At 45.9% G+C, this 66,985-nt stretch overlaps 2 protein-coding genes across 11 annotated transcripts; one reads left to right on the top strand and one right to left on the bottom strand.

The window, feature by feature from the left end:
• Nucleotides 1-8,265: 8,265 nt before the first annotated feature.
• On the bottom strand, nucleotides 8,266-47,653 carry NSDHL (NAD(P) dependent steroid dehydrogenase-like). Of its 8 annotated transcripts, XM_030934457.1 has the most exons (10): nucleotides 47,503-47,591; nucleotides 46,920-46,986; nucleotides 45,559-45,620; nucleotides 31,567-31,717; nucleotides 27,540-27,701; nucleotides 18,662-18,808; nucleotides 14,899-15,027; nucleotides 11,675-11,817; nucleotides 9,961-10,063; nucleotides 8,266-8,845 (listed from the first exon to the last, which is right to left on the bottom strand). In XM_030934457.1, the coding sequence occupies exons 4-10, from the start codon at nucleotides 31,672-31,674 to the stop codon at nucleotides 8,513-8,515; spliced, it is 1,125 nt and encodes a 374-aa protein (XP_030790317.1). In that variant the 5' UTR covers nucleotides 31,675-31,717; nucleotides 45,559-45,620; nucleotides 46,920-46,986; nucleotides 47,503-47,591; the 3' UTR covers nucleotides 8,266-8,512. The 8 variants fall into 8 exon arrangements, with proteins under 8 accessions (XP_030790317.1, XP_010351402.1, XP_010351400.1 ...); XM_010353100.2 differs by lacking the exon at nucleotides 45,559-45,620 and having other exon boundaries at nucleotides 27,540-27,698; nucleotides 47,503-47,653; XM_010353098.2 differs by lacking the exon at nucleotides 45,559-45,620.
• Nucleotides 47,654-47,844: 191 nt separating this feature from the next.
• On the top strand, nucleotides 47,845-51,280 carry CETN2 (centrin 2). Of its 3 annotated transcripts, none has more exons than XM_010353096.1 (5): nucleotides 47,845-47,912; nucleotides 48,861-49,019; nucleotides 49,342-49,470; nucleotides 49,941-50,078; nucleotides 50,668-51,280. In XM_010353096.1, the coding sequence occupies exons 1-5, from the start codon at nucleotides 47,910-47,912 to the stop codon at nucleotides 50,755-50,757; spliced, it is 519 nt and encodes a 172-aa protein (XP_010351398.1). In that variant the 5' UTR covers nucleotides 47,845-47,909; the 3' UTR covers nucleotides 50,758-51,280. The 3 variants fall into 3 exon arrangements, with proteins under 3 accessions (XP_010351398.1, XP_030790394.1, XP_030790393.1); XM_030934534.1 differs by having other exon boundaries at nucleotides 47,906-48,053; nucleotides 50,668-51,279; XM_030934533.1 differs by lacking the exon at nucleotides 47,845-47,912 and adding an exon at nucleotides 48,210-48,278 and having other exon boundaries at nucleotides 50,668-51,279.
• Nucleotides 51,281-66,985: the final 15,705 nt, after the last annotated feature.

Below are 66,985 nucleotides of genomic sequence, written 5' to 3'. Positions count from 1 at the left end.
CATTAGTTGGTGCCAAGCTGGACAGGCACAGAGGGAGCCTCACTTGACCAGGCTACTAGCCCATAGAGATACATGTGGGAGTCAGGCAGGCAGACACGGCAGAAGGCATTGCAGAGAGAGGACCCCCAGTTCAGCAGGAGTCCCTCTAAAGCTCCTGAGCAGCCCATGCTCACCAAAGGCAGTGTCTCAGCACCCAGGGTTCTAGGCCAGAGCTGGCTTTGGAGAAGGGAGCAATCAGACACTCAACACTCAGACACTGCTAACAGAACAGGGACCTTGGGAGCTCCTGGTTCCACGGTGGCATGAGATGCCCTCACCTGAACAGCCTGCAGTGCCCTAGGGCCTTGCCTTGCCTCTCTCACAGGGTCCAGTCTCTGCAGGCTTGGTCTCAGTGCCACCTAGGACCATGTCAGAAGCCCCTTTGTTTGGGCTGTGGCTAGATGACCTTTGGCTGCGAGGCCTTAGATTAGTCCCTGAACTTCACTCCCCTAAATTCTAATCCCAGCAGCAAACAAGGTACAAAGAGGATGTGTAAGTCTGAGTCCCTCCCGTGCAGGACCTGAAGTCCAGACCCAGGATCGGAAGCTCCAGTCCCGAGCCTGGAGGCAGTGCTGGTACAGGCACTTGCTCACCTGGGCCGCTGGATTCTTGGGCCTTTTTGAACCTGCCCTGCCGATCCTCCCGCATTTTCTAGCACTAAGTTGGCACCATCCTATTGGTGACTTCCGTACAGTTTTCACAATCATTGGCTGGTGCCAAACCAGCCCAGTGAGCGATCTGGATAGTTCTGGCAGACAGGGCTGTAGGGATCTAGCAGAGTTTGCTCAAGGTCCTCAGACTATTGAAGCCAAGCAGGGTCTTTTGTGAGGTGGCACTTTACCCAAGGGCTTGCCTCTCTTAGCCAGCTTCATGTCCACATGAAGGTCCCCTGAGACCTGTTACTCTTCTTACCTTGTATGGCAAAAGCGACTTTGCAAATGCAATTAAGTTAAAGATCTTTAAATGGGGAGATTATCCTGGGTTATCTGGGTGAGCCCTAAGTGTACTCACAAGTGTCCACATAAGAGAAAGTCAGAGGGAGATTTTACTACAGAAGAAGAGCAGGAAATATGACCATAGAAGCAGAGATTGGAGTCATGTGCTTCAAAGATGGAAGAAGGGGCCACAAGCTAAGGAAAACAAGTGGCCACCAGAAGCTCAAAAGAGGAAAGAAAATGGAACTCCTCCCTCAGAGCCTCCACAAACCTCAGAGCTTCCAATTCCTGGACTTTAGCCCAGTGAAGCTGATTTTGGGCTTCTGGCCCCCAGAACTATAAGATAATACATTTGTGTTGTTTTAAGCCACTCAACTGGTGGTAATCTGACACAGTAGTCATAGGAAAGGAATGCATCCAGTGTTCCCAGCCAGTGAATAGGCAAGGAGTTCATGCCACTCAACATTATCCCAAGAGAGTAAAAGGCCATTGAGGAAAAGGATGCTGTCCTTAACTCACTGTGCATCTTCAGAAAGCCCCTTTCCCTGTCTGAAGCTTTGGGCTTCCCTATACAAAATGGGGATAATGGGAGACCCTGCTGGACTCAACAAGCTTGTTGAGGATCCAAGGAGAAAGTGCTTGACCACCTGGGAAGGCGTTGGCTGACTGAGGAGGCACTGTCCTTCCCACAACCCTGCTCCTATCGTTTTGCTCAGCATTCATCTTTGGCTTTTCCTCTAATCTCCTCCCATCAAAACCACTCAACAAACCTGGAGTGCCCACAGCCTGGCTAGCACTGTCTGGGTCAGAAGCTGGATGGGTCCCTGAAAGGTCCAAGAAAATCTACAGTTGAGAAGAGCACCATCAAGGAAGAATATGGAAGGGAGGATGAAGGACACAAGTCCATGAGCAGGGTATGAAAATCCATGCTGGGCACAAGTGTACTGCCAAATAGTCTGTGCTCCAGCTTCAGCTTAGCTCAGCTGGAATCAATTGTGGTTTTTTCCCTTAGCTAGATCAGGAGCTCTGGAAAGGCTCTTGGATAGACTGTCTACCACGGTGGCTCTTATCCCCAGCACAAGGCCAATTATAAAGTGGGTGTTCAGTGTTAGATTTCAGGGACATTTCCTTGTTCAGTCTTCAGCCTCTTTAACTTCCCAGCACCACCCACGCTGCTGACCATCCTCTCAAGCTTGATATCTCCTCCCTAGCTTTCCTTGACACCCGGGTATTTGGTTCACTTCTTAATTCTCAGGGTCCCATTTTTTCATCCTCCTGCTTTTCCTGTGGCTTTCGGTAGCAGCAATAAGCCAAGATGTCTGAAGTAACTACCTCTTGCTTTCTAGACTTTTCTACCTGGAAACTGCCAAGGTTCATTCAACTCATTATGGCCAGAATGGAATTCGGCTTCTTCCTTGCTGCTGCCCAGATCTCGCCCTCTCCTGGGTCCCTAGCTCAGCAGAAGGCATGGTTGGCCACCAATTCTTCTAAGCTTCAGTCTCCTAATTCTCTTTTTCCCCTCCCCTCCCTTAGCCCCACATCCAATCAATCATCATGGATGGTTCATTCTTGCACAGAAGCATCTCTCCATTATGTCTGCACCATAGCCCCATTGCCAGTTCCTCAGGATAGACACACTCTTATCGTCTCTCCCCTGGACTAGAGGTAGTTCCCCACTGGTGCCCTACCTCTGGTCCCTCTCCCTGCACTCTCCCCACCATCCAAACACAAATATCACCATGTCACCCTCCAGGGAGTTATCAAGTCCAAGCTCTATCACCCAGGCTGTAATGCAGTGGTGTAATCTTGGCTGACTGCAACCTCTGCGTCCCAGGTTCCAGCAATTCTCCTGCCTCAGCCTCCCGAGTATCTGGGATTACAAGCACCTGTCACCATGCCCAGCTAAATTTTTTTGTATTTTTAGTAGAGACAGGGTTTCACCATGTTGGCCAGGCTGGTCTCGAACTTCTGATCTCAAGTGATCTGCCTGCCTCAGCCTCCCAAAGTGCTGGGATTATAGGCATGAGCCACTGTGCCCGGCCTATTTTTTTGTTTTGATAGTAGCCATCCTAATGGGGTGAGGTGATGTTGCACTGTGGTACTGACTTGCACGTCCTTAATGATTAGTGATGCTGAGCATCATGTGCTCATGGCCTCTCAGTCACTCTTAAGCAGGGGTTGACAAACCTTTCCTTTTCTTCTTTTTTTCTCTGACCTCATTCTTCCATCACAAAACCTTCTATGAAGGGTAAGATAGTCAATATTTTGACTGGCTTTGTAGGCCAAATGGCCTCTGTCATACCTACTCAACTCTGCTATTGTAGTGAAAAGGCAGTCTCAGACAATACGTAAATAAATGGATGTGATTGCGTGACAGCGAAACTGTATTTACAAAAGCAGGTGGCAAGCGAGATTGGAGCCTGAGTTCATAGTTTGCTGACCTCCGCTCTTAAAGGAAGGAGCGCTTGGGTTATTAATGTCTGCATTTCATTTCTTCTATGGGACTGTGAGCTCTCTGAGGGCAAGGGCTCTATCTTGGTCACTTCTGCATCCCTTTGGAAACAGCAGATGCCCAGTTAAAAGTTTTTGAATTGATGTTCCCCCTGCCCACCATGGAGAACAAAGCCAGTGGTGTGCATGTCTCCCAGTACCTGCTCCAAGAGGCATCCCAAAAGTGTTGTTGGGAGCCAGGCAGTGATACAGGACAAAAGAAGGTGAGAGGCCTCCATCCTCTTCCCTCCTTTTCTCCCCTACCCCAGTCACTCTAGAAAGTTCTCTGGGAAATTCTCTGGGCCGAACGAGTTAATATGAACAAATCTCCTAGGGCCAGTAAGAGGCAGAGGTGGCAAAGAGTCTTGACTTTGGGTCCACCATCCTTTGGAGCCTTCCACGATCAATGACTAGGCGGTGCTGGTGAAAACAGGTACATACTGGAATGGAAGGTTCTAGTGTCTGCCAACATATCTTCTTTCTTACAGTTCCTAATGATCCATTTGTGCTTTTTCAGCCCTTCATGTTAAGAGAACCTCAGGTTGGAGCCGGTATCCTGACTGCCTCCTTCCCACATGGGCACCTATGTGGCATTAGGCTCCCTGGATCTGAATGGGTGACCTGGGGTGCGCTGGCCTGGGGGATCAGGAGCTAGTGGTCCAGCCCTGGCTCTGCTAACTGCCCTTGAGTGCCCTTGGCCATGGCCTCTTTTCTCTGGGGCTCCCCCAGCTGGCCAATGAGTTGGTGGCTTTCTCCTGTCAATGCCCTTGGAGTCTTGGCACACGAACTGGGCACTCTTACTTCCCTGGAACAGGTAACGAATCAAAAGCCCTTGAGGAGCAAAGCAGTTTGTAGAGTTCTATCTGGGCAGCTAAGCAGATGGTTGCCCTGTGACAGAGGAAGTGCTTTGATGGAGATATAGGCCAGCCATTGTATGAAGCCAGAGAGACCTGTGGGGGACAACTGCAAAGAAGAAATGATGTTGGAGATGGAGTCTGAAGAAGAGTGGATGGCCCGGCAGGAGCAGGTGCCCTGAGGCAGGTGAGCCAAGCAGGGGATGGTGCCGCTGAGGAGCTGTGGGATACTGGAGGGAACAGCACCTGTGTAAGCTGCATTTGCTGGGGTTTGGTGAGGGAGGAGATGAGGGAGGACAAGTGAAGTCACATCCAATGGTGTTTCAGTTCAGCAGAAGGTAGAGCTTTCTACCAGCAAGGGCTGTCTCATCCAGAAAGCTAAGAATCTTCCAGGGACAATGGGCACCAGAGCCCAGAGGGCTGGGGCCAGAGGCCTCAACCATTGCTGTCCTGTCTGGCGAGCCCTCCTCCTCATGGATTCCACTGCTTCCCTGTTTTGAAGCCACGGACCCCATGATGGAACAGTCAGCCACACGCACAGACGGGGTGACGATGAGGCCTGGGAGCCCCACTCTGCCCTTGGCATGTCTCTCCTGGCCCCTCCCCTGACAGCTGCTGGTCCCCCTCCACTCACTAGTTTTTATTAGGCCACGGTCCTCTTTCAGAAGCTGATGAAAGCCATGTGCCCTCTCATGCCAACACACACACACCTACACACACACACACACACACACACACACACACACACACACAATCCAAAGGCTGTATCGAATTTATGGAGTTCACAGACTTCCCAAGTCCCCATCCAAATGTCAGGTTGGCAACCTCTCTCTGCTTCAACCCAGTCTCATGGGCTGTGCCTTTCCCCATTCCTGGGACCATTTTCTTTTGTTGCACTGTGACTCCAGGATTATAAGACAGGGAGGTTTCCTGAGCACCCACTATGCTGTGGGGACAGTGGTTGCCTCTGTCCTTAAGAACTTCTGGCCTGGTGGGGGCGGGAAAAAGCACAAATAGGAAACACAAAATTAGGCACAGGTCAGGAGCCCCAGGGCTGGGAATCCAGAGAAAATAGGTGGTTTCCAATTGGGAGGATCAGGTCCGGCTTTTTAGGGGAAGGGAGCGGGCCATTCTGGACCTGGGACACAGTGGGGAGAGGACACAGCATGCAGTCATGACAGCCTGAGCAGGGGATGCATGACAGGGTGTGAACAGGAAACGATGATTCCATTTGGCTACAACACAGCAGGTGTGAAGCCCAGTGAAAGGAGCTGGAAACGTGGGCTGGGAGAAAATCGGGCCCCGCTTTAGTGTTTTTAGCAGAGGAGAGACAGGACACCCTGGGTGTACACACAGCAGCTGGATGGGAGGAGGGGCGAGAGTAAGCAGACAGATCAGGTTGGTTGTCCCAGGATACCTGACCTAGGAGCAGATGGGGTCAGGTGCTGAACTCGGTCAGTGTCGATAGGGAAGGGAAGGAAGAGGGATTGAATGAGATCATCCCAAAGGACACGCAGCACTTGGCAATAGGGCTTTTAGCTGTCTCCAGTCTGGGAGAGAATTGCCTTCCCTTGGCCCCAATTCTCCAGATGGGATGTGACATGAGGGACAGGCACAGGCCTGGGTCCACACTCCAGGATGCCATCTTAGGGCGGTGTGCTGCAAGGCCATCAGCTTTCAGGAAAGAAATGGGTGGGGGTGGCCCCCAGGCCCTGGGCCTGTGAGTAGGGCAAGTTCAGTCTTGCTGCGGCCAAGGGGAGGTTCTAGCTGGACTCAGTGACCTGTAGAAAGGCTCCTTCACTGGTCAGAAACCATCCGCAGGGCTTATGGAGGGAGTGCTGGCCCAAGCCCAGGGTCTCAGTTCAGTAGGTCCGGGGTGGGGCCCGATGGTTTCTAACAAGCTCTCAGGGGGTACTGAGATTGTGATTTCCTGGTGGTTAGACTTTCTCCAAACGGGTGGGTCGAGATAGGTCTGGGTCAGGAATGCAGGGAAATACAAGGAGCGGCGGGGAGGGCGTTAGCTTGGCCAGCGGGGGGCTCAGGGTCTCTGTGCACAGCCTCATCGTTCGGATCTGAGCAGACACTGCTTCCGCAACTGTTCTGCCGTGATCGCCACCTCGGCCAGGCTTGCTTGCAGCCCTATGTCCCTCTCATAGCACCCTGCACTTTTCTTTTTTGGAACCTGCAGCAGTTTTGAATAATATATTGGTCTGTGGGCTGGGTGTTTTATTCACCACTGCAGGGCAGGGCAGGGCAGGGCAGGGCAGGGCAGGGCGGGGCGGGGCCCAACGAATATGTGTGGTCTGAATGAGTGAACAGAGAGGGCAGAGAAGACTCTGGTTCCATGAGGGACATCTTTGGTCTAGATGGCAGCTAGCATTTTCCTGAGCAAGTGGTTAGGTCGAAGCCGAGGGCAGTTTGGCCCTTGGTGCTCATCAGCAAGGTCTGCTGGCCTCACCCACTCCGGGCCCGACACCATCCTCCCACTAGCTTAGAGCTGCTCTGCAGCTTCATTCCAGCCTGAGTGGCCTCCTCCCTCCCTCTCACTCCCCACAGGAAATCAGGTGCTGAGCTCAGACTCCTTCCAGGCCATTTCTTATAAGGCTTCATTTCTACTCCCGACCCTACTGCCCCCGCCCAACTCCATCACTGCATGGGCCTTTGTTGCCTCTAAGAGCCATGATGGTTTCCTTGATGCTTGGCTCCCACTGCCTAGGAGATAAAAGTACATCCCCTTCAGCTTTGCACCATCAGTCTGGCTGGCTTCCCACCCCAAACCAGGCTGGCATGTCTGTCCTTCACTGAATCTAAGACACCATTATATCCCATGGACCACTAACAAATACAACGTGCTGCTACTTAAACTATGACATGCCATTGACTGTGACACTCTGACATCTTTGGCCTGAAATGCCAACTCCAACAGTAAGTTTGATTGCTTATCCATTCTTCAGGGTCCGACTCAAGGCACCATCTCCCCGACAGAAGGTGAATATGAACCACCGCGTCTTAAGTGTGTGTATCATGTCCTGCCTGGCATTATAGGGGCTTGTGAACATATCTTGAGTCCATGATTCTAAGTGCCTTCGGGGCAAAGGCTGTCTTATTTATGTGTATATCCCCCTGTCCCATCAGCAGAGGGCAGCACAGTGTCTCCTCATTCAGAGGAATCATCCTCTGTGCTACGCCCTTTGGAAACAGGCCTGAAGGGCTCTGAGGGTGAGCTGCAGGCAAGCAGCCCCTTTTCCCTGGCTTACTGTCACCCAGCCCAGTGTCCCACATTAGGAGAGGAGCTGAACAGATCAAACAGCGTGCCACTGGGCTGGATCACTGCCTTGCCTCTAAAAACAACAGAACTCTATTGATAAATGTTTTGTGAAAACAGTGCAAGCCTGGTGTGGTGCGGCACATTTGCTCTCAGGAGGCTGAGGTGGGAGGACTGCTTGAGCCCAAGAGTTCAAGGCTGCAGTGCTCTATGATTGGGCCTGTGATTAGCCAGTGCACTCTGGGCTGGGCAACAGAGACACACTCAGACTCTCTCTACAACGACAACAACAAAAAACAATGCAGGCAGGCACGGCAATGTACCTGAAAGAGAATGCGGAAGCATGTAAGGAGTTGAACAAGCAACTGAGACTGAATTACAGTCATTTCAGCTTTCAGCTTTTGCTCTAAGCTTACTGTCAGTATGAAATGTACATGTAAAGTCTCACCTGTGTGTTAACAACTTCTGCTTTTCTTCCGGGATATTTTGAAGATGCAGTATCTTGCACAAAGTCTAGAGGCTTCACTCTAGTATTGGTCTGCATGGAAATGGTTCTCCATCACAACTAACAAATGCGTTGTAGCTTCCTACAGCTTCCTTGATTATGTATAAGGACACTGGAATGAAATGTATAACCCAGAAGAGGGGGCAAGGGAGGGGGATATACAGAGAGACACAAAAAGACAGAGAACAAATCAGTATAATATGAAGCTGCCTGCTTCAAGAAATCCAAATCCAATTCCATGAAGGAGGATATATCTGTTCTTACTGCCTTTATGGTCATGGAAGTAGTAGGGTGCACTCTCTGCCTAGCAGGAGGAGTCACAGGCTCAGAGCAAACTCATTCGAAGGATGTTATTTCTTCACTCCACAGGGGAAGGAGTGACTGGTTGGGGAACGTGTCGAGAGAGCCCAGCCTTCAGTGTCCCTCACTTGACCCTCCGCAGGTGGCGAAAGCTCTGCACGGTCCTCTCCACAGCATCATCCATGGTCACTAGTGGCCGGTAGCCCATGGCCTTTTTGGCCCTCTCGCAGCTGTAGTAGTGGAATGTGCCAGCCAGTGCGACCCGCACGGGTGTGAAGGTGGACTGCAGTTGGATGACAGGACTGACCACCATCACCAGCAGGGACAGCAGGAGGGCCAGGTAGTAGGCCACCCAGTACGGGATGTGATACTTGGGGGCCTCATAATTGAGGCCTGTCAGGATGCGAGACAGGAATGTCCAGAAAGGGATGGGCTCATCATTGGTGATGTGAAATGCCTGGTGGGAGAACAAGAACAAGAAGTTAGAAACACCACCCCCACCTGCCCAAAGTTGAGGCATCTATTAAGCCCATGCAGATTGCATCCTCACTGCCTAACTGCTGCAGCGTTCCATGTGGCCTGCCCTCAATTGCACAACTGCTAAGGCGTAGAAAGGGCAGATGATGAAAGTTTTATCTGTGAGCCAGGATTTTAAGTGAAGCATAGATTGCACTTGGAAAGGCACATTTGTTAATTCAATAAGTGTTAATCATCATAAAACTCATCTACATATCTTTGGATGCAATGAATTGCTCATATGACATTTCTTGACGGAGTTGGGCTTGTTTTAAATCAAAAGCCACACCCGGGCCAGGCATGGTGGCTCACGCCTGTAATCCCAGCACTTTGGGAGACAGAGGCGGGCAGATCACCTGAGGTCAGGAGTTTGAGACCAGTCTGGCCAACATGGTGAAACCCCATCTCCACTAAAAGTACAAAAAATTAGCTGAGCATGGTGGCACAGGCCTGTAGTCCCAGCTACTCAGGAGGCTCAGGCATGAGAATCGCTTGAATCAGTGAGGTGAAGGTTGCAGTGAGCTGAGATCGCACCACTGCACTCCAACCTGGGTGATAAGAGTGAGATTGTCTCAAAAAAAAAAAAAAAAAAAAAAAAAAAGCCACACCCACCTACTCCCAACTTCTTTGAAAGTTATCAGTGGGAAAACGGTAGAGGTTCAGGAGAATAAAAGAGGACCAAACAGCAAGGGAGGGAGAGACCTGAGGAATGAGTGGGAGAAAGGGTGAGGAGCAAGCACCCTGCCCAATGTACATGGGCTCCTGCCACGAGGAGCCACGCCAACAGGTGGGCAGCCAGGTCAGGGGGCCACAGAGGACTGTGTCCTGAATGTCTGTACAATCCCAGCTCATCAGCTCCCCAATTTTGGCTGCCCAAGTGAGGTGATGCTGCAGTGACACCACATGCTCGATCAGAGGGGCTTGACCTTGGCACAGGGGGTCCTAATACAGATCCTCCACAACACAGGATCACAGGAGCAACTTGCCAGCAAATCCAGTGGCAAGAAGAAACCCGCAGAAAGGCACCCGTGCAGAGACGGGGGCAGCAGGCCTTACCTTCCCGCCCAGTGTCAAGTCTCGGGAGAGTTGTTCTGCAGCCAGGATGTGTCCATGGACCACGTTCTCCACAAAGGTGAAGTCCACCAAGTTCTTCCCGTTTCTGCAGGTGCACAAGGGATGATGGAATACGTACTGGGAGCCCCTGCACGAAGGTCAGGGCTGCTCCCAAGTCTCAGCATTTGAGAGACTGTGACCTGCAGAATGGCTGCCACCTCACTTGGCAAGGCCAGTCCAGGCACTCATGGATGCCTGTACTGGTTAAAGATGTACACTGGGCCGGGACTCCTGGGTCTTCAGGGTTAGTGGAATCTGAAAGCTGGGGGACCTGCCCACCCATTCCAGCATGGCCAACACTGGTGCTGTCTCTCCTGTCCCGATTTGGGTCGCAGCTTTTCAGCCCCTTCCCAGGAGACACGGGGCCAACGCCTTGCTCTGGTCTCCCATTTACTGACCAGTCTCCTTGTAATCCTTCAAGGTGACAAGTCAGGGTAGCAGTGAGGCTAAGTGAGAAACAGGAAGGCAAGGCAGAGGGAAAAAGGAGGAAAGAGAGGAGAGAAGGAGGAAATGAAGGAAGAGAAGGCCTACTTGGGAGAGAGTCACACTGTTGTCCCCTGTGGAGGCCCCTCCACCTACACTTTCCCCGAGAAGAAATGTAATGCCCCCCACCTGCCTTCCAAGATGCAAGGAGAGTCAAGCCCTGGCCCTTGACCCTGAGCCCATTGTTTCCTCTCTGAGCCTCAGTTTCTTCAATTTCCAGACAGGGTCACAAATACCTTCCCAGCCTACCTGAGAGGGTACATTGGACTGAACAGTATCCTCTCAAAGCTTCTGTCCACTTGGACCTTGTGAATGTGACCTTATTTGGAAATAGGGGCTCAGCAGATGCAATTAGTTAAGCTGAGCTCATACTGGAGTAGGGTGGGCTTTAAATCCAGGGAATGATGTCCTTGTAAGAGGGAAATTTGGACACAGAAAGCAAGGAAGACAGCCATGTGAAAGGGAGGCAGAGGCAGGAGTGATGCCTCTCCAAGCATAGAATTCTAAGGATGGCCAGAAGCCAGCAGAAGCTAGGGCAGAGGCCTGGAACAGACGCTCCCTGTGAACCTCCAGAAGGCACTAGCCCTGCCAACATCTTAACTGTGGACTTCTGGCCTCCTAAACTGTGACAGAATCCATTTGTTGTTTTAAGCACTTACTTTGTGGCAAGTTGTTATGGCAACTACAAGAAATGAACACAGAGGACAGTAGACAAGGTCACTGCTATGGCCTGAATCTTTGTATCCCCGCAACATTCATTCATCTGTTGAAACTTCATCTCCAATGCAATGGTACTGTGAAGAGGGACCTTTAGGGGGTGATTAGGTCATGGGGGCTCTGCCCTCAGGAATGGGATTAGTGTTCTCATAAAAGAGGCCCAAGGGAGCCTGTTTGCCCCTCCCACCATGTGATGACATGGTGAAAAGGTGCCACTCATGAGGAACAGGGCCTCACTGGATACCCAATCTGGGAACACCTTGATCTTGGACTTCCCGGCCTCCAACCTGTCTGTTGTTTGTTACCCAGTATTAGGTATTTTGTTACAGCAGCCTGCATGGACCAAGACAGTCACATAAGAAAAGAGCTACAATGCCACTTGGCTCCTGCCAAGTGCTCTCTGAACGTGAGCACGGACCAGGAAGGACTAGGGAAGAGCCGCTGTGGGCTGACTCACCCAATCACGAACTTCATCTTGCCGTTTCTGGCTGTCTCAATTAGGGTGGGTACCAACTGTGAGTCCCTTGGGCCGAAAATGCCATGAGGGCGGATGGCTATGGTTAAGAAATTCTTCTCAGGATCGTTGGCACCCAGGACTGCCTAGAGGAGAGTGGGAGAAGGACCACATTCATTGCAAATTCCTAGGCCCAAGCCAAGAGAGTACCTCACTGGGTGAGAAGCACCACTCATGGGGGACAGACAGATGACACACTCTGCTGGCATGTGGCCACTGAGCAGTGGTCTGCCTTGAGCCGACAACCTACATCAGTGGCTGGTATAATTCTGGGCTACTTCTCCACCCTACCCACCCTCACACCAAAATCTGAAAATGCAGGACAGACAGCCGGGCAAAAACCGGTAAGATCAAATCAGAAGGCCCCGGTTTGGGTTCAAAGGCTAAAATGCACCAACACTGCCAGAAGACATGCCTCGGCAGCAGTTTGTGGAAAAGATCTGAAGGTTCTGGTGAACAAGTTAGCCATGAGCCTCCAGTGCCTTGAACTGCACGTGCCGCCCACGTTTCCACCAGGCCAGGTCTGTTCCGGGCAATTCTGAGTACCACCTCCGAGGGTAGGGCTCTGAGAAACCCAAGTGGGCCCAGAAGAAGGTCAGAGAAGGTGAAGGGTCTGAAGACCATGCCCGGAGAGAAACAGGCCAGCAGCTGGGGGGCAAAGGAGGCCGAGACATGTAAAGTCCTCAGAGCAGTGCCTGGTCCAGAGCCAGTGCCCCTGTTGCCACTGTGAGGAAAGGGTGTCTTCTGTGTGACCTCATGGACAAACTAGAACTCAAGAGCCTAAAGTACAGAGAAATGGGTTTTGCCTCAAAAGTAACAAAACTTCCCAAAGGATTTGTTTTATTGCGGGTAAAACTGGTGATCATAAAGGTACCTACCTTGATGGGGCTGCATGCGAATTACACAAGATGGCCCACGTCAGTTGTTTCAGTGCGTGTCTGTATGCTTGGTAAGTACGGTTCCTGCTGTCATGTCACCTTGAATTTCTACTCTATGATAGCAAAGTGCTGGTCTATGTTTTGGCTCCAGTGATCTTAAGCTACTCAACAATGGAAAAGCTGCCTCCTTTCAACAGACTCCCAGAGCTGGCCCTCCTCTTCCCGCCGGGGCCTCTGGTCTCCACAGCGATGGAGGAAATGACTAAATAAGCCCTCAAATGGCCTCCACCAAAGCTCATCTCTACTACTAAAGGGAAGAGAGGTGAAGGAGTCCTAGCTCCCCATCACATTTGGTTTATGATCAGCAGGAAGGCTATAAAGCCAACAGTGGGTGTCAACCTTGGCTGAAAGGAGGCTCCAGGTGAGTTACTGCTAGAGTCATCTGAAGGCTTTGCTTATTTCCAGTTGAGAACCCAAAAGTTGATATAAGCGAGACACTGATGGTCTGGGCCAAGGCCATCATTTGAAGCTCTTGAGCCTCGGTGGGCTCAGCTCTGGTGGCAGTCAGTATCCGGCATGTTGGGTTGAGAATGCACAGGGCCTCCATGGTGACTGAACTGTCTGCAAGGCGCATGGAGGCTTTAGTACTCTTCGGGCCAAGTTCGAGCACATGGGTGCTCCAAGGAGCGAGATAGCATAGTCTGAAGCCAGGACTGTGGCTTGCCAAAGGTCAAGCCTCCACCCCTGGTCTGGGTGGCCCTTGTGTCTCCCTGTGGACCAGTTCTGCCAGGACTTTCTGAGCTGAAGCAACAGCAAACAGGCTGGGCACACTGGTTCATGGCTGTAATCCCAGCACCTTGAGAGGCCAAGGTGGGCAGATCATGAGGTCAGGAGTTCGAGACCATTTGACCAACATGGTGAAACCCCATCTCTACTAAAAATACAAAAATTAGCTGAGCGTGGTGGCACATGCCTGTAATCTCAGCTACTCAGGAGGCTGAGGCAGAAGAATTGCTTGAACCTGGGAGGTAGAGGTTGCAGTGAGCCAAGATCATGCCACTGCACTCCAGCCTGGGCGACAGAGTGAGACTCCATCTCAAAAAAAAAAAAAAAAAAAAATACAGCAAACAGCTGGGAGGCAGCTGGCTCTCAGGTAGCCAGGTCAGTGTTCAGCTCCAGTTCAGTATGTACTGGCTTTGAAAGAAAACCTCAGTGGATGTGATACACTGTACACACACCTGGGAGGGGTATACTCACAGCTACCCAGCTAAGGTGAGCTATCCCAGGCTCAGGAGCACTCCTGGCCTGCAGCTTAGGATGGCCTCAGGGTGACAATCCCCATCTGTAGCTAGCAGTTGTCAGGGGCCCCATCGCCCCGGCAGCTGGAAGGCTTGGTAGCGACTGCGGCTGACTCCAACCACACTAAAATCAGGTGCCCTCTGATGAAGCTGTTTTGCCAAGTGGAAAAGTACTTTTCCTTAAAATAAAGCAAGATCCTTCCGTTGTTTGTTTTTCTAAGTAAGGGAGGGGGCGAGAGTGCCACTAGGAAGGTGCCTCCAGCCTGATTCCTGTCTGCACACTTGCAACTGCTGTAAATTCCCATAGCAAGGGAGGAAGCTCCCATGGCATTGAGGGTGGAGTGTAGGCTCTGGAGACAGACTGCCTGGAGTCAGCCACCTCCTAGCTGCACAGCTTTAGAAAGGTTCTGAGTCTCTCTGTGCACCACAGTCCTCATCTGTAATCTGGTGATGATGGGATAACTGTGACCTTTAAACAAGGAAAATACTCCTAGAAAACACGCAGAACACAGGGTTTTCTGTTCTCATAGTATTTTTTTTTTTTTTTTTTTGGAGACAGAGTCTGTCTCTCTATCCCGCAGGCTGGAGTGCAATGGCACAATTTCGGCTCACTGCAACCTCTGCCTCCCAGGTTCAAGCGATTCTCATACCTCAGCCTCTCACGTGGCTGGGATTACAGGCGCCTGCCACCATGCTGGGCTAATTTTTGTATTTTTAGTAGAGATGGGGTTTTGCCATGTTGGCCAGGCTGGTCTCGAACTCCTGACCTCAGGTGATCCGCCCACCTCAGCCTCTCAAAGTGCTGGGATTATAGGCTTGAGCCACCATGCCCGGCCTCTCACAGTATTTTTAAATTTAATTTCACCCACAAATTTTACATCTCAAGTCAGGTGCGTAGGCCTCAGAATATGAACTTCATAAGTTCATAAACATTTTTCTTAGGATTCTAAACCCTTCAGTCTGCTCACTCAACCAGTTCCAAGGTACATACCTTCTCCTGTAAGATCTTAGTCTCTGTGTAGTAGTCAATGGGCTTCATGGCATAGGGAAGGTCTTCAGTTCCATTCTTGATATCAACGCCCTCAAAGCTGACGCTGGCACTGCTGGTTAAAATGAGTTTCTGACAGAGGAAGGTAAGAAAAAATAAAAGTCACAAATTATCATGATTCAAACAGTGCGATGATCCTGTATGAAAGAGAATCAAGGGGCATCCCTTCACTGCCCTCGCATTCGAGGCACTGCAGAAATTATTTGCTGCAATGCCTTTGCTTTTCAGGCCTTCTTAAAATAATCCAAAGATCACCATCTTCTGCAGCTATGTGGATTCCAGACACACTTTGGTATTACATTCTAACCAAGCATCAAGAGATCTTGGTTCCAAAACAAGGGATAACACATTTTTTTTCTATCCCATCACACCTGAGAAATAGAACAGACTTTCATTCACGGTACCTCACTATGACAGTGATTCTCTGTAAGTGAAGGGCAGCCCGCAAACTTCTAGGAAGATGTCTCTTTGAAAAAGATCACTGGCTATTCTGATAGTGACCTGGCCATGTGAACACACATAGGAATACACACACCACACGACCTCTTAAGAAATGCTATTCTAAAGGAAGATGCTCTCTTATGAGGGTCCCCAGCATCCAGCCTGCTGGTTAAGAGTAGTTCATCCAACACCGGACACCATTAGCATGAATCATATCGTTCCCACTCTTATTCAACATTGTATGGGAAGCTCTAGCCAGAGTGGTAGAGTAAGATAAACAAGAATTTATAATGATTTGAAAAGAAACTGAACTTCCATCACTTGCAGATGAGAGAAAAATCTACACAGAAAACAGGCAAATATGTAGAAAATATTAGAGTTCGGCAAAGTTGCTGAATTAGAAATCAATATACAAAAATTAACTAGTCTTATATATTAGCAGTAATTGGAAATGTAATATAAAGTTATTAAATAACAAAAAATGAAGTACAAATAAATTTAACGAGATATGCAAAATCTTTACGAAGTAAAGTATAAAACTCTATTGAAGACGTTAAAGAGCGAGATAAACAGAAAAATATCCCATATTTATGGACAGCAACACTCAATGCAATTACAATAGCAGTCTCAGCTGGCTTTAGCAAGGAACTGGTTAAGCCAAATATATGTAGAAGAACAAAGGGCTCAGAATAGCCGAGTAAAGTTTGAAGAAATTGGTTGGGGGGTGATTTATCTACCATTCACTGAGACTTATCCTAAAAAGGCAGAGCCTCTCTGCATGGGCAGACAGGGAGGTCAATGGGGCAGAGGGGAGAGCCTGGGAACAGGCCCATGCAAGACACATACACCTAAGACATGCTGCAGATGGTGTGCAGCAATGCAGAAGGACGGATTATGCAATAAATGGCACTGAACTGGTTATACACATGGAAAAAAGTTAGATCTCTATCTCACACCATATGCAAACATAAATTCCTGGTGGATTAAAGACTTAAATGTGGAAAGCAACACTTAAAACCTTTGAGAAAAAAGTACATTAAATAATGTTTTGATCTCAGTGTTGGAAAATGTTCCTGTTCCTTCAGTACAACACAGCAATCGCTTTCTGCACTCTTACATACTAAGCTACTCTGCCCCTTCAGTAAATGAACCAGTTACATATGCCAAGATGAATAAAGAAAAACATAACATTGGGGAAAAAAGCAAGTTGCAGGAGGATCTGTTCAATAAGATATCATTTTATAAAATCTTATAACATGCAATCCAATACCTTATATTGGTTACACATGGAGCAAATGGAAATAAACCCGAAGTCAGAATTGCTACCCATAGCTAAAAGAGGAGAGCAATGGCATCGAGGATGGGCACACATTACACACGCCAGTAATGTTGTTACTTAAATACTGTGGTGAGTGGAGAGGTGCTGTTTTCTTCTCAAATCCTGTTTATTTTATTTATTTATTTTTAAGAGACAAGGTCTTGCTCTGTTGCCTAGGCTGGGGTGTAGTGTTGGGATCATAGCTCACTGCAGCCTGAAAATCCTGGGCTCAAGTGATCCTCCTGCCTCAGCGTCCCGAAACAGTTGAGGCTACAGGTGCATACCACCACACCTGGCTTTTTTTGTAGAGGTGGGGTATTGCTATGTTGCTCAGGCTGGTCTTGAACTCCTGCACTCAAGTGATCTTCCTGCCTTGGCGTCCCAAAGTGCTGAGATTACATGTGTGAGCTGCCACACCTGGGGCGCAAATCTTTTTTGTATGCCAGGAACCTTCCATTTAACAAAGAGCAGCAGGGCCCTTCCCAGGGCTCCAGTTACATCAGCATGACAGTGCAGAGTCTGGGACTTGGAGAATCCGCTTTGACCCCACCTCTCCCATTTACTAGCAAAGAGACATCGTTTAGCCCCTGGTTACCTACGGAGGAGCTAATTAGGTGATAACTGCAGCAGGGCAAAGCATCTTGTCAACTGCTAGGGGTCAGTTATAACTGATCTTTTCCAGGGTCCAAGCCCAGAAGAGCTCCAACACTGCTGGACTGGTTGAGGATGCTGGGGACGCTGGGGACCAGCCAACAGTGCCAGGAGAGGTTGCTGGGAGAGGAACCCCCTGGCTTGCTTCAATCTTTTCTCTTAATTTATGCAGTACCTGTGGCATGCGTCCCTGTGAGGGTCAGGATGCTGAGCTGACAGGGAACTGTTTTAGCCAGTGGCTGGAGTCCTATAAAGACAATTCTAAGAACCAGGATTGGTAACAATGCAGCAAGCTTCAATGGGTAGAAATTTGTATCCCCTCAGGCCTGAGTTATAACACGTTTCTATTGGCTAAGGGTAAACACAGTTTGCTTTTCTTTTAAAATATAAACGAGGTCTGGGAAACAATGTGGTGGTTCCCCAAAAGGTTAAACATAGAACTAGTATATGGTCTAGCAACCCTACTTCTGGGTGTATGCTCAAAAGAATTGAAAACAGGGACTTGAACAGATATTTGTACACTTGTGATCACAGCACTAATGTTTACAATTGCCAAAAGGTGAAGACAACACAGATGGCCATTGATGGCTGAATGAATAAACAAAATGTGATCCATCCATACAATGAAATATTGTTCTGCCTTAAAAAGGAAGGACATTCCGACACATGCTACAACATGGATGACCCCTGAGGACATCATGCTCGGTGAAATAAGCCAGACACAAAAGGACAAATACTATATGAGTCCACTTCTGTGAGGTCCCTAATAGTTGTCAAACCCACAGAGACAGAAAGTAGAAGGGTGGTTGCCAGGGGCTGGGTGGGGAAGGGAGATTGGGGAGTTGCTGTTTAATGGGTATAGAGATTTATTAGGGAAGAAGAAAAAGGTTTAGAGATGGATGGTGGTAATGGCTGTACAACATTGTGAGTATGCTTAATGCCACTGAACTCTGCACTTAAAAATGGTTAGGATGGTAAATTGTATGTGATATATATTTTATCACAATAAAAATATAAGCAATGTCTAAGTTCTGCAGCTCTTTAACTGAAGGCTAATATTGCCTTGAGGTCCTCAGACGTTCTATTTGTGTGCAGTTAGAATATTACATCTCAAATCAGCCTTGGCAAGCAGACTTTCACGATCCCCAGTGACTCCAAGGTAATTTCTAAGATCTTCCCAACACTTGAAGAAGCAACCCGGCCTAGGCCCAGGGAGACTGCAAGAACTACGACCTTACACCCTTAGAAAGGGCTACCACACGCTCCTGACAGCACTCACTCCAGTTTTCCCCTTACCTGAACCCCAGCCTCTTTGCAAGTTTCAATGACATTCTTGGTGCCAAAGTAATTCACTCTATAAAAGAGTTCCTTGTTGTTACTGGATGATGGGGGTGATGCACAGAGGAAAACTGTGTTTACACCTTTCAGAGCTGGGTACAGATCCTGGAAAAGCAAACAAAGACAAAATAATCATTCCTGCTTGGACAGGTCAAAGGCATTCCCACGTTTTCACTCTCCAACCTGTGGCTTGTAGGTTCCTTGTCTCATAATTCTATAATCAATATGGAAATACATTCTCATAAAAAAATCAATGGTACTGAAGTACATGGGATGGAAACCAAGTTGTCCCTTTAATCACCTTCTCCCTACTAAGTAGTCCCCAATCAAAAGGGGTTTGGGGCATGAGAAGCCTGTGGGATCCACACAGAGGCAACATCCTTTTGGGTGGTTCAGGGCAGGCACCTAGGGGGTAAAACTCCCCAGGAAGGTGAACTCAGATAGAAACTATGAATCATATGAAAAGGTTCCACACCATTAAAGATAGTAAATAGCCAATAAACAGGCATATTCCTTCCTGTGAAACTAGATACAATACGGCAACCTGAAAGGGATTTTTAAAACAGGTCTGTTTGATTTACTGCTAAAAGGAACAAGAGCTCCTGAGAGAAATGGCTGATTGCAGATCTGGGACAGGAAATACAGAAGATGAACCAGGCACACCTTGTACCAGAAAGTGGAGGATGCTAGCTAGTTAATACTACTGGGGTCATGTTAAAAGCACTCAAGTGCCAACCTGAAGAGGTTCCCACTGGGCAAAAAATGGACAGCTTGACCACAAGAAAGAATAAAAATTCTTTCTGAAACTGGTAAATAAAGGGAAAGAACCAAATATTTATTCTGCATAAGGTATAAAGATTAGAGCTACTAAATGAAGACTAATAGCATGTCACCATTTTGTCAAACCTTAATTAAGTAATAGGATCTAAGTATGATTCATGCTTGTCACCAAAAGACAATTATGACATGTGCCAATTAATATTTTGCCACAATTCCCTCTCTCTACATACACACAATCATATATTTTTCTTGAAACGAGTCAAGTAAGTTGCAGGCATCCTGCTGCCTCTAAACGCTTCACCAGGTATCTCCTAAGAACAAAAGCATTCTCCTAAATAACCATAAAACAATGATCACACTCAAGAAACTTAACAGATATGATATTCTTATCCAATAATTAGTCTATATTCAAATTCCCCCAATTGTCCCAATAGTGTCTTTTATAGCCTTTTGGGATCCAGGATCCAATTGTGCATGACATGTAGTATTTAGTCCTCATGTCTCTTCCATCTCTTTTAATCTGAAACAAATTCCCATCTTTTCTGTCTTATTTTAATGCTGCCATTTTTCAAGGGTTCGGGTTGGTTATTTTATAGACTGTCCTTCAGTTTGGATTAGTCTGTTTCCTCACAATTAGATTCAGGTTTCATAGTTTCGGTAAGAACACCACATCAGAGGCAGTGTGCCCTTCTCAGGCAATTACCTCAGGAGGTGGAAGTTTGTCCCACTCTTGCTGATATTAAGTTGGAGCACGTGGTGATGATGATGGCTGACAGATTCCAGCCATTGAAAAGGTACCTTTTCCCTTGCAACTGATAAGTAATCTGCAGCATGTTAATTCTACCAATTAACCTCATTATTTATTGATAGTCCCTGCCTGGAACAATAATCAATATACTGAGTATAAAATGGTGACATTCTGGCTGGGCGCGGTGGCTCAAGCCTGTAATCCCAGCACTTTGGGAGGCCGAGATGGGTGGATCACGAGGTCAGGAGATCGAGACCATCCTGGCTAACACAGTGAAACCCTGTCTCTACTAAAAAAAATACAAAAAAAACAAAAAACAAAAAAACTAGCCGGGCGAGGTGGCGGGCGCCTGTAGTCCCAGCTACTCGGGAGGCTGAGGCAGGAGAATGGCATAAACCCGGGAGGCGGAGCTTGAAGTGAGCTGAGATCCGGCCACTGCACTCCAGCCCGGGCCACAGAGTGAGACTCTGTCTCAAAAAAAAAAAAAAAAAAAAAAAATGGCGACATTCTAAGTCTAGCCGTCCAGCCTTTTAATTCATGGCCTTTATAGTTATTAGTTGGCACTCCTCTGTAGAGCTTCCCCTTCTCCCTGATCCCAATTGTTCTTTTCAGTATTTCTATGGACCCATGGATTCTTTTTTATTTCATTTTTTTGAGACATTGTCTTGCTCTGTTGGCAAGACTGGAGTGCACTGGCACGACCTCGGCTCACTGCAACCTCCGCCTCCCAGGCTCAAGCAATTCTCCTGCCTCAGTCTCACAAGTAGGTGGGATCATGGGCGTACGCCACCACGCCCGGCTAATTTTTTTGTATTCTAGTAGAGATGGGGTTTCACCGTGTTGGCCAGACTGGTCTCGAACTTCTGACCTCAGGTGATCTGCCCGCCTCGGCCTCCCAAAGTGCTGGGATTGCAGGCGTGAGCCCTGCACCTGGCCCATGGATTCTTTTTGAAATCAAAATGCATTGTCATCCACTACTGTTATGTTTTACGAGGCTCAAAATGCTCAAAATGTCCCAAATTTGGCCAGTGGAAGCCCTTCAAGTTGGCACTTGTATCTTCTTGACATGTCCTCATTCATTCTGTGCTAAGCACATGTCCCAGACTCATTTTGTGCTGCCCTTGCCCTAGGGTCCCAGAATGAGCAATCTCCCTAAGAAGCTCGAGTTCCTTCTATGGGAAATGGTGTACAGAACCCAAATCTGAGCACCAGGCATGCTTATTACTATTGGAGTATCAGAAGTAATAATACTCCTGAGGGAAAAACTGAACCAGAGCCCGATCAAATCTTTAGCCCAGTAGAAACATAATAAAAGTCACAGTGACTGAAAGTTTTAGTAAGTAAAAAGAAAAAGGTGAAATTAACTTTAATGAGATAGTTACATTCCTTTTTTCTGTACGTGGGTTTTGAAATCTGGTGAGGACTTTACACTTACAGTGCCTCTCAATTCTGACTCGCCACATTTTAAGTGCCCAATAGTTGCATGTGGCTAATGGCTGCCTTAATGGACAGCGCCATCCCAGATCTACCAGTATACAGAAAATACTGGAGGATAGAAGGGCATGTTAAATGCAATGGGGATGTAATCAGCAAAACCCAGACTGTGGGAAATACTACAGCACCATAAACATGGTTTCTACTAAATATCAGTTATTCAATAAATAGACTGAAGTTTAAAAAGATGAAGGGAATTGTAAATTAAAAGAGAGCTATATATTTCAATCAAATCCAAAGTATTGACCTTGCTTGGTTCGTTATTTGGAAAAACAATAATATAAAAACATTTATAAGACATTCAGGGATATCTGAACACTGGCTTGATACTAAGGAACTACTGTCAATGTTTTAAAAAATAATCCTTATCTTTTAGGGACAAATACTGAAATATTTACAGATAAAATGATACGATGTCTAGGATTGACTTCAACATAATCTGAGGGGGAATACAGGTAAAACATGATTGGCCATGAGCAGATGAGGAGAGGAGGAAATGTCCTATGAAATAATACAAAAAGAGAAAGAGAAGGAATGCAAGAAAGAGAGGATAAGAGACAGATAATACAATGAAAGACTACCATATGTCCAGCACGGCTTCCAGAAAGAGAGAAAAGAGAGAAGAGGCGTAGAGTTAATCTTTGAAGAATTTTCTAGAAATGAGGAAAGACATTCATCTTCAGATGGCAAAGGCCTACCAGGTGTTGAGTAAGATTTAAACTCAAAACTAAAACTCAAGCACTGATATATTCTCTATAGACTATAAATGATAAAAAATAAAATCCTAAAAGCCATGAGAGGGAAAGCCAGACAACCTACAAAGGAACAACGACCAGCTTGAGAGTAGACTTCCTGTCAGCAACAGAAGATGCACAAGACCAGGGTGACTTTAAAAAGTGTTACGAGCCGGGCGTGGTGGCAACAGTGGCTCACGCCTGTAATCCCAGCACTTTGGGAGGCCAAGGCGGGCAGATCACCTGATATGAGAAGTTCAAGACCAGCCTGGCCAACATGGTGAAACCCTGTCTCTACTAAGAATATAAAAATTAGCCGTGGGTGGTGGCGGGGGCCTGTAATCCCAGCTACTCGGGAGGCTGAGGCAGAATTTCTTGAACCCAGGAGGCAGAGTTTGCAGTGAGCCAAGATTGAGCCACTGCACTCTAGCCTGGGCGACAGAGCGAGACTCCATCTCAAAAAAAACCCAAAAGTGTTATGTAATACATACTGTGCATATAAAACTATATAACTATATATACATAAACTTCATCTATATGTATGTATATCTGTCTCTCTCCACTGACTATAAAAACACATTTTTTTAAAAAAAAGAAATGGGGGGTCTTGTTATGTTGTCCAGGCTAGTCTTGAACTCCTGGCCTCAAGTGATCCTCCCACCTTGGCCTTCCAAATAGCTGGGGGACTACAAGTGCATACCACCACACCCAGGTGAAAGTACATTTTAAAAGTCCTTCCCGGCCGGGTGCAGTGGCTCATGCCTGTAATCCCAGCACTTTGGGAGGCCAAGGTGGGTGGATCACCTGATATCAGGAGTTCAAGACCAGCCTGGCCAACATGGAGAAACCCTGTCTTTACTAAAAATACAAAAATTAGCTGGGCGTGGTGTTGGGCACCTGTAATCTCAGCTATTAAGGAGGCTGAGGCAGGAGAATCGCTTGAACCTGGGAGGCGGAGGTTACAGTGAGTTTAAATTGTGCCACAGTCTGGGTAACAGAGCAAGACTCCGTCTAAAAAAATAAAAATAAAATAAAATAAAATAAAATAAGTACTTTCCTCCCATGTCTTTCACCCACATCACATCCACCTTGGACTTAGCTTAGATTTCATGCTCCACCTGTACCACCTTTGCCTCGTTCCCCTCTCCCTTTATTAAATTTGTCTAGCAAGCTCCAACCCTGGTTAAATGCAACTTGCCCCTTCTCCATGCTGGCAGCTGAGTGTAGCTGGAGAACAACATGGCATGCTGGAGGGTCTCCCTTGAAATGTGTACGCAAGGAAAGCTGGAAATAATATACTAGCAACAACAGCATGGCAGCTGGGGAGCCTTTGGAGAGAAGTTAAAGCTTGCTAAGGATTCTCATCTCCTTTGAGGGGACAAAGCAGTGATCAGAAAACAAAATTCCTGCTTTCGTGAAGCTTACATTCTATGGTAGAGAGGACACATTTCAGAGATCTCCTCTGCTCTGTATCCGCTCATGGTCAATCATGTTTTCATCAGGACAAATAAGTAAATAAACAAGTAAATCTAGAGGATGTCCGCACTGGCAGGTGTTATGCAGAAACTAGAGCACAGTAAGGGAGACCAGTGGGGGCTTGTTCCTTAGCACAGGGTGGTTGGAGATTTACAGGAAGTTAGGGAGCAAGTTCTGTAGTTCAGGAAGCGCATTCCTGACAGAAAGGACACCAAGTGCAAAGGTCCTGAGGCAGAAACTTGGCTGGTGGCCAGTGTGCCTGGGGCAGAGCCATGAGGCGGGTGTGGGAGGAAGTGGGCCGGACAGGTAGTAGGGACGTGCGGTGCAGGGCCTCATGGGTGATTACAGAGGCCTTTGTTTGCTCGACACAGGACTGGACGCCACTGGAGGCTTTTGTACAGAGGGTGGTGTGATCTGATTTATCCATTAAGAGTCCCTCTAACATCTAGGTGAGAGAGTGATGGTGGCTTGCACCAGGGTGGCAGCAACGGAAGGGGTGAGAAGTTGCTGGATTGGGGATCTATGCTGAGTGGAGTCAACAAGATTTCCTGATGGATGGGATGAAGGGCATGAGAGAGAAAGGAATCAGGCAGGGATGAATCTAAGCTTTTTGGTTGATGGAACTGGAAAAGCAGAGTAGGCCATTTATGGAGATAGAGAAGACTTAGCAGAAGTAGTTTTGCTGTGGTGGGGGAGAGGCTTGCATCAGGGAACCAGGAGCTTAATTTTGGATGTAGCAAGCTTGAAGTGTCCATGAGGTATCCAAGTAGGGATGTCCAGCAGGCAGCTAGAGATATATATACACACACACACACACACACACACACACACACACAAACACACACACATATACACATACATATATACACATATATACACACACATATACATAAACACATACACACACGCCTGAGAGAGCTAGGGGTTGGAGATAACAAGCAGGGAGCCCATCAGCTTCTAGACAGTAATTAATCCATGAGATGGGATGGAGTCACTGGGACACTGTCTAAACTTGGAAAAGAGAGTAAGTCCTGGAGCCTGCAAAGTTTAGAAATGACAGTGATCAGCAGACAATCACTGAGGCAGGAGAAATGAGTGAGGTGGCGTCTTAGAAGGCAAGCAAAGAAAGCATCAGATGCTGCTAAAGGGTCAAGTCAGAGGAGGTCTGAGATTCAACTACCGGATACGGCTGCCTCAAGGTCCCTGGAGGCAGTGACTGGGTAGGGAAGAGGAGGTGGCTTCCGGCTGGCACCAGGATGGGTGCTTTGGTGGGGATGAGGCATCCTCGGGAACAGCAGGGGAGGCTGAGTGGAGACATGGACGTGGGCAGGTTTGTGGAGATGGTGGTGCTCGGTGGTACCAAGGGTCTGCTTGAGGCCCATGGCCATGCACAAGGCAAGATTTAACCAGGGTGGGGGTTACAATGTGAAATACACTGTGGTGGCCACATTTATTTGCCACCTGGGCCAGGCTCTAGTCCCTGGTGACTCCATTAAACACGAGTGTAGGTGTTTCTATAGAGGTATTTTGTAGCTGTGGTTGACATCTACAACCAGCTGACTTTAATGAAGGAGATTACCCTTGATACTCTGGACAGGCAGTATATACTCAGTTCAAAGACCTTCAAAGTGAAACTGAGGTTTCTGTAAGAAGAAACTCTAGTGTGGGACCACAGCGTCAATTCCTGCCTGAGTTTTGGGTCTGCCCTACAAATTTCAGACTTGCCCAGTCAGCCCCCACAATCATGTAAACCAATTCCGTGAATTAAATCTCAATCTCGCTTTCTCCCTCACCCACCCATCTCTCTCGCTGCCCTTCTCCACACATCCCCCTGCTGGTTATTTCTCTGGAGAAACTTTATGGATACATACAACCAAAAGAGAAAGGGGAAGAGGGTGAAGACTATGCAAGTGAACAAGTGGACCAGGGAACTAAAGGCAGTGAGGCACAAATAGGCTGAGCCATAGTGGGCATGGCTGGATGTCTGGGTGGGATTAAGGAATTGGGACAGCTGAGGCAATAGAGGGCATGAGCTGGACAGAGAGGAGCTGGAGTAGAACGACAGAGTAGAATGCCTGCAACTGAGATGAAGGAGAGGACATGCTTACTGGTGATGACAGGGGAGTGGAGGGCAACATCACTGGGTGAGAGGAGGCCAAGGATCAGAGAGGCGAGGGCACTGGTAGGATCATCTACACGAACACTGAATTCACCAATAATAATGCCAAAAAGGAAGTGAAATCACTGAGAAATGAAGTGGAGTCACGGGAAGGGGAGCAGGTGGCTGTGGGTGGCCGCCATAAGGAAAGAAGGGTGTTGGGGTTTGTATAATCTGAGGGTATTACAGCAGCATGAGGGAGAATGGCTCGGAGGCAGCAATGATGAGCATGGAAGGTGCCTACCCCATCTCCAGGCCTGGAGGTGTGAGCAGCATGGGAGAGAAAACAGCCATAACTTTGCAGCGGACGCAATGGCCTTAATATGTCATCAACAAAACCATATGGCGAATGACACCAAATCCAAGAATAAGGGCCCAGTGACAGGCTGAGGGAAGCCATCCATAATAAGTACAATGCGCACAGGATTGGCATCTCAACTACATCAACAGGGAAGAGAAGGTAGCCCCAAAGACAAAGGGGCAAATGACACAGACAAACATTTCACACAGGAGGAAGCCTGAAAGCCAATCACCCAGTGGCAGAGTGGCTGGTTACTTGGTCAGGGAGGACATGTGACTCCGAACACCAGTGAAGCACCACTTCATACTTCTCAGAATGGCAACACCAAATAGTCTGTTATGCCCAGTGTTGGCAAAGATGTGGAGCAATGGGGCTCCTGCCGCACTGCGGATGTGGAGGTAAAATTGACATAGCAGCTTTCTTGAACCATTTGGCACCATCTAATAAAATTCAAGATATTCATACCTGTACAACATGGATGAAGCTTGAAAACATCATGCAAAGTGAAAAAAGTTATGCACAAAAGTACAAATATTACATGATTCCATTTATATGAAATGTCCAGAAGAGGCCAATCCATAGAGATGGGAAGCAGATGAGTGGCTGCCAGGGGTTGGGAGGGTAAGAGAGGGAATGGCTACAAGATTTCATTTTGGGGTAATAAAAATATTCTGGAGTTAGATCATGGGAGACGGTTGCACAGCTTTGTGGATGTACTAAAAATCACTGAATTGCACACTTTAAAAATGTGAAATTTATGGTACATGAATTATATAATTATATGTCAATTAAAAGAATCAAGACTCTGTGGACCAGCACTCACACTTGTTTTGCAGTTGGAACAATACAGCCCATGGATGACTTTTGAAGTCAAGTTTCAGTGGCACACAGCCACATCTATTTGTTCACTTAAATGCTGACCATAGCTGCTTTTGTGCTACCAGGAGAGAGCTGAGTAGCTGTGACAGAGATGATGGTTATTCATTCTAAGTAGTAAGAATGTGGTGTACTTTCCTATAACTTTGAAAATGTTCACAATGAAACAACTGTTTTTCAAACAAATTGGCTGGCCTCTGAGCAAGGGAAGTATCGTGGTTTCCCTTGGTGGGCTTGTGGGAAATCAGCAAGGCTGCATGGTCCATTACCTGCCGGCTGCAGAGGTCACCCAGAAAGAATTGCACCTGGGGATTATCAAACCCTTGCCGGATATCAAATACACTGACAGCATATCCTCTTGCCAGCAACTGCTCCACCATGTGCTGCCCCAGGAATCCAGAGCCCCCGATCACTGTGCATTTCTTGGCCTGCTGAAAGAGAGGAAAGGTGGGGAAGACCAGCGTAGTGAGAACTGGAAGCTGTAGAGAGTCCAGACTTACATATCATGAGCCCCTGCAATGGCAGATATACTTGTTTGTTTGGACTCTTCCTGAGCCAACAAGGAAGCTTTAAATCATCCTGGTGTTCCATCACTAGTGCAACCTTCTCTCCTGGGATCAGTAAGGAGGGAAGAGAGAGAGCGAATGACACTGAGATTGACTTTGGTTGGGTTTGATGACAAGATCCATGCTTTGTATTTAGTGAAAGGAAATCAAACCACCTATGACCAAAACTGGACAATCTAAAAAATACCAAAGAAAAAAGAAAACCCCCCAAAAAACAGTGATACCTTCTTGTTCCCGATAGCTGATCCCTGGGTGCTTCTCTAAGGACAAAAACAAAACAAAACAAAAAGGCAGCCATTTAGTAGCTGATAGCTTGCACTGAAAACATCAGAAAGAAGAAAGCAGTCTCCATTCTCGCAGGACAAAGTCAGTCCCTTTTCCTCTCTGGCCACAACAGGGCTGGGCTGTGTGGCTCTGGGCTCATTGCCCAACCCCTTCTTGCCTCAGCCTAGAAATCTAAGACCGCCTTGATGGGATCTCCTGGTGGGGCTGCAGTGAGGATGGATGAGCCCAGGGCTCTGCTTTCCCTCCTCCGAACTGCAAGGAAGTTGAAGAAATGGGGAGAGCCGTGGTGTTTATGTCTCAGCCTCCACAACACGCATGATTCCTTGGGTAATTCCAACTCTGGTGACTGGGCATAATGAAAGGACAGAGTAGCACATGCAGGCACTTAAATACCCTCACTCCAGGATGTCAATGCCAAACTGTGGCTGCTGCACACCAGACAAGCTGGCTACGGGTGTCTGTAAGGAGGACCTGTGATATCCCTCCTCCCTAGGGTCTTTCTAAAACTGTATCTGGGCCTCCTTAAGATGACATCCTCCGATTTCCTTAGCTCATATACAGTAAATCCAACTTGGGTTTGTGGAAATGAAAGATCTTAAAGAAATTATGTTCTAGATTTAAAAAACAAACAAATCTCCTTACTTATTCCTTAAACATCAACACAATTGAGCTATGACAGAGACTCAAGGGATGCCAGGGCCAGACATCCTCTCCAGATCCACCTCTCTCCCAGTTGGGGTGTCTCATCTGAAATGGCACTCATACCAGATTCCACCAGGCCCACCTGGAGCTGGCACTGTACTTTACCTCCATTTGTCCATGTGCAATCTACTAACAAAATCGGCCTCACCATTCTTCTACCACCCAAAACTAACTTCCCAACCTGTTTTTTTCTAGGTTTTATTCTGATTATTCCTAAACACATGCAATCATACCAGGTTACATGAGTTGCACCTTGACTGAGATGTATATTTCCTCAAGTCATAGGCAAATTAAATACAAAACTCACATCAATCCCTTTTCTAACAATCCCTTTCTTCTCCCCTCCTTGCAAGTCAGCTGTACAGGCAAACTGTAGCTATTTAGAATAATTCTGAGCTGCCTGTTTCCCAGCCTGGGTTTCTGCAGTTTACTAAAAGTCTGGCTGAGCCCAAAGACAGTCGGAAGCATCCTGAAGGATTTCAGACTGCCTTGTTTATTTCATTTGGCATCTCTAGTTACAGGTGTTTCAAAAGGTTGCTAATCTTTTCAAAAACAAATAACCTTGCTGTTATGTCCAGTGCGATTTCATTTCATGATTTTCATTGTGACTAATCACTATGCTACTCTTGGACAATGTGACGTGGATTATTTTATGATACTGAAATGTTTATCAATAATGTTTGGGACGAGAGGGCTAATGGCTGTTCTGTGGAGACCCTTGTAGTGATAGGAATCAAACTGGCCTTTACCCCAGGGAAGTCAAATGTGTGATGGGCTGATGTCTTTAATCACACCTGTAATGCTATGTGATTAGAGGAGATCACATGAAACTTTTCATGACCACTTTTTACTTCTCACTGCCACAGTGGACAAAAATGAACATGTACTAACAATTAAGTGTAAGACTCAAGACTGGAAACAGCAAGACTCCATAATGGGTTACTGAGGTGAGTTATAAGATCAACCTCTTGGAGACAGTGTTAAGAATAGGGGCTGAGCACAGTGGCTCATGCCTGTAATCCCAATACTTTGGGAGGCAGAGGTGGGTGGATCACCTGAGGTCAGGGGTTCGAGACCAGCCTGGCCAACATGGTGAAACCCCGTCTCTACTGAAAATATAAAAAATTAGCCAGGTGTGGTGGTAGGCGCCTATAGTCCCAGATAGGAGGCTGAGGAGGGAGAATTGCTTGTACCCAGGAGGCGGAGGTTGCAGTGAGCTGAGATCACGCTACTGCACTCCAGCCTGGGCAACAGAGCCAGACTCCATCTCAAAAAAAAAAAAAAAAGAAAAAGAAAAAAAAGAAACAAAACCATTTAGGCAAACTAATCTAATTGCAATAGAATCTTGAGATAACAGAATAGTCTAGGGCATTGGGTTTTTCCAACCCTTCTTGTTTTGCTTTGTTGTCAGCAGTGGGACCGTTTTCTCAGAGAGGTCTTATGCAGAATGTATACGTAAGTTAAGACAAATGTGTTCTTTTTATTTTAGTAGTTTAAATTTACAACTTTTACTTCTTATAAAATCAGTCCACCAATGAGAGGAAAAAATGTTATTTCGAAGGACACAAAAATTTGAAACTAGCTGAAAATGGCAGTTTGCTATAATCATTGGAATCCACATTTGTTTGCTGGCTGCCAAGTAGCAATAAAACCCACATAAATGAGGAACTGCAGATGGTAAGTGGCTTCAACCACAGAGGCCCAGAGGAGGCTTGACTCTGAGTTCTACACCAAAAACAGGGTGATTTGATGGCCCATGATAACCTCTTAGGGATCTTGAACCTATTAACATTTGATATAAACACATTTTGTCTTGGTGTAATTATGTTGTTTTTTTGGTTTTGTTTTGTTTTTTTTTTGAGACAGAGTCTCGCTCTCTCACCCAAGCTGGAGTGCAATGGTGTGATCTTGGCTCACTGTAACCTCCACCTCCCGGTTCAAGCGATTCTCCTGTCTCAGTCTCCTAAGTAGCTGGGATTACAGGCCTCTGAAACCATATCTGGCTAATTTTTTGTATTTTTAGTAGAGACGGGGTTTCACCATGTTGGCCTGGCTGGTCTCAAATTCCTGACCTCCGGTGATCCACCTGTCTCGGCCTCCCAAAGTGCTGGGATTACAGGTGTGAGACACCGTGCCCAGCCACATTTTTGAAGTGCAACACTGATTAAGAATCAATCAAAGCAAACCTTTGCAGACTTATGGGAAGAATCTCCAGGAAGCCTGACAATGACCAGGCTCAACTATTCCTTCAAGTCCTCTCTGAGACTTGGGACACTAAATCTTAGGCCTAAGAAATACTGCTGCCGCCCCCCGGGAGAGCTGTTGCCATTCCACTAGGAAGTCCAGCCTGGTCTACTGGAGGCCACATGAAGGAAAACCAAGGTGCCCAGTTGACAGCCACCAGTTACTACCAGAGGTGTGAGCAAGGCTGCCTGGGAACATATGCTTCAAGGGGTCCCCATGTGACTGCAACTACATGCAAGAGCCCACAGGAGACCACGCAAGAACACTCCAGGGGGCCTCAGCCCAAACCACAGTCATGAGCAAAGAAATGGTTGTTCTTTTAAACCATTGTGCTCTGATATTGTTACACAGCAATAAGTAACTGATACATCTTAAATAAAGCTATATATCTTATATTAAAAAATACCCAACATTGATTAATACATGTACAAATACAATTTTTCACCCACAGGTAAACAGTATCAGCCTGTTGGTATGTACATGTCAACTTTCTCCTTACCTGATTCTGGTTAACCTTTTCTATGTCAGAACTCGCTTTGGGAGTGTCCTCTGTCAAATGAGTCCGTGTGACTTGGTCTCTCATTGGCTCGCTAACTGCTGGTTCCATTTCGAAGCAAAATATGGTCCTGTTTGTAATCAACCTTTCTTTTCTTAAAGACATAGTTAGAGATAGACATTAATGTTGCTTAAGTCAAAACACCTTTAGCTGTTAGTGTTTTGGGCAGATGCCATCCCCCCGTTAATGTTTTTACAAATAGCTGAACCATAGCTACAGCTGTTCGATGAGACACCAGGCTAATGTTTCTGTGATGTAGGCATGACTGGGCCCACGACTCACCATACTGTTGGATTAGAGGCAGCATAGGAGGCCCGTTAAATCAGTTCACTTATCAGTTACAACATAAAAAATGTCTTTGGCATTGTAGCTTTTTCCACGGCTCTCCCATGCTTCAGTCAGCCTCAATTTCTCCTGTGGTGCTCATTAGGGTGTGGCAGTGCCCACACCTAGGGAGTCCTGGTCTGGGCCTATCGTGAACTGCATGGATCTGCTCCAGTCACTTCCCTTTGCTGCAGCTCAGTTTTCCCATCAATGAAATGGGCACAAGGGCTCATGTCTAGGAGCTCAGGATATGGGATGCTGGGACAGGGGATGAGTGGAGTGCAATAGGAGACGGAGTTCTCCTGCTTGGCTAAGTTAAAGCCACCCCGACGATGCATGGAGGAACTTAAGAGTATTTAGGGCCATCAGAAACCCTTGGGAAGTGGTCAGAGTATGGTGGGCACCCAGCAGTTCACAGCAGGGAGACAGTAGCAACAAAGTCCAACAATGTTACCAAACAGAAGAGTATGGCTTTAGTGACAGCCCTTAAGGTGCTCTTCTCCTTAGTCACCCATGATACTGAACTGCAAACACAAAGATGCCACTTGACTACGATGTGTTTGGTCGTGCGTCTATGTTTTCTTGGTAGTTGCCAATTTACTTAGTCATGGATCCCCTAACATCTGGAGATGGCAGAACCCACGACAAGACAAGAGTCTAACTTTGCTCATGAAAAGCTAGATTCACAGAACACTTCAGTGAGGAGGTGGCAGGCAGGCAGCACTGGGGTTCCACCTGCTGTGATTGCTGCAATCCAACCCCACACCTCAAATTTTACACTCCTCGCCACTTTTAATGAATGGGCATGATCATGTGTCCCAGTGGGGACTGATTTTACGGGCATGTAGAAGGCCAAAATGGCCTTGAAATGGATGTAGGACCCTCAATGTCTGGAGGGGCCATTTTGGGGGAACATTTTTCTGAACTCATAATGAAAGTTATCAAGAAACTGTATTTCAAAACTTGACTTGTCATGGCCATTTTTAGAATGCACTGAAGTCAATCTGTAGCTCTGTGCCTGCCTTGTCCCTCCCTTTATCCCACGATCCCCTTGACGTTGGTAGGGGCCCTGTCAACTGTTCATTCGAAAGACATGTGGCTGATATTCAACTCACTGGGACTCAATGTGTATCTGGACCAAAGCAGCTAGAGAACGAGGATTTTGGCACCTTACACTAAAGCCTTGCCCACTGCTGCAACTTGCGCATGAAGCATAGTGCCCAGCACAAAGTGGGCACTCACATGTTGGCCGGGGGTCATGAGACTACCGTGTGTGGGCACACCCACCAGAGCTCCCATACTGCTCTCTACTGCATACACGCATATCCCATCTAAGGTGCAGGGGCTTCAGTGGGGCAAATGACTATTATTTTGTGATGATACAATCACGAATGCCCACTGCTGGCTTCTTATCCAGATTCCCCAGATATTCAGGGAAATGTGAGCAAATGAAAAGGCACCTGGCATCTACAGGGGCAAGGAGATTGCCCACATCTGGCCTGGACCCCACCAAGGCCTTATTGACCTCTGCTGGCAGAGGGTCTGAGGGGTATGTGCCTGGGGCAATGACAGCAGCGCATGACAGGCTAACTAGGCCAGCCAGGCTAAATAAGCCCACCCCTGTGGAGTTCTGCTCTTGTAAACCTCTGCTCACCCTCTACGCCTGAGAAAATCACAAATCACGCCACTCCTCAGTGCAGCTGGCAATAAATGAATGAACCCAGAGTTGGCTTGCTGCCTGGGTTCAAATCCCAGCTACTATTCCTTACCAGCAGGTAGCCCTCGGGGGAGTTATTTAAAAGAACTGAGTCTGCCTTTACTCATCTGTAAAGTAAATGGCCCCTAAGGTCATTATGAGGATTGTGTCAAATACCTGTCAACGCACCATTCAAGGCAGCTAATTTTATTATTATTGTAACATGGCTTCCTGTGCAGGAGTCTCCCTGCCCATGCCTCCTTCTTGGGCTGCCTTTGGACTCTCTCCACCACTTTAGTCCTCCCCTATCTAATCTGCTGCCATGCGGTGTAAGTTTGGGCAGGCAGGGGCTGTCCTGTCTGCCCTGGAAACGGCTCCCAGGTCCTGCCTAAAGGCTAACTCCTGGGGTTGTTGCAACAACTAGATGCTGGCTAACAAATCAACAACCAAGGACTTGTTTTGTAAAGTATGTGTACAGCGGCACCATAGGGCAGGGGTGTAAAGAAAGAATAAGACAGATTGGGACTCACAAGCAAACTTGGGTGGAAAGAATTATTTCCTCTTTGGCCTTATTCAATGAATAGCATGATGACTAACACCAAACACTTCATTCAGTTCTTCTCGAACCAAAGAGTAAGTTTAACTGCTCCTGTAGCCTTAAGTTTTGCATGAAAAATAGGAAAAGAATGGGCCAATAGAGGTCCTTGGAGGCCTGGTGGGCCCTAAATCCAATGACAAGTGTTCTTACCAGAGACATACAGAGGGGAAAGGCAGGGAGAAGAGGAGGAGGCCAAGTGAAGATGGAGGCAGAGGTTAGAGTGATGTGGCTACAAGCCAAGGAACACCTGGAGCCAGCAGAAGCTGGAAAAAATGAAGAACGAGTCTCCCATTGATCCTTTGGAGGGAACACGACCTTGTCAACACCTTGATTTTGGACTTGTGGCCTCCAGAACTGTGAGAGACACATTTCTGCTGTTCTAAGTCACACAGTTTGTGGTCATCTGTTATAGCAGACCCAGCAAACCATACAAGTATCCTTTGCAGTCCCGAAATCCAAATAGCAGAGCTGCCAATTCCACAGGTTCCCTTGTACGACTAACAAAAGCAAGAAGCCTTAGAGCCTATTCCTCTCCTCATTTGCTAGAGGAGGATGTAGGAGGTGAAAGAAGAAACACGTCTCGCCCCAACGGAGCTGTACTGCTGAAACAATAATCACACAATTCTTTGCAAACCAGCCTCTTGTCAAAACAAAATCTCCTTTGTCTCAAATTATATACCAATTATTTTAAAGTTTATAAATACTATGAGTCAGATAAGAATTTTGGTGACAGCTTAGCTGTCTCTATGGGTTGGAGTACCCAGAGCTAGCCTCACAAATGAGTCAGATCCCATAGGCAACCCCCGCCTGCTGCCTACTCACCTAAATTCACCATGTGATATATGCTCAGGTTACAATGTACATTGAGAATAGCTTTGACTGAATAGACATTTTTCCAAAGAAGATCTACTTTAAAGATGGCCAAAAAGCACATGAAAAGATGTTCAACAGGCTGGGTGTGGTGGATCATGCCTGTAATCCCAGCACTTTGGGAGGCTGAGGCAGGTCAGGAGTTCGAGACCAGCCTGGCCAACATGGTAAAACCCCATCTGTACTAAAAATACAAAAATTAGCTGGGCGTGGTGGCACATGCCTGTAATCCCAACTACTCAGAAGGCTGAGGCAGGAGAATCACTTGAACCTGGGAGTTGGAGGTTGCAGTGAGCCAGGATGGTACCACCACTGCACTCCAGCCTGGGCGACAGAGCAAGACTGTCTCAAAAAAAAAAAAAAAAAAAAAAAACAAAAAACGATGCTCAATATCACTAATCATTAGGACAATGCAAATCAAAACCATAGTGAGGTGTCACCTCACACCCATTATTAGGATGGCTATTATCAAAAGCCAGAAAAGAGAAAATAACAAGCGTCAGTGAGGATGTGGAGAACGTGGAACCCTCATAATATTGTTCATGGGCATGTAAAATGATGCTGCGCCTTGGAAAATAGTATGGCAGCTCCTCAAAAAAATTAAACAGAGAATTACTATAGGATCCAGCAATTTCATGTCTGGGCATATACCCCCAAAATTGAAAGCAGGGACTTGAACAGAAATTTGTACATCCATGTTCACAGCAGCATTAATCACTACAGCCAAAAGGTAGAAGCAGCAATGTGTCCACTGACAGATGAACAGATAAACAAAATGTGGTCTAGCCATGCATGGGCATATTTTTCAGCCATAAAAAGGAATGAAGTTCTGAGACATGCAACAACATGCGTGAACCTCGAGGACATTATGGTCAGTGAAATAAGCTAGGCACAAAAGGACAAGTGCTCTGTGAATGGGGAGTGACTGCTGATGGGAACAGACTCTCAGCATTGTAGGAGGAAGAGTTCTGAAGGCGGATGGGTTGATGGTCGCTCAACAATGGGAATGCATGTAATGCCACTCAATTGTCCACCTAAATATGGTGAAGATGGTACATTTTCTGTTATATCTACTTTACCACACAGACACACAGAAGAATAGCTCTGAACTATTGAAAACAAGACTCCAAAAAGCAATGTTTTAGGGGCTGGTAGATTGTTCACACATCAGAAGCCTTGAGTCTTTTCCTTTAAAATGTTAGTTATTTGAATCCATTAAAAACTAGTATGTGCACCCACGATGCACACTGGGACAAAATCTTTAGCTAAAAATAATCTAGGAAAACAGAGACATGTTGTACTGGTGAAATCCAACCACCTTGCTCCACACCACAGGCCCATGGAAGGACAAAGTTGAGCTGAGTTGCCCCAGCAAAATAAAGGCTAAACTGAAACCTCTACAGAGATGTGACCTCGGTCTGTTCCAAGAGGGCCAAATAGGAACAGCTCTGGTCTGCAGCTCCGAGCATGAACGACACAGAAGATGGGTGATTTCTGCATTTCCAACTGAGGTACCTGGTTCATCTCATTGGGACTGGTGGGACAGTGAGTATAGCCCATGGAGAGAGAGCCAAAGCAGGGCGTGGTGTTGCCTTACCCAGGAAGTGCAAGAGGTCGGGGGATTTCCCTTCCCTAGCCAAGGGAAGCCGTGACAGACTACACCTGGAAAAATGGGACACTCCCACTCAAATACTGCATTTTTCCCACAGTCTTAGCAACTGGCAGACCAGGAGATTCTCTCCTGTGCCTGGCTCAGCGGGTCTCAAGCCCACTGAGTCTTGCTCACTGCTAGTGCAGCAGCCTGAGATCCACCTGCGAGGCTGCAGCCTGGCAGGGGGAGGGACATCCACCATTACCGAGGCGTGAGTAGGTAAACAAAGTGGCCGGGAAGCTCGAACTGGGCAGACCCCATCACAGCTCAGCAAGGCCTGCTGCTTCTATAGACTCCACCTGTTGGGCAGGGCATGGCTGAACAAAAGGCAGCAGAAACTTCTGCAGACTTAAACGTTCCTGTCTGACAGCTCTTAAGAGAGCAGTGGTTCTCCCAGCACGGCGTTTGAGCTCTGAGAAAGGACAGACTGCGTCCTCAAGTGTCAGGGGGGTAACTGGAGACACCTCCCAGTAGGGTCCGACAGACACCTTATATAGGCGGGTGCCCCTCTGGGACGAAGCTTCCAGAGGAAGGATCAGGCAGCAATATTTGCTGTTCTGCAGCCTCTGCTGGTGATACCCAGGCAAACAGGGTCTGGAGTGGACCTCCAGCAAACTCCAACAGACCTGCAGCTGAGGGACCTGATTGTTAGAAGGAAAACTAACAAACAGAAAGGAATAACGTCAACATCAACAAAAAGGACATCCACACCAAAACCCCATCTATAGGTCACCAACATCAAAGACCAAAGGTAGATAAAACCACAAAGATGGGGAGAAACCAGAGCAGAAAAGCTGAAAATTCTAAAAACCAGAGCGCCTCTTCTCCTCCAAAGGATCGTAGCTCCTCGCCAGCAACAGAACAAAGCTGGATGGAGAATGACTTTGACGAGTTGACAGAAGTAGGCTTCAAAAGGTCTGTAATAACAAACTTTTTCGAGCTAAAGGACCATGTTCTTTTTTTTTTTTTTTTTTTTTTTGAGACGGAGTCTTGCTCTGTCGCCCAGGCTGGAGTGCTCAGTGGCTGGATCTCAGCTCACTGCAAGCTCCGCCTCCCGGGTTTACGCCATTCTCCTGCCTCAGCCTCCGGAGTAGCTGGGACTACAGGCGCCGCCACCTCGCCCGGCTAGTTTTTTGTATTTTTAGTAGAGACAGGGTTTCACCGTGTTAGCCAGGATGGTCTCGATCTCCTGACCTCGTGATCTGCCTGTCTCGGCCTCCCAAAGTGCTGGGATTACAGGCTTGAGCCACCGCGCCCGGCCAAAGGAGCATGTTCTAATCCATCACAAGGAAGCTAAAAACTTTGAAAAAAGGTTAGATGAATGGCTAACTAAAATAAACAGTGTAGAGAAGACCTTAAATGACCTGATGGAGCTGAAAACCATGGCATGAGAACTATGTGATGCATGCACAAGCTTCAATAGCCGATTTGATTAAGTGGAAGAAAGGATATCAGTGATTGAAGATCAAATTAACGAAATAAAGCGAGAAGACAAGGTTAGAGAAAAAAGAGTAAAAAAGAAATGAACAAATCCTCCAAATAATATGGGACTATGTGAAAAGACTAAATCTACGTTTGACTGGAGTATCTGAAAGTGACGGGGAGAAAGGAACCAAGCTGGAAAACACTCTTCAGGATATTAGCCAGGAGAACATCTCCAACCTAGCAAGGTAGGCCAACACTCAAATTCAGGAAATACAGAGAACACCACAAAGATATTCTTTGAGAAGAGCAACCCCAAGACACATAATTGTCAGATTCACCAAGGTTGAAATGAAGGAAAAAATGTTAAGGGCAGCCAGAGAGAAAGGTCGGGTTACCCCCAAAAGAAGCCCATCAGACTAACAGTGGATCTCTTGGCAGAAACCTTACAAGCCAGAAGAGAGTGGGAGCCAATATTCAACATTCTTAAAGAAAGTAATTTTCAACCCAGAATTTCATATCCAGCCAAACTAAGCTTCGTAAGTGAAGGAGAAATAAAATCCTCTACAGACAAGCAAATGCTGAGAGATTTTGTCACCACCAGGCCTGCCTTATAAGAGCTCCTGAAGGAAGCACTAAACATGGAAAGGAACAACCGGTACCAGCCACTGCAAAACCATGCCAAATTGTAAAGACCATCGATGCTAGGAAGAAACTTCATCAATTAACTGGCAAAATAAACAGCTAATATCATAATGACAGGATCAAATTCACACATAACAATATTAACCTTAAATGTAAATGGGCTAAATGCCCCAATTAAAAGACACAGACTGGCAAATTGGATAAAGAGTCAAGACCCATCAATGTGCCATATTCAGGAGACCCATATCACGTGCAGAGACACACATAGGCTCAAAATAAAGGGATGGAGGAAGATCTACCAAGCAAATGGAAAGCAAAAAAAAAAGCAGGGGTTGCAATCCTAGTCTCTGATAAAACAGACTTTAAACCAAGAAAGATCAAAAGAGACAAAGAAGGCCATTACATAATGGTAAAGGGATCAATTCAACAGGAAGAGCTAACTCTCCTAAATATATATGCACCCAATACAGGAGCACCCAGATTCATAAAGCAAGTCCTTAGAGACTTACAAAGAGACTTAGACTCCCACACAATAATAATGGGAGACTTCAACACTCCACTGTCAACATTAGACAGATCAACGAGACAGAAAGTTAACAAGGATATCCAGGAATTGAACTCATCTCTGCACCAAGCGGACCTAATAGACATCTATAGAACTCTCCACCCCAAATCAACAGAATATACATTCTTCTCGGCACCACATTGCACTTATTCCAAAATTGACCACATAATTGGAAGTAAAGCACTCCTCAGCAAATGTAAAAGAACAGAAATTATAACAAACTGTCTCTCAGACCACAGTGCAATCAAACTAGAACTCAGGACTAAGAAACTCAATCAAAACTGCTCAACTACATGGAAACTGAACAACCTGCTCCTGAATGACTACTGGGTACATAACGAAATGAAGGCAGAAATAAAGATGTTCTTTGAAACCAATGAGAACAAAGATACAACATACCAAAATCTCTGGGACACATTTAAAACAGTGTGCAGAGGGAAATTTATAGCACTAAATGCCCACAAGAGAAAGCAGGAAAGATCTAAAATTGACACCCTAACATCACGATTAAAAGAACTAGAGAAGCAAAAGCAAACAAATTCAAAAGCTAGCAGAAGGCAAGAAATAACTAAGATCAGAGCAGAACTGAAGGAGATAGAGACACAAAAAACCCTTCAAAAAAATCAATGAATCCAGGAGCTGGTCTTTTGAAAAGATCAACAAAATTGATAGACCGCTAGCAAGACTAATAAAAAAGAAAAGAGAGAAGAATCAAATAGATGCAATAAAAAATGATAAAGGGGGTATCACCGATCCCACAGAAATACAAACTACCATCAGAGAATACTATAAACACCTCTACGCAAATCAACTAGAAAATCTAGAAGAAATGGATAAATTCCTGGACATATACATCTTCCCAAGACTAAACCAGGAAGAAGTTGAATCTCTGAATAGACCATTAACAGACTCTGAAATTGAGGCAATAATTAATAGCCTACCAACCAAAAAAAGTCCAGGACCAGACGGATTCACAGCCGAATTCTACCAGAGGTACAAAGAGGAGCTGGTACTATTCCTTCTGAAACTATTCCAATCAATAGAAAAAGAGGGAATCCTCCCTAACTCATTTTATGAGGCCAGCATCATTCTGATACCAAAGCCTGGCAGAGACACAACAAAAAAAAGAGATTTTTGGACCAATATCCCTGATGAACACTAATGCGAAAATCCTCAATAAAGGCCGGGCGCAGTGGCTCACGCCTGTAATCCGAGCACTCTGGGAGTCCTAGACAGGCGGATCACGAGGTCAGGAGATGGAGACCATTCTGGCTAACACGGTGAAACCCCTTCTCTACTAAAAAATACAAACAGTGAGCCGGGGTGGCGGGCGCCTGTAGTCCCAGCTACTCGGGAGGCTGAGGCAGGAGAATGGCGTGAACCTGGAAGGCGGAGGTTGCAGTGAGCCGAGATCACGCCACTGCACTCCAGCCTGGGCAACAGAGCGAGACTCTATCTCAAAAAAAAAAAAAAGAAAAGAAAAGAAAATCTCAATAAAATACTGGTAAACCCAATCCAGTAGCACATCAAAAAGCTTATCCACCATGATCAAGTCAGCTTCACCCCTGGGATGCAAGGCTGGTTCAACATACACAAATCAATAAATGTAATCCATCACATAAACAGAACCAACAACAAAAACCACATGATTATCTCAACAGACACAGAAAAGGCCTTTGACAAAATTCAACAGCCCTTCATGCTAAAAACTCTCAATACACTAGGTATTGATGGAACGTATCTCAAAATAATAAGAACTATTTATGACAAACCCACAGCCAATATCATACTGAACGGGGAAAAACTGGACGCATTCCCTTTGAAAACTGGCACAAGACAAGGATGCCCTCTCTCACCACTCCTATTCAACATAGTGTTGGAAGTTCTGGCCAGGGCAATCAGGCAAGAGAAAGAAATAAAGGGTATTCAATTAAGAAAAGAGGAAGTCAAATTGTCACTGTTTGCAGATGACATGATTGTATATTTAGAAAACCCCATTGTTTCAGCCCAAAATCTCCTTCAGCAACTTCAGCAAAGTCTCAGGATACAAAATCAATGAGCAAAAATCACAAGCATTCTTATGCACCAATAACAGACAAACAGAGACCAAATTATGAGTGAACTCCCATTCACAACTTCTACAAAGGGAATAAAATACCTAGGAATCCAACTTACAAGGGATATGAAGGACCTCTTCAAGGAGAACTACAAACCACTGCTCAATGAAATAAAAGAGGACACAAACAAATGGAAGAACATTCCATGCTCATGAATAGGAAGAATCAATATCGTGAAAATGGCCATATTGCTCAAGGTATTTATAGATTCAATGCCATCGCCATCAAGCTGCCAATGACTTTCCTCACAAAATTGGAAAAAACTACTTTAAAGTTCATATGGAGCCAAAAAAGAGCCCACATAGCCAAGACAATCCTATGCAAAAAGAACAAAGCTGGAGGCATCATGCTACTTGACTTCAAACTATACTAAAAGGCTACAGTAACCAAAACAGCTTGGTACTGGTACCAAAACAGATATATAGACCAATGGAACAGAATAGAGGCCTCAGAAATAACACCACACATCTACAACCATCTGATATTTGACAAACCTGACAAAAACAAGAAATAGGGAAAGGATTCCCTATTTAATAAATAGTGCTGGGCAAACTGGCTAGCCATCTGTAGAAAGCTGAAACTGGATATCTTCCTTACACCTTAGACAAAAATTAATTCAAGATGGATTAAAGACTTCAATGTTAGACCTAAACCCATAAAAACCCTAGAAGAAAACCTAGGCAATACCATTCAGGACATAGGCATGGGCAAAGACTTCATGACTAAAACACCAAAAGCAATGGCAACAAAAGCCATAATAGACAAATGGGATCTAATTAAACTAAAGAGCTTCTGCACATCAAAACAAACTACCATCAGAGTGAACAGGCAACCTACAGGATGGGAGAAAATTTTTGCAATCTACCCATCTGACAAAGGGCTAATATCCAGAATCTACATAGAGCTTAAATTTACAAGAAAAACACAAACAACCCCATCAAGAAGTGGGTAAAGGATATGAACAGACACGTCACAAAAGAAGACATTTATACAGCCAACAGACACATGAAAACAAGCTCATCATCACTGGTCATCAGAGAAATGCAAACCAAAACCACAATGAGATACCATCTCACACCAGTTAGAATGGTGATCATTAAAAAGTCAGGAAACAACAGATACTAGAGAGGATATGGGAGAAATAGGAATGCTTTTACACTGTTGGTGGTAGTGTAAATTAGTTCAACCATTGTGGAAGACAATGTGGTGTTTCCTCAAGGATCTAGAACTAGAAATACCATTTGACCCAGTGATCCCATTATGGGTATATATACCAAAGGATTATTAATAATGCTACTATAAAGACACATGCACACGTATGTTATTGTGGCACTACTCACAACAGCAATGACTTGGAACCAACCCAAATGTCCATCAATGATAGACTGGATTAAGAAAATGTGGCACATATACACTATGGAATACTATGCAGCCATAAAAAAGGATGAGTTCATGTCCTTTGCTGGGATATGGATGAAGATGGAAACTATCATTCTCAGCAAACTATCATAAGGACAGAAAACCAAACACCGCATATTCTCACTCATAGGTAGGAACTGAACAATAAGACTACTTGGATACAGGGCAGGGAACATCACACACAGGGCCTGTCAGTGGGTAGGGGGTTGGGGGAAGGATAGCATTAGGAGAAATACCTAATGTAAATGACGAGTTGATGGGTGCAGCAATCCAACATGGCACATGTATACCTATGTAACAAATCCGCACGCTGTGCACGGGTACCCTAGAACTTAAAGTATAATAATTAAAAAAACAAAAAAACAAAAAAACAAAAAGATGTGACCTCGCAGCCACTGGCCTCACTAATCCTAATCGGGGTATTTTCTTTCCCATATCACATCTTGAAAGGGAGGCCTTACTTTTGCTCCTACAGGACTACTGCTTTGCTGTATCTTCTCTAAGAAACACATCCATAATGAAGGTGTGTGCCGCCTCAGGTGAAGCGAGAAGAGAGAAGCAAGTTAGCCCAACCTCCTCCTTCCTGCTGGGGAACATTCCAACCACTGATTCCTGGAGGGAAAAGGAGAGAACAAGACAACATTCTGTTTCAAACTAGAGACAGAGATGAGAGTGTCCCCTCCTTCTAAAAAGAAGTGTGACATCTTCATAAAGGGGAAAGGCTGTCAGAGCCCCACGCTTGTACAAGGTCCAGTGCAGGAAGCTAGAATGTGGCCACTGAGAGCTCATCACTTCAGTCCATGGACAGACAATGCCAGGCAAAGTGCCCTTCTCCCAAACACCTCAGTAGAGTCTGGTTATCCAAGGAACGCCAAGTAATGTTTCTTAGAACTTTCTTTGGAATCCTGAAATGGTGGCCTGAGCCTTGGATTATAAAAGAGGATTCCCCTATTTCCCATCACCTCATGCCTCATGCTTGGCCTCCTCTGCAGGACTGGGCCAGATGATCAGATGGAAAGAGAAGGATTCACCTGAGGCGGCACACACCTTCATTATGGATATAGTTCTAAGAGAAAATACAGCAAAGCAGGAGTTCTGTAGGAACAAAAATAAAGCCTCCCTTTGAGAATTCAAAGATGTGATATGGGAAAGAAAATGGCCAGATTAGGATTAGTGAGGCCAATAGTTCAGAGGTCATTTCTCTTCACAGGTGTCAGTTTAGCCTTGATTATGCTGGGGCAACCCAGCTCGACCTTGTCCTTCCATGGACCTGCGGTGTCCACGTTTCCACCAGTTGTTTGTTTCTCTATTTACTTTTAGGACAAAAAAAGTCCCCAGCTTTTATTTTGTGGTAGACCTCTCAGAAACCCATCAGCATGCCTCTGAGCTTAGCTTATGCTGCTCCTCTGCATGGAATACCTTCTCTCTCCTCTCCACGGTGACTGCCTCCTCTTCCTTCAACGCCTAGTTGAACTGCACCCTCTGTGAAACCTCCTCTCCCTCTCCAGGAAAGGTGAGTCGCTTCCACAGCACCTGTTTCTGCTCTCATCCTCACACTCAGCACCCTGTAGGACCCCACGAGCCCCTGGGGGCCCAGCAGGCAGTCTGGAATGGAAGATGGGTTTGAGTGATTTATCATGCTGCCACTGGCCCTGAGGCTTTATCTGTAAAACAGCATCCTCCTCGCCTACCTCAGAGCCACTGTGAGGCTCAAACCCCCAGGGTTAAAGTGGGAGCGGTAACTTGTAAAAGAACCCCCAGGTGTCACCTCATTCATTGATTTCCTCATTCACAAGGCACCAAACGCCAGTCACTACCAGGCAGAAGCTGACAAAGACACAGTGCTGACCTTCAAGGAGCCCACCATCTAGGGTGGGAGACAGGAGCAAGCGAAGAGTCACAGAAGTGCGTTTCCACTCTGATGAGGGCAAGCCCAGAGCACCAATGCAGGCTGCTGGCTCAGGGAAGCCTGCCCCAACTAGGAGATCCCTAAGCTGACTTCAAAAGGCCCCAGAAGAGTGAATAAGACAGAGGGGATGGTGTCCTGAAAGACATTCCATGGCCAGGGGTGGGAAGGACAAAGCAATGGCACAGAGCCACAGAGCCAGCATGTTTTTATAACTGTGACAAGTTGTGTCACAGCAAGTGTGAAGCAAGATCGGGAGCAAAGTTGAGAACATGTGGGGCCTGTGTGCCAAGCTAGGGAGTTACAAGGGGGGAAAGATGGCGGAGCCCCCAGAAGTTGGAAGCAGGAGTGAGTGTTGCGGTTGGAAAGATCACCTTGGCTGCAGTGTGGGGAAGAGATTTTGGACAAGTCTAAGGCTCCAGGCATGGCGGGTAGGGGGAATGACAAGAGCAAATCAGAGACGAGAACTACATTTGACCCTTGAACAATGTGGGGGCTGGGGCACTGAGCCCCAAAGTCACAAATCCACATATAACTTTTGACTCACCTAAAACTTTACCAGTACAACTTACTGTTGGCTGGAAGCCTCACCAATAATGTAAACAGCTGATTAACAAATATTTTCTGCGTTACATGCATTACATACTGTGTTCCAGCAATAAATTAAGCTAGAGAAAAGAAAATGTTACTATGAAATCGTAAGGAAGAGAAAATGTATTTACTATTCATTGAGTGAAAGCGGGTCATCATGGTCTCCATCCTCATGGTCTTCATGCTGAGTAGGCTGAGAAGGAAGATGAGGAGGAGTTGATCTAGCAGCTCAGGGGTAGCAGAGATGAGAAAAAACCTGCCTGTAAGTGGACTCACAAGGTTCAAACCCATGTTGTTCAGGGGTCAACTGTAATACTGCCTGAAGACCTGCTCAACATCAGGCCACTTTACATATAAGTACCTCATCCCATTGAGATGCAAAAGTATCCCATCAGGTAGACAGTACTGGTCTCACTCGACAAATAAGAAACAGGCTCAGAGAGGTTAAGCGACTTGCCCAAGGTCACACAGCCTGCACACAGCCTGGGCAGAACTTGTGTTTGTCCCTTGTACTCTGTCAGGCTTCCGATCTGCAGGCTGACGGACTGGGAAGCAAAGTGTGGAGGGACATTAAGTTAGAAGGGTTAGCAGGGGCAAAACTGGGCAGAGGGATCACAGGCCAGGCTAAGGAGCTCTTTACCGTCCAGGCTCTGAAGGTTTAAGAGCAGGGAGATGCCGTGACCACAGCTGTTCACTATGAAGATTAACCTGGCAGAGCAGGGAGGACTAGCTAGGTGAGAGGTGGGAAAGAGGGGAACTACTCATCAGTTGTCTGACCAAGATTTACTGAGCACCTAATATGAGCCCCTCTCTGTTCCAGGTCCTGGAGTACCAGTAGTGAATACAACCAAGATGCCCGCCCTCAGACAGCCTGCCTTCTAGCGGAGGAACAACGAAGAACAAAATAAACAAGCAAAATATACAGTAGGTCAGAACGTGATAAGGACTATTGAAAAAAAAGTAGAGCAAGGTGAGTGGCCGGTTTGTACTGGGGGCTGCAGTACTTAAATAGGGTGCTTAAGAGGAGGCAGAGAGGACAACTGGGACAAAGATGAGAGGCAGGAGTGTGGCTGGCACATGAGGTTCAACCACAAAGCCAGTGTTCTGGGGCTGAGAGAAGAGTTGTGGAGTGATGGGAGGGGACACGTCGTGCCAAGCTTTGGAGACCATGGTGAGAACTCTGGCTCATACTACTTGGGGGGATGATGATGACCCAAAAATTAGGAGTCTGTTCACTGCTGAAGAGGGCAAAGGGCAGAAGCTCCATTTAAAAGGTTCTAATAAGCCTCGGGCCTTTCTCTGCCTGAGAAACTTACTTTCTGCCCTCTGCCTCCCTAGATTACTGCCCCAATGCCTGGAGGAAAATCAGGTGAAGGCTAAAAGCCACGTAGATAGCTAAAGAGGGCAAATTGGACCTCCAGCTCCACTTCTGCAGGTCTATCTCAGTTCACACAGCCCTTGCACACGCTCCCTTTTAATTCTCCAAGCATACCTCTCACTTCCAAAACTCCTGTGACTCTGCTGATGAGGGCGTCTCGGCCTGGAATGCTCCTCCTTATCTGCATTGTGTGGGTGTCAAAAAGAGTATATTTTCATGACCTCTCCCCGCCCCTCTTGCTTGCTCACATCCCCTTCACTCCTTTCAAAGTCCGTTCCCAAAGTCCCCAGTTCACCGTCCTGGGCTGCTTTTAGCCAGGTAAGACCTGAAGTGATCCTCTCTTGGAACCTGGTCTGGGGCCTACACATCTGGGTCAGTCTGGGGGTGCTCTCGAAGGGCCACCTTCAAAGAGCGAGCCTCGGCTGGATTCAGTTCCTAGGTCCCAGCCGTCCGACCTCTGCCACAACGCTCAGCAGACCCCTTCCCCTCTCCGGGTCTCAGTTGCCCCGTGAGTACAGTCCCTGCTCCAACACGCAAGGTCAATCGTCTTTGGCTGCTCTGATGCACTCGGTCCCTAACTTAGCCTTAGGTCAGCCCAGAAAGCACCCGACCCGGGCGGCCCCGCAGCTCCTCACCCTCCCGCCCTGCCCAGTCGCTGACACAGAGTGGCCTCCAAGGGCAAGGCCACGACTCTTACCCGTCCGCAGGTGCCCCACTGGCTGGCCTCACCTCGCAAGCAGGCTGCACCCACTGAACTCCAGTCCCGGAACACCACCTTTTACTCCCCTCCCGTGTGAGCCGAGAATCAGCCGAGCTTCTTCTACCAAGATGATTGGCCCAGCTCGGCGTCGGCTCAGCTAATTGGCGCTCACGGCGTGACCTTGCCCAATAAAGACAAGTCTCTGTCGCTAGCGTGCCCCTCCCCGCGCTGGGCCTGGGCTTTGCCAGGTTAGTCCCACCCTCTTCGGCCCTGTACCAGTAGGGAGCGGCGGCGGCGAGCGGACGGCCAATGGGGAGCGGGGCTGTGCGCGTGGGGCGGTGGGAACTGCGCCGAATCAGTGTACACGTCGGTTGCCTAACAACCGGCAGTGGACTCCTTTGGCTATGGTGAGTGCTGCCGCTCTGTCGCGCCCCACGCCCAGAGGGTGAGCCCTTCCCAGGCCTCAGCTCGGCCACGCCGCCTCTCCTGCGCCTTTCTCGGCTTTGACGCACCAGTCCTTCGTTTGAGCTCTTTCCCGGAAGAGTAGGGTACAGACGCTAACCAACCTACTGGGCCTGCGCTTCGCTGCTGCCTCCCCTTCACCCACAACAGGCCCACACCCGCCCGTCGGGCTCCCCTGGCCTTCCCTGATCACCTTGGTGAACCTCCCTGGGCAAAAAGGACTCGAATCCCTCACAGGCCCCTGACTTTCTCAGACCTTGGCCCCCTGGCCGCCTCATTCTGCCAAAATTTCCACACAGAGCTGGGAGAAGGTGTATTGTGTTCTATTAAAGTGTTTTTTACAATTTAAATATAGGGGCATTCAGGGGATGCTGTAGCTTCTTGGAGAAGGCACGAAGGTGTCAGATGGATTGAGTTTTATTACTCTATACTGACACAATATACATCTTAACAACTTGCTAATACTTGGCCAAATCTAGAAGTAATTGGGAAGTCAGAGTACTTACTGGGAAGCGGAGTACTGGGAGTGGGCATTGTAAGGCAGTTTCCAGAACCAGGATCCCCACCTTCAGGAAGAGCTGATTATCTCTACTTATTCACAGTCATTTTCTTGACTAGCTCTCTTTTGGGATGATTTTCAGTAAGAGGTATCCTTACTGAACAAGTGATCTCCCTGCTTCTAGAAACGACAGTAAAGAAAACGGAGGGATAGAAGTTCATGGAAAGATTCATTGTTCTTGCCAGTAAACCCTGTTATCTTTCTTGTTAAGCAAAGCTTTGGAATTGGTTGCTATAAAATTCTTTAAAAATACATATGGGTGTCTGTAACTATGTTATGTAAATATGGACTGTACGATATATTATTGTGCTTGTGTATTGCATAACATATGAAGGCCTCCAACTTTAAGAAGACAAACATGACATCAAGTTCCCAGAGAAAAAGAATGAGTCCTAAGCCTGAGCTTACTGAAGAGCAGAAGCAGGAGATCCGGGAAGCTTTTGATCTTTTCGATGCAGATGGAACTGGCACCATAGATGTTAAAGAACTTAAGGCAAGCTCTATGCATTCCTGCTGTACTGCCCTTCCTTTCCTCTGCCTCTTCCTTGTCATCTCCCTATCACCTCTCTACCCCTTTTGCCCTCTTCTCCCTGCAATAAGTAACAGGGGAGGTTGTACTGTGCTCTGTTTTCCTGTCTTTACTTAGAGTGTTATTAAATAAAATTGATTGCAAATATCAATTAGATCAATGTTATAGTGTTCCCCAATCATATTAACATGACCACATCAGATGCTGGCTTAATGCTCTCAACACTGTGATTTTTGCTCCTGCTAGTTCAGATGTGCTTATTGAGACAATCCTGTTTTCATTATAGGTGGCAATGAGGGCCCTGGGCTTTGAACCTAAGAAAGAAGAAATTAAGAAAATGATAAGTGAAATTGACAAGGAAGGGACAGGAAAAATGAACTTTGGTGACTTTTTAACTGTGATGACTCAGAAAATGGTGAGTAGCTAAGACAATTAGCATGGTATGGTACCCCAGTCATCTGCAGAGGCCCATGGCATCTGCCTGTTAAAACAGTCATGTGACCACAGAGCAGTCCAGGTAGCAGCTGCATCAGGAGGCCTGCCCTTCTATCATGTTACCTTGGGCTCCCAAAACAAGCCCTTATACTTCTTTCTCCAGACTTCCAAGCAGATACCTCTTCCCACAGAATTCCAAACCAGTTAGGAAATAGATATGGGATAGGGAGACATATAGGGATAGGGAGCAAACGTCACCTTGGATGGAGTGCCTGGCTTGCCTGGTGTTTCTCTGAGGCGAAAATGGGCTTCCTGACACTTGCTGCAAGGCTAGACTCGAGTTACATTGTTAAAAAGGAAAGGGTGACCTGACGGGGCAGTGGCAGGGCTACAGGACACGAGTAACCATGGTGTCCCCCTACTCATGGGTTTTATGTTCTATTTGGTAAGTCCGAGAAAGATACCAAGGAAGAAATCCTGAAAGCTTTCAAGCTCTTTGATGATGATGAAACTGGGAAGATTTCGTTCAAAAATCTGAAACGCGTGGCCAAGGAGTTGGGTGAGAACCTGACTGATGAGGAGCTGCAGGTTTGTAATGCATCACACTGGAACCTAAGATTCCCACCTTTGGGCCCTCTGTGACTTTTCTGTTACATTTTCCCTAGTGTGAGCACCTCTTTGAAGGAAAGCCAGTGTACTTTGTCCCTCTGTGGACAGCTTAATTCTCCTTTAATAGTCAGACAAACCTATGAACCCTGCTTCCAGAAAAATGCACATATGCACAGTTTTGCCTACTATTTTACATTCCAGGAATCCCTCTAGTCAAGGTAATCTTCAAGCTCCCTCCCAGGTGATAATGTTTGACAAAGTATGAGTTGATTTTCAAATAAGTTTTCAGGAACCAAGCTATTATCAGGAGTAGCATACTGGCATTGGGTGGACTACAATTATCTATTCACATAGTGTTATTAAAAGTCTATTGCTTGCCAGGCACAGTGGCTCATACATGTAATCCCAGTACTTTAGGAGCCTGAGGCAGGAGGATCGCTTGGGGCCAATAATTTGAGACTAGTGTGGGCAGCATAGAGACCCCGTCTCTAAAAAAAGTCTTATTACTTAGTCACCTTTTGGCATTAGTTTATAAATTAATCTAACCTGAATCTTTACTGTCATATAGGAAATGATTGATGAAGCTGATCGAGATGGAGATGGAGAGGTCAGTGAGCAAGAGTTCCTGCGCATCATGAAAAAGACCAGCCTCTATTAAGATCAGTGTCTTCTTTTTCTACTGCAAGCACATGTAACTAGATTTAGTGCCTGCCATTGTGTGAAATCTGGCTTTTGAGAATACAAACTTTTCCCCCACTGACCTCCCTTTATCACTTTAATAGTGACCTGGAGTCTATTTTAGCTGTTTGGAAGTGTTCTTTGATATTACAGTTCTTGGTAAAATGACCTGCGAATTACCCTAATTCTCAAAAGCAAAACAAGAGCACATTAGCGTGAAGAAAAGGATCTTAAAGCTTTGAGCACCTGCCATTTTGCCTTGCATTGTTTCCCTCTTATCATGCATTTCCACATATCCACACACACAGGACGACTTTAGACAAGCACATGTTACACTTGTGTCACCACAAGCAGTCATTCTTGAGTGGCTCCAGTTTTTATTTGACACTTGAGTTTAGTTTTCTCTTTAATAAAACCCAGTGAACTCTTGCACTGGCATTTGGATGTGTGTTAATGCTATTTGTTTTGTCTTAAAAATAAAACCTTTCTTGGTTTGAACTTGTGTTCTCTAAGGATGAGTTCTTTAGCTTTGCTTATGAGTTCCTCTTCTCAACTATTGTGTTGAAGGCAGCCTGTTAGATACAAAACTCCTTACCAGCCTATGGACAGAAATGAATAATCCTTTGCTACTTTCCTGGCGTGAATTGTTTTTTGCCTTGGGAACCTGCTGGTTTGTAAAACTAGCAGAAATTTTATATTAGCTAAGCCTAAATGATGCTCTAAAAATAGTTTTGGCAAAGTGTAAGACTGGAAAAGAGTCTTGTTAGTAATTTGTGCTTGAATAAAATGGGGAGAGCCAGGCTAATCCAACACTAGGATGGATTCAGCCAACCTCTCATGAATTTATTTGCTTATGGTGCCTCATCGACTCCTGGAGGTGGGTTGGGCTGAGTGACCCTGTCCAGCCATCTTCCTGGCCTTGCACGGGATTGCCTGTGAGAGAAATCCTGGTAGATGACATGAAAGTCTCTGCTCCAGGTTGAGAGTGGGGAGACAGAAGGGGTAAGGGAGAATAGAAAATGAACAATGATGGAATGCTCATTTGTTCACATGGAGACAGAGAAAACAGATTTTCAAACTTCTGGGGGTAGGCTAGTCCCCTGGGGATAGGGTTGTACTGATTTAGCTAATAAAAAGAAAGCCTAGGTAAATTTGCATTTCAGATCAACAATGCATTTTTTTTTTTTTTTAGTATGAATATATCCCATTTGGATTTTTTGTTTATTCATTGTTGATCTTAAATGCAAATTTACCTGAGCATCCTGTATTGCCACTGGTAACCCTACCTGGGGAGCACGTTACAGAGGCCAGAAGCCTGGCCCTGGGTCTCATGCCTGGACCCTGACATCCTGTAGGACTTGGGGGCCCAGGAATATGAACTTTACCATATCCCACAGAGGAGTCTCATGCAGAGGGACTGCTCCTTAAGAAACACTTGGGGGAAGAGCCCAGACTAGCCCCATCACTGGGTTCTCACACACATACCCACTTGCGTGCCGGGCAATTTGGGCCAAGCTACTTCTCTAGGTACCTGGAATTTCATGTCTGTGTGATGGGGAGAAGAGTTGTGCCTACTCAGAATCACTGGAGGTGAAATACAAACTTACAGAAAGGACCTGGCTTGAAGGTGTTCAAGAATAAGAGGATTCAGAAGTGTTCAGTCTCACTCCCATTCCTTTGCTATAGTTATCACATAAGCTTTGTTGTTAAATGTGGGTCCATGAAGCTTTTATCATTACTGTCCCCAAAGTCTGTTGATAGCATTTCCTAAGAGGATTTGACCTTTGTTGTATTGTGATTTTCTAATAAGAGGCATATGATTGGATAAAAGACATAATATTGGAAAGGAGTGAAAAGACTGGGCCCTGCCTCCGATTTTACTGTTAACTGTAACCCTGGAAACACTCTTTTGAAAAAAAAGTTAATTAAATGAGATCATGTCCTTTGCAGGGACATGGATGGAGCTGGAAGCCATTATCCTCAGCAAACAAACCCAGGAACAGAAAACCAAACACCGCATGTTCTCACTCGTGAGTGGGAGCTGAACAAAGAGAACGCATAGATACAGGGAAGGGAACAACACACACAGGGGCCTGCCAGTGGCAGCAGGGGTTGGTGGGGGGAGGGAGAGCATCAGGATAAATAGCTAATGCATGTGGGGCTTAATACCTAGGTGATGGGTTGATAGGTGCAGCAAACCACCATGGCACACATTTACCTACGCAACCAGCACATCCTGCACATGTATCCTGGAACTTAGAAAAAAAAAAAAAAAAGAGAACAGTTTCAGGGATAAGTAAAAAAAGTTAATTAAAAAGAAGTTTTTAAATTGACATTGTATATATTTATGGTATACAATATGACGTTTTGAAAACATGTATACATTGTCGAATGGCTAAATTAAGCTAATGGACTATCCTGGACACATTCTTATCTCCTCCTGCTTAATATTCTCATAAATGAAATCTCTCAGGAATCTCTTGAGAGAGGACAGAGAGTGGCAAGTAATAGGTTATCCCTGAGGATAAAAACAAACATAAGGTGTTCACCATAGCTATGCCTGGCAGCCATTCTAAGATAGGTGTGCAGTTGTTCAGTGGAAGGGATGGGGACAGAGAGGGAGCATGAGTCAGTGGGGCTGGATCAGAGAGCTGCAAGGGGATCAGGAAGATGGGGAAGGAGAGGGAGCTGGGCTCAGTTCATGTGGAGGCAGAAAAGAGTCCTGAAGGCGGGAGAGGATGTGGATGGAGAAGTAACTGAGGTCAGTTCATGTGGGGCTGGACCAAGAGGTGGTAGGAAATTGCAAAAGACAGGGACAGAGAAGTAGAAGAGATCTGTCCATGGGGTGTCCTGGAGAGGTGCAGGGGAGAGGGGGTAGGGAGAAGGGAGTGAGAGGGAGCAGGGATCAGTTCATGTGAGGATGTAACTGAGTTTTCTTGGGAGTATCGGTGGGTGGGTTTGTAGAGTTAGTGGCTTATTCATGTGGACAATAGAGTTGTGGGGGAGGGAGGGGAAATGTTGACAGTTCATGTGGGGCTGGCCCAGGGAGCTGGAGGGGGATGGAGTGGCGATGGACACTTAGAGGGAACAGAGGTCAGTTCATGTAGGGTGTACCAAGAGATGCAGAAGGTTGAATGGGATGGCATGGGAGAGGCATTTGAGGCCAGCTCCTGTGCAGCTGCACTGGAGAGATGTAGAGAGTCAGAGAGGGAAAGGAAAAGCCACTGAGGACAGCTTATGTGTGGCCGTATCTGCAGAGGTAGCTGGGGTGTGGGGCAAGGGAAAGGAGAGGGAATGGAGCTTAGTTCATCTGTGGCTGGACCAGAGATGTATGGTGGGGAAGGGGAAGGAAAGGAGACGGAGCTGAGTTCATGTCATGGAGGGCTGGACCAGAGAGACATAGGAAGAGTGACTGGGTAAGTTCTAAGGGGTGTGGAGGTGGCATATGATTGGATAAAGACATATACTATTGGAGAGTAGTGAAAAGACTGGGCCCTGCCTCCCATTTTGTTGTTAGGGAGGGAGAGGCAGGGTAAGTGGGTTCAAATGCCAGTTGTGTACAGAGCTGCAGGGGACAGGCAGGGAGACAGAGATAGCAGGGGTCAGCCCCTGTGGGTGGACCAGAGAGACGTAGGAGGAGTGGAGTGGGTTTGGAATGGAGAGGTAACAGAGGTCAGTTCATGTGGGACTGCAGCAGAAGGACATTGGGGAGAAGATCAGAAGTAAAGGGGCTGAGGTCAGTTCATGCAGCGTGGGACGGAGCAATGTAGGGAGGTGGTGGGGAAGGGGCAGGAGTGAAAGCAGAGGGCAGTTCATGTGGGGCTGGACCAGAGAAATGTCGGTTGTATGTGGGGATTGGGCTGGAGAGAGGGCAAAAGTTCATTCATGTGTAACTGCGGCAGAGAGCAGTAGTGCAATGGGGGGAGGCAGGGCACAGGAGAGAGCAGAGAGCAGTTCATGCAGGGTTGGACTGGAGAGCTGCAGGAGGGTGGAGGTGGAATTTTGAACTAGAGAGGCCAGAGATTGCTTCATGTGAGGTTGAACGAAAAAATTCAATCAGAGTTGGAGAAAAAGGGGAGGAAGAGGGAGCAGGGGTTCCTTCATGTCGGGCTGGACCAGAGGGATGTCGGGGGGAATGCAGGCCAGTTTCCTAAGGATGGACCAGAGAGCCGGAGGGGAGGAAGGGTAGGGGGAGGGAGAATACTCAGTTACTGTTTGGTCTTGTGGGCCTCCTTAATAACTTAGGGTTGTGCTAAATTGCCTTGAAAAAACTGTCCAGTAGATTCGTCTTTTCTTTACTCCCTAGTGTTAGAACTACTGTGAACAGTAGAATTTGTTGCTCAAGTTTGATATAACAAAATGATTTAAGAAAGGAGGTGGTTCAGTTTCTGTCTCTGCAAGACATGGAACAGCTGCTGGGACAGATTTTTTTTAAGTTCTATGATGACCGGGAAGAGAAGAAAGAACACGTTTTACCATTTTTCTTGTTTAACCACCTCTTTAGGAAGTCTAGGAGTTAGACCGTTAGGTTAGACCCAGTTATCTCAGGGACCACGTGGCTCCCCACCATACACTGGGAGAAATTTCCTTAAAGTTCAATCTGGCTTTTGAGAATGCTGATCTTTCAAATGCAACCTCAAGTGCCAGGATGTCTGACTGTCATTGGGCCAACCTCAAAACTCGATCTTAGGGCAGCTCTTCCCTCGAGGGACTCCTGCTGTCAAGGATGACTGTATTCCAGGGCTGCTCAACTTTATGTTTTTGTCACACCTTTGAATACAAGAATTTTGACAATATGCTAGAAGGAAGTAATACACTCAAAACAACAGTTTAATGAGAATTACAACTTAGTCACTACTCTGGGCCAGTAGGCAGCCCACTACACACTTAGTTACCCTTCAGTTGGACTGGAATGGCTTGCTGTCCAGATGGTGTCAAGCTCCTGCACAGTGCAGGAGCTACCCTTTTTTGAGCTCCCCCATCACCATTAGTGAGAAGTATCTTACAGCAGGTTGTTCCTTTCTCCACTCCATGTCTCATGACCTGCTTAGTTCATCGTCCTACATGCTGGAAGCTGCTGGAATGGCCACATCGTCAGTTGTAGCAAAAGTAGTGCATCTGCATCAACTGCAGCTGTGCCATGCTGGGACATATCGGACCCATTTCCTGACCCAAATCTCTGTCAGCAGCCCCTCAAATTCTTACGTGGGTTTCTGGACTCATTTCGAAGAACATCGCCATCAGCACTTGCTGTATCTGGAGCTAAAGTTACCCTCATTTCCAGCTTTTCCCCGCGGCCTCCCAGTCCTCCGGTCTTCCAAGCCTCTCCTTAACCATCACCTTTTGCCTTTATCTTTCTGATTGCGTCGGTTTACAGGATTGATGTCATTTTCATTTTCTTTTTTATCTTTGCCTCATATGTCACCTAGACTTTCCCTACAATACTCACACCCATCCACCCCTTCCTTTTTCATTTCTGAAGCCACCGCCTCAACTCAAATTCAGATTGCTGAAATGTCCTCCTAGTTGATTTCCCTGTCCTGTCTTTTCCCAAGACATTCTGCAGTACTTTCTTTGTCATGCCATTATTTTGCTCAGGGAAGAGACCTAGCCTTTCGATTCAGTCACCCCTGGTTCAAATCCCAACTCTTCAACCCAGCAGCTGTGGTTTTGGGGGAAAGGATTCAACCTTCTCAAGCCTCAGTTTGCTCATCTAGAAAACAAGGGTGCAGTAAGGTCAAAGACAGCGAACAAAAGCTGGCATAGAGCCTGATGCCTCTTTGCCACTGATGATGGCTGCTCATTAATTAGCCTGTTTTTCTTTTTTCCCCTGACTTGGACACCATGTCCTTAATAAGTGTCTATGTGTGTTTCCCTTCATATAAAGTTAGTTGCTATATATATATTGTACTCATGTCTCCGTCATTGTCCCTACTGAAATATTGTCCCCTCCTCTTATCCCAAATCTGTGTTCTCCTTGTGAAACTCCTCCTCAGAGCTCCCTCCTTCCAGAAAACTTGTTTTCGAATAGAGGACTGCTTCCCAGCTGGAATTCTGGAAGACAGCAGTCTTGCAGATATGTCCCTTGCCACTAGGTGGGGTGCCAGGACAGAGAGGTTCTGAGGCAGTGCCACTAAATCACCTCGAGTTCAGCAGTGGTTTAAACTGGATCTTCCTAGTGCCCCAAGAGGGCTGTGGTCTCATCTAGCCTTGGAGTGCGATGGAGAGAATGCCACAGTGGGAATAATCCTGGTGGGGCTGTGGACCCCTTGGAAAAGGCCACCAGGTGTGGACACTGATGGAATTACAGGTCATTTGAATGGATGCCCTATTAAGTCTAGTTATAAGTGAACAAAATAATACATTTGCATTTTTGAGTGTGAGCGATCAAGATTGCTTACCTGCTACATGGGCTCATTGAGACTCCCTAACTACATTGAACACTTCTCAATGGAAGAGCGCAGGGTGCCTTTGATGTCATCATAGCTGGGCTTTGTGCCTGGTACAATGCTCCATCCATCCATCATCAGGCTTATTCATTAACTAAGTTTGTTGATCCTATAGCAAGGATTTATTAACTCATTAAAAATGTCTAGTATTCTGTGACTCTTTTACTTCCTGACCATTATCCCTTGTTATGAGTTGAATTGTGACCCCTCAAATTCATATGTTGCTGTCTTAACTGCTAGGACGTCAGAAGGTGAACTTATTTGGGGGTATGGTCCTTGTGGAGGTAATCAAGTTAGAGTGAGTTTACAACAGTAGGCCTTAATCCAATACAACCAGTATTTCCTTATATTGAATAAATATACAAATAAATACTGGAAATATATACATATATGAATAAATACTGGGAATATATAAATATACAAATAAACACTAGGAATATATAAATATTTCCAGTATTATAGTGCAAAATATATAAATATTTCCAGTATTTATTTCCTTATAAAAGGAGAAATTTGGAAACAGACACAGACGCTTGCAGAGGGAAGATGATGTGAAGGGACACAGGGCAAAGACAGTCATCTTCATGCCAAGGAGAGAGGCCTGGAACACATCCTTTCTTCACAGCCCTCAGAAGGAACCCACCCTGCTGACATCTTGATCTTTGACTTCTAGCCTCCAGAACTGCAAGACCATGCACTTGTGTTGTTTAACTCCTCAGTCCGTGGGTACTTTGTTACTGAAGCCACAGGAAGCTCATACATCCTCTCTCTTACTGAAGAATTTTCTCTGTTGCCCTAAGTGTCTCAACCAGAAGTGCACACAGTAATGTTGATGAAACAAAACCTGAACTTGGAATCTATGCTGCAGAACTCATGACTTCGTGGACACTGGATGTGGCCTCTCCTGAGAGATCCATGAGCCCCTGGGTGTGTGCGGATTGCTATCAGAAAGCTTTCTTCTCAACTTGGAGACTGAACTTGAACATGCATGTAAAGCCATCTCCTTGTGAGATGTCGGATGCGGGGAAATATTTGTGCAATCCCTCATACAAATAGATCCAGAAGGTAAACCGATGATTAAAACTGAGTCAGCAAACCATGGAACGATGAATAAGCAGAGGCAGGGTGACAGAGCCTCCGGGTGTCGTTGGTGGTGGGATTTTCACTTCTAACCTACTATATGTAGTCTAAGAGAAATGTTTTCAGGGTGAACGGGGCTATCTGAAAGACAGACGCCAACCTCATAAGAGGCGTCGTGGGGTAGCAGTAAAATGTCTCTAAGGCCGAACTTCTGGGGTTCCATCACTGGCTCCGCCCCTACTAGTGACTAGTGCAAAATGAGTGATCTCTAGCAAGTTACCCAAAGCCCCAGTACCTCGTTTGTCTCACCTGTCAAGAGTGAAGGTGGTATTAATATAATCTACTTCAAGGGCAGTTGTGAGGATTAAATAAGCTACATGGCAGTCATTCAATACATATTTGTTGAATGAATACACTCAGAATTTGGCTGCAATCTTCAACTCTAGGGTTAAAGAGTTACATTGTTAATCCAAGTGCTGCAATTGAAGGGTATACCCTTAGAACAGGGGTTTCTAACCTGGGGCACTTGGATTTCAGGTGTCCATGAATTGCCTGGAGGAGGATTCCTGAAATTTCCTTAAATTCCCTGAAATAATGCACATGTGGCAATTTTCATCAGATTTGTTCAAAGAGTTCACGAGCCCAAAAAGATTCAGACCCACTGCTCTAGATTTGGACATCACTTGGGGGGCATGGAGAAAAATATGCAAACCCATAGCATTGTGCCCTAGCAGAGAGAGAGAGAGAGAGAGAGAGAGAGAGAGAGAGTGTGTGTGTGTGTGTGTGTGTGCGCGCGCACACGCGCGTGTGTGTGTTTGGGGGTGGGGACTGGTTTAGAGATCCTCTGTCCATACAGACATTGCCTGAGATCTGCCTGCTTCCTGGCCCTTCTGGATTTTTTTCAGTGAGGCAGCTCTAGCATTATTTTTATGCCATGCCTGAGGGCATGAGGCTGCTGCTTCCTTGCTGTTCTGGGGCCTGGAGATCTCTATGACGCTTTCTCTGTCACTATCTAGACATCCCCCGCAATCAGTCGCTCCTTGGAGCCTCTGGGATCTAGCAACTTCACCAGCTGTCTGGATTTCCCGGTCTCTCTCCTATCTCGCCTCCAACTTTTCTTTAGCTTGAAGATCAATCTTCTGGAAGGAAAAATGCCAACAAAAGAGGATTTATTTTCTTCCAAGAAATTGCTCTCACACTTCCTTACACTCACTAAAAGGCATTTTACTTATCCGTCTTCAGCATTTTCTTAAAGCCTCAATTCATTTTCAGCTTTAGCTTTCCCCAAATTAATTATTCGTTAGGATCCACACCATTTCATATGTGCTTTTTATCCATCACTAGATCTGTCCCCTCCTTCTATCTTTTGCATTTATTCATTTATCCACGCACTCAGGAAATACTTAGCACCTATTCTGATCCAGGCCTTGCAGAGAAAAAATAAAGTCCCTGACCTCGTGGAATTTACATTCTAGTGAAGAAGACAGGAAACAAGCTCAAACAAATAAAGGGAGGTAAGGAGGTGGAAAGGGATGGAGGGGGTGCTGTTTTGGGGAGAGCGGTCAGGGAAGGCCTTGCCATGAAGCCCTGTAAGGATCTGGGAAAGAGTGCCCAAGCAGATGGAACAGCAAGTGCAAAGGCCATGAAACAGCAACAGGCTTGGCAGAAGTGAGGAACAGCGAAGAAGCATGTGTGGTGGCAGCAGGAGGCAGGTGGTGAGTCAGGCCTCATAAACCCCATAAGGTAAGGGTATGTTCTATGGGGGATGAGGAGTCATCACGGGGTTCTGAGCAGGAAAGAAACCCGAATAGCATTGCCACTGCATTCTCTTTCTCTCCAGTTTGGCCTACACACTTTTTTTTTTTCTTTTTTTTTTTTTTTTTTTTTTTTTTTTTTGAGACGGAGTCTTGCTCTGTCGCCCAGGCTGGAGTGCAGTGGCCGGATCTCAGCTCACTGCAAGCTCCGCCTCCCGGGTTCACACCATTCTCCTGCCTCAGCCTCCCGAGTAGCTGGGACTACAGGCACCCGCCAGGTCGCCCGGCTAGTTTTTTTTTGTATTTTTAGTAGAGACGGGGTTTCACCATGTTAGCCAGGATGGTCTTGATCTTCTGACCTCGTGATCCGCCCGTCTCGGCCTCCCAAAGTGCTGGGATTACAGGCTTGAGCCACCGTTTTTTTTTTTTTTTTCTTAATCTTTCTTGCTTAGAATTTTAACTGCCTATAATGCCCATCAGGACAATTGCTCAATGCACCAGAGCTTCCTGCTATGGGTTCAGGCTCCTTAAAAGGCCCATATGGCTAGTGTGATGGTTAATTTTATGTGTCAACTGGACTGGGCCACGGAGTGCCCACACATTTGGTCAAACATCATTCCCAGTGTGTCTGTGAGGGTGTTTTTGGATGAGATTAGCATTTGAGTTAGGAGACTGGGTAAAGATTGCCCCCCATTATGTGGGTGGGCCTCATCCAGGTAGTTAAAGGCCTGAATAGAAAAAAAAGGCCTACTCTCCCCCAAGTAAGAGAGAATCCCTCCTGTCTGAAGGCCTTCAAACTAGGACATTGGCTTTTTCCTGCCTTTGGACTCAAACTGCAGCATCGGCTTTTCTGGAGTCTTGAGCCTGCTGGGCTTTGGACTGGAACTACGTCATCAGCTCTCCTGGGTCTCAGGCCTTCTAACTCAGACTGGAACTACATTATCATCTCTCCTGGATCTCCAGCTGCCAACTCACCCTGCAGATCTTGAAATTTGCAAGTCTCCATAACAGTGTTAGTCAGTTCCTTATAACCAACCTGTATATATTTATATATAATATAGACATAGATTTATATTTATAATCTAAATATATATGTTTAAATATGTATATTTATATGTATTATGTTACTCCTTACAAATGCATCTATCTTTCCTATTGGCTGCTGCTCTGGAGAACCCTGACTAACACAGGCAGCAGAGGGCGATCTCTTACCAAACACTGGCTGTTTCCCACGTTCGTCCTGTTGGATGGTTGTTTGCTCCGAAGGGGTGAAAAATCTTTCTCATTCCTTTTTTTTTCCAGACAAAAGAAGGTAATTTCAGAGAAAGAGAGAAGCATAAAGAGTTGTTGGTATATGTGATAGGAGAAGTTCAGCTCAGATCAGGCCTGAGACGACCTAGGCAATGCATTCTACATGAGGCAGACACCAAAGCTCTTCTGCTAGTGACTTCACCCAAAATAGCATACTCTTCCTGGAAATCAAAGACCACGTTATAGCCAGCAGTATAAGCTAAGGGCAAAATTTTAGAAGTGGAACTTGTCTAACAGAAAAAAAAAGAAAAAATAGTGGAACAGTTGGAAAGAAGGAGGAAAACTGACAGTGACAGAATGGCTGTTTCCATCATGCATAATCTTGCATTCACACACCCATAAGAATACAAATACAAAAAAAAAAAAAAAAAAAAAAAAAAAAAAAAAAAAAAAAACCAGAATGATACAATGGACCTTGGGGACTTGGGGGGATGAGTGGGAGAGGGTCAAGGGATAAAAGACAACAAATATGGTGCAGCGTATACTGCTTGGGTGATGGGTGCACCAGGTTCTCACTAATCTTCACTAAAGAACTTACTCATGTAACCAAATACCACCTGTACCCCGATAACTTATGGAAAAATAAAATAAAATAAAATAAAATAAAATAAAATAAAATAAAAAAAGAAATCTGTGCTTGCCCAGGTATAATGAAGATACTTTCCTCTGTAAGTTTTATAGTTTTGTTTTCCATGTTTAGTGTCTATTTCATCTTAATTTTTTGGTGGGTGGCAAAATTTCCTTCTCACCCCATACGGAGACTCATTTGTTCCAGCATCACTTATTGAATAGTTTACCTTTTTCCAACTGATTTATAAATATCTAAAAATTCTGCCATAGATAAAAATCCATATGTGCAAAAAAAAAAAGAACACAAATGCAAAGAACAAGGTCAGGAAAGATGCATACCAAATTTTTAACAGTGATTTTCTCTGGAGAGGGTAAGGAGCTTGGACATGGCTACAGTGAAGTAGATTTTTAAATTCTGTTCTGGGTTTGAATTTGTCAGAACAAAATTGTATTCATATATAACATTTATACTTAAAAATGTTCTTAGATACAGCTTCACACATGCTAGGACACGCTAGGATGGCTATAATAAAAAATAAGGAAAATAACAAGTGTTGGCAAGTATGTGGAATAATTGGAACCCGGATTCATTGCTGATGGGAATGTAAAATGGTGCAGTCACCTTGGGAAATAGGGTGGCAGTTCCTCAGAAGTTTAAGCATAGAATTATGATCTAGCAATCACTCTTCAAGATATAGATTCAAAAGGATTGAAAACAGGGACTTGAAAAGATATTTGTACACCAATGTTCATAGCAACATTATTCATTATAGCCAAAAGTAGAAACCCAAGTGCATCAACAGATGAGTGGATAAACAAGATATGGTCTAGCCATACAATGGAATATTATTCAGCCATGAAAAGGGATGAAGCTCTCATACATGCTATAACATGGATGTACTATTAAAAACTATGTTTCCTAATAAAAACCAGACACAGAGGACAAATATTATGTGATTCCACTTATATGAGGTACCTAGAATAGGCAAATTCTAGAGACAGAAAGTAGAATAGAGGTTACTGGAAGCTGGGGTGAAGGGGAAAGAGGAGTTACTGTTTAATGGGCATAGAGTTTTTATTGATAGTGACAATTTTGGGGTATAGATAGTGGTAAAAGTTACACAACATTGTAAATATATTTAATGCCACTGAATTAGCAACAAATTGTTAAATCGATGATGATTGTGTTATATATTTTTTGCTTAAGAGAAAGGGGTGTTATACTATCACATCCAGTTGCACCCTTCCACAGAGGGAAGAACAGTGGATTCCAGGATCTAGAGAGGGGAAGCCTCGGTTTTATGGGTAGCGGGCTTGCATGAAGCAGCAAATGCTACAGAAGTTTCTCACAGCTGGAATATAATGAGACCTGAGGATCAGCTGCCATCCAGCTCACAGTAAACTTTGTGAGTGAATGGACTGGTTTTATCTTTGCTCATCATTGCAACCTTAGTTTCTAGCACGGTGTCTAGTGCCTGTAGGCACTCAGTAAACATTTGATGAATGAAAGAATGCATGCATGAATCTCTGTGACTTCCTAGTAATCTATTAAAAAAAACTATCTATCCCATCAGTTTGGGCTGCATTGTCAATCATTTGATGCATAATTAGAAGAACAAGCCCAGAATGCAAATATTTGGTTGTCATTAGCATAGAGATAGTGTATTAGTTGGGCCAGGTTAATTGCCTCATCAAATAATTTCTGTATTTCAGTGAACTGACTCAATAAAGGATTATTTTTCACTCATGTTGAAAGTCAGTGGGAGTGGGTTGGGGTGGAGGTTGGGCTCTGTTTTATTCAGGATATTAGACACCAAGCTTCCTCTTGTCCCGTAGTTCCAGGGGCCCCTAGGCACTCAGAGATCTCTACTGGCATTTTTTTTTTTTTGGCACCGGGCTGGCAGACGAATGAAAAGAGAACATGGAAGATCACATGTGAGGTTTGAGTGGCTGGCCCTGCAAGTGTTAAACATCTCTTCTTCCCACATCCCACTGGTCAGAAGTTAGTGACCCGTAATCAAAAGGGATTCCAGGAAATATGGTTTAGCTGCATGCAAAGCAGGAAAAGGAAACGGTGTTTGGTGAACATGTAGCATGGTCCATGTTGCAGGTAATGTTGGAAGCCATAGATGAGGGGGAGTGCTCCTAGGTAAACTGTGGTGAGCCTGTTAAGAGAATGTAGCCCAGCTGCGAAATCCTAGGAACTTCCGTCTTTAAGAAGTGGGAAGAGGAGGAGAGGCAAAGAACAGGGATGGAAAATAAGGAAAGCGACTGCAGGAAACCCAAGAGGATGGAAGGGCATAGGAGCAAAGGGAGAGGAAGTGGTTACCTGGGTCAAGCTAGTGAAGGCTGGAGTTTGCCCTCTGGATTTAGCAACATAAGCTCATTGGTGACCTTAGCAAGAGCAGTTTGTGTGGTGTGATGGGAGTAGAAATAAGATTGCAGTGGCTTAGGATTGAAAAGTGGCTGAGGAAACAGAGGGCCACATGCAAAGACTTTTTGAAAAATGTGACTGTAAAAGGATGGAAAGAGAGTCAGCATGGTAGCTAGTGGCCATGTGGGGGTGGCAGTGGGATAATTTTCTTTTTTTAATGGGAAAGACTTGAGAATGTTTGATTGTTTAAATGGAAGAAAATACAGAAAGCAGAGAATGTGGTATACTACCAGGAACGAATAAATGGACTACTGGAACAGAAGAAATAGCCTTCAAACAGGCTCAAGTGCATATGGCAATCTGGTTTATGGCAGGGGTGGTACTAAAAATTGACATGAAATGATAGACTGTTTCTGAGACAGACAGGCATGCACCTATGTATGTGGTAATCTGTGTATATTGTATACTTTCCTTTTTCCAGAAAGGATTTAAAACAGCTTAAAAAGATGAATTCTATGCAATAGAGTAAGACAAGCGTTTAAAGAGGGAGAAAATGACATGTGGGGACAATGAGAGGAAACATATATTTAGATTTTTCAACTTTAAGTATCTCTTTGATGCTGGCTACTTTAAACATTGGTGCTAAGCTGATGTTAAGTACTTTGATCAATTAGTGCTGTGATCTATTAGATAGATAATTCTTTATGTAACTTGCTCAGCAATGTCCCATTTAAGGCAGAGATTCATATTTATTCTGGATGTTGTTCTGAAAAATCATGCCGTTTCTGCTCTTTGCTCTGTCTACTGTGCAACAGCCTTTGACCACAAGCAATAAAACCTGACATGAACATTAGACAGGCACTGACTGTTCTGGTAGCAGAAATAGCTTCTAAATCAGACAGCAAGCTTGGTTTCATTTTTATATAATCATATCTATTCCTGACCCCAGATGGCACCCCGTGAGCCATCTTCTGCTGTATTTACTCTGAACTTTCTCCTAAGCTGTTGGAAACCCCTAAGCCTTTGTCTACAATGTCCCTTTATTCCCTGTCTCCTCTCAGCAGACTCCTTACTTTGCAAGATCTAACTTACCTGTCTGTCACACGCTAGAGGGGATGCTTTCAGGATTCCTCCATGCTGGATTTGTACTCTTCTCTGTACTTCCCCAGCCCTTGTTCTCTTCATCACGGCACGGAAGCCTCACAGCAGAGAGATGGGATTTTCTTTTTCTTTTTGTAAATAAAGATGGGAATCTTGCTCTGTCACCCAGCCTGGAGTGCAGTGGCATGACCTTAGCTCACTGCAGCCTCAAACTCGTGGGCTCAAACAATCCTCCCACCTCAGCCTCCTGAGTAGCTCAAACTACAGTCACATGTCACCACACCTGGCTAAAGAAGGTGGGATTTCTATTTAAAATACAACTACCATAGCAACCAGGATGATGGTTCCACAGGAGTGTACATTTGTTAAATTTTTCATTAAGTTGGACACTTAATATCTGGGTAATTTACTGTATATACGTTATACCCCAATAAAGCATCACTAACCTAAAATTGTTTTAACAAAAGAAGAAAGAAGAAAAATCTCCTTAACTATCTGCGGTTGCTTTTGCTTTTTAGGCGAGTGACATGGTTGTCCCTGGGTAGACAGCTCTTTGTTTAGGAAGATACCTGGCTGCCTCTGGGTTGAAATTAGAGAGTCACAGAGAGAGCTGAATTTAATAGTAAAGGAAGAATATTCCCTTAGTGCTGAAGTGTTCATGAACCCCATGCACCTGGAACTCTGGTGTGTGACACTTTTAAAGGCTTGTCATATTCACTCTTTTGTTCGGTCCTTAGAGTTAGGGTAAATGCTGATATGGTTTCAGAGTCCTTCTGTCAAAGGATCCAGCTATGGCAGTCCTCTTAGCCTAGGACAAGAATGCAAACCACAGGGAAGCTTTGAGTCTGGGGTTGGGAGACCTGTGCCAGGAAGTCCCTGAGCCCCACAGGGCAGCAGAGGGATGGGCATGCCTAGGAAAGGGATTCAGATGTTCTGAATTGGGCGAACTGGGGTGCAATTCCCCCTAGGCTGGTGGAGTGGAAAACACAGGCTTGGGGACAGATCAAGCTGCGTTCAAGTCCTGGCATGGCTGCCTACTAGTTTGTGTGACCCTGAGCAAGATAGTTAACCTCTTAAAGTCTTGGGCCCCTTCTCTGTGAAATAGTCATAGGCTTTATTTCACAGGAGTGGGAGGAATGAAGGATATTATACTAGTCTACTCCAGCTGCCATGACAAAGCATCACAGACTGGGAGGTTTAAACCATAGAAATGCATTGTCTCCCAGATCTGGAGGCTGGAAGTTGGAGACTAAGGTGTGGGCAGAGTTGGTTCATTCTGAGGCCTTTATTCTTGGCTTGTAGATGGCCCACTTCTCCCTGTGTCCTCACGTGGTTCTCCCTCTGCACAAGTCTGTATTTGAATCTCCTTTTCTTATATGGACAGCAGTCATATTGGATCAGGGACCACCCAACGGCCTCCTTCTATCTTAATTATCTATTTAAAGGCCCTATGTCTAAACAGTCACATTCTGAGGTACTAGGGGATAGGACTTCAACATATGAATTTTGGGGGACACCAGTTAGCCCCTAACAGGTGTTGTCCTGCTGTCACCTCCTCAGCTCCTATTC

The sequence above is a fragment of the Rhinopithecus roxellana genome, chromosome 7 (genome assembly GCF_007565055.1).
Source record: "Rhinopithecus roxellana isolate Shanxi Qingling chromosome 7, ASM756505v1, whole genome shotgun sequence".
NCBI lineage: Eukaryota > Metazoa > Chordata > Mammalia > Primates > Cercopithecidae > Rhinopithecus > Rhinopithecus roxellana.
This window is presented reverse-complemented; position numbering and strand designations above follow the sequence as displayed.

Coding starts and splice junctions, on each gene's coding strand:
- NSDHL (XM_010353097.2), bottom strand. CDS start 31,674: ATGGAACCAGCAGTTAGCGAGCCAATGAGAGACCAAGTCACACGGACT. Junction 15,028..18,661: donor GCAAAGAGGCTGGGGTTCAG/GTAAGGGGAAAA, acceptor TTCCTCTGTCAG/AAACTCATTTTAACCAGCAG. Junction 10,064..11,674: donor AAGATGAAGTTCGTGATTGG/GTGAGTCAGCCC, acceptor GTGCACCTGCAG/AAACGGGAAGAACTTGGTGG.
- CETN2 (XM_010353096.1), top strand. Junction 49,020..49,341: donor TAGATGTTAAAGAACTTAAG/GCAAGCTCTATG, acceptor TTTTCATTATAG/GTGGCAATGAGGGCCCTGGG. Junction 49,471..49,940: donor CTGTGATGACTCAGAAAATG/GTGAGTAGCTAA, acceptor CTATTTGGTAAG/TCCGAGAAAGATACCAAGGA.